Source organism: Aulonocara sp. 'chitande type north' Nkhata Bay, linkage group LG9, assembly GCF_057382095.1.
Source record: "Aulonocara sp. 'chitande type north' Nkhata Bay isolate Kocher_YH1m ecotype deep benthic linkage group LG9, A_spYH_male_GT1.1, whole genome shotgun sequence".
NCBI lineage: Eukaryota > Metazoa > Chordata > Actinopteri > Cichliformes > Cichlidae > Aulonocara > Aulonocara sp. 'chitande type north' Nkhata Bay.
Genome location: NC_141352.1, coordinates 9981335 through 10053423, shown reverse-complemented (window position 1 = coordinate 10053423; position 72089 = coordinate 9981335). Strand labels below are relative to the sequence as shown.

At 41.4% G+C, this 72089-nt stretch overlaps 2 protein-coding genes across 4 annotated transcripts; both read left to right on the top strand.

The window, feature by feature from the left end:
- Positions 1-12602: 12602 nt before the first annotated feature.
- Positions 12603-45806, top strand: LOC147321616 (uncharacterized). 3 transcript variants are annotated; one of them, XM_086305687.1, is made up of 5 exons: positions 12603-12879; positions 22587-22640; positions 25185-25781; positions 43457-44305; positions 44762-45382. In XM_086305687.1, exons 2-5 carry the CDS (start codon positions 22623-22625, stop codon positions 45380-45382), a joined length of 2085 nt encoding a protein of 694 aa, XP_086161813.1. In that variant the 5' UTR covers positions 12603-12879; positions 22587-22622. The 3 variants fall into 3 exon arrangements, with proteins under 3 accessions (XP_086161813.1, XP_086161812.1, XP_086161811.1); XM_086305686.1 differs by lacking the exons at positions 12603-12879; positions 22587-22640; positions 25185-25781 and adding exons at positions 33465-34090; positions 42029-42168 and having other exon boundaries at positions 44762-45806; XM_086305685.1 differs by lacking the exons at positions 12603-12879; positions 22587-22640; positions 25185-25781 and adding exons at positions 33466-34090; positions 42063-42168 and having other exon boundaries at positions 44762-45806.
- Positions 45807-54132: 8326 nt separating this feature from the next.
- Positions 54133-67498, top strand: LOC147321615 (uncharacterized). Its single transcript, XM_086305700.1, has 4 exons — positions 54133-54764; positions 61183-61281; positions 62624-63472; positions 66858-67498. Exons 2-4 carry the CDS (start codon positions 61264-61266, stop codon positions 67350-67352), a joined length of 1362 nt encoding a protein of 453 aa, XP_086161826.1. The 5' UTR covers positions 54133-54764; positions 61183-61263; the 3' UTR covers positions 67353-67498.
- The last annotated feature ends 4591 nt before the right edge of the window (positions 67499-72089 follow it).

Below are 72089 nucleotides of genomic sequence, written 5' to 3'. Positions count from 1 at the left end.
CTTTTTTTTTTTCACTAATACCGACAGTAAATAATACAAATATATAAACAGTTCAAACAATTTCCAGTGACAAGATATGCTGTTAACTTCATATTCATTTTTGCTCCAAATGGCACAGCAGCCTCAGAAAACATTAGAACCATTCATCTTGAACATATGTACATACAAGGCAGCCCAGTTTACCATAAATTGTTTGGGTGTGTGTCTATTTCTGCATATTTAACAAAAATGTGCCATTTCTTCACTCAGTGAGGTGATGGTTACGCTTCAGCAGCAGTTTGCTCTCAAGGTTGTTTTTGTGAAGCTGTGTTACGTTCCCCTGAGGGGTCTAGGCGGGGAGGGGGAAGTAACAAAAAGTGACCGGGTCAGAAAAAGGAGGCAAAAGGGTTAAATTAAAGAGTTTTATTAAAGTTTCAATTTATACTAACTAAAAGAGACAGACAAGCCACTATGACCATTTAAGAAAACAAACAAAACTCAGGCGTTGGTCAATAAAGTAAAACGTAAGCCAAAAAGAAAGAGCAGCTCCTAATTTCTCCTGCATTAAGGAAAATCCCTTCACATGGAACAGAGGAGGCTGGAGTGCAGAGAAACTGGTAGAGATGCAGTTATACAGTCTACCTGGGCCCCACAAACTATCAGCTAAAGAGATTAAATACATTAAATTGCTGCACATTTTGCAGACTAACAGTTTAAGATTATTTAATAAATTAAATATATCTTTCTATAACATTAAATGTAACGAGTCAAATAGAAGTCTTTCTAAAGTTATTTAATTATATTTATATTATGAAAAGCAGATTTGTTGACATCTTAAGTTTTTCCCGTTTTCAGATAAAATAAAAACGCACAAAGCAAATACAAAAACAAGAACACAAAGCTGGAAAACCCACCCGATTGACCAAAATGAACTCAAAATTCTCCCACACAATAGAAACTCCTCTATTCCTCGCTGGCTCCATGTCTCTCAGTAGAAATATCAGTGGTTTGCTATCTGTCACCATCAAAACGCTCCACAAATCCTGTGAAAGATTCACTTCCTTATAAACCATTGAACGAGACACCGAAGCAGTCACGTTCTAAACGAAGCTTCGGACGTCACTGATCACGTGACTCTGGCCAAACGAATCAAGCTTCGACACAGAGCTTCTGAAGCAGTGTGTTGATTTTTTTGACACACGCACCGGAGCGTCAGCTTCAAGCAGACCATCACTATCAGTTTGTTTTACTTTTAAGTGGGTGAGTGATAGTGTTAATAATAATAATAATGGATTGCATTTATATAGTGCTTTTCTAGGCACCCAAAGCACTTTACAATTCCACTATTCATTCACTCTCACATTCACACAATGATGGAGGGAAGCTACAGTTGTAGCCACAGCTGCCCTGGGGCAGACTGACAGAAGCCATATCGTGCAGATAAGATGACATGTTTAAAAATGCCAACTAAGACCATATGAATATTTAGTTGTGTTAGGAGAGCTGGTAATAAAGTACTCAAGTTTGTGCTTTGGCTCAAGCTTATTTTGGAGGGATCAAGGTCCAGAGGGGCTTTTCAAAAAAAATTAGGGGTCCTAGAGGAACCCTTTTGAGGGAGGAGGTGTTACGTCCCTCTGCATCCCCTAATCTCCTCAGTATGTTCAGCTGGTGCTAATTGGCCCCACCTAGGCAGGTGTTGGTAAAAGCATATCTGAGGCAGGCTTTCAGGAAGCCTTACTAGCCATGCCTGGGTGGTAGCAGCCATGTTAGCCAACCTGCTATGCATTTTAGGATTAAAACCTCTTCTCACTAACACTCTGGTATTCATCTCCTTTTTTGTGTTGCGGCTTTTGAGCCAGGTAGTAACAGTGCTTGAAACTCTTTGCGCAAAGACCTGATAGTTTTATTGACAAAAGAAAAAACAACATATAAATGAAAATCAATTTGGATTTTGTAAAAATAGATCAACGGCATTGGCATTATTGACTTTCATTGAAGATATTTAATCTGCAACCCATAATAATAAATAAACAGTTGGGGTATTTGTTGATTTAAACAAAAAAGCTTTTGACACGTTACAACATTATATTTTGATTTCTAAATTGTATAATTATGGTGTGAGAGGAGTGGCATTGAATTGGTTAAGGAGTTATTTAGAAAATGGGCTGCAATATGTACATTGTTTCGAGAACACCTCTGAAAGATTGAAGATTGTATTGGGCGTTCCTCAAGGTAAAAAGGTTAAATTTTATTTTATTTGCAGGTGACACAAATTGCTCAGGAGAGAATTTGAAAGATATGAAATCATGGTTTCTGAGATGTAAATTTTTAAGAAATGGTTTGATGTAAATAAATTATCTTTGAATCTGACAAAAACGAAATTGATGATATTTGACAATTGTGTAAAGGAAGAAGTTATTATGCCCATTAATGGAGAACTGATTGAAAGAGTTTCGCTTTTTGGGTGTAATAGTAGATGAAAATTTGACGTGGAAATCACAAATTGAGTACATTAGAAAGAAAATGGTCAAAAACATTTATATTTTGAGAAATGTAAAAGATTTATTAGACTACAAATCAATGAGCAACGTTTTTCGTTGGTTTTCTCATACTTTAGTTATTGTGTGGAAGTCTGGGGAAATACATTGGTGAATACTAAAAACCCTCTAAAATTAATACAGAAGAAAATGATACGAATGATTCATAACGTTAAATATAGAGAACATCCAAATAAATTATTTATAGAAAAAAACTATTAAAATTAGGATATTTACTGAAACTACAGACAACATTAATTATGTTTAAGGCTAAAAATAATATTTTGCCTTTCAAGTTACAAAGTTTATTTTCAATGTGTTTGGAGGGAGAAGACAGAAGGAAATTTCATTTTAAGCATCAGCTAGCTAGGACTACACAAAGATTAATGAGTCCAACGGTTAGGGGTATATGACTGTGGAACTCTCTTCTTTATAATCTAAAGAATTGTACAAATTTACATTGTTTTAAAAATTGTTAGATGATAATTCAATATGAAGAATATGAATGAAATTGGAGTTAATTGAAGATTGAAATTTGAAAATTGAAGATTTCTTTTTTTCTTTTTTTTTTACATTTTTTGCCTCATTTTATTCTATTCACTTATCTTTTCTCCTTGTTATTATGTGATGTGGTATATTGCTGATTGTAAATTTGTTTTGTCTGCGTTAGGACCTAGAGATATATGTTCGTTTGTTCCTCGGTTTTTGGTGTCCACTTGTAATATAAGTTGGATCACAGACAGGGGGCAGGGTTTAATAAGAATATTTTCTTCTTCTTGCTCCCACTCCACGCATGGTTGCAGTGCTATACCGAAAGAAAGTATGGTTTGTTTGTCTGAAAGAAAACTGTTGAAACTGTTGAACCAAGTGTGAAATAAATAAATGAAATGTGTGTGAATTTTGCTTTCCACTGTTTGTGTGTTTTGTTGTTGTTGGGTAGATAGCTTGTACTGGAAGGACTGTAAGGTGCTAGTTCAGGTTTGCAGCTACCACTCCCCGGAGTGTCGGCCAGAACACTGCTCAAGGCCCGGATGAATGTTCAGAAGGGAGACAATGAAGACACCGAGGATAGTGCAGACTCTTGTATTGACTTCACACAGTTGAAGGTAACAGGGATTGTCAGAGGAGCAGGTATTGCATACAGGTTTAGGTGCGTGGGCATGGGTGTGTGTGTGTGTGGTCTCTGAACGGAACAGAAAGAAAATACTACATTACTAAAGTGTTCACAACAATATCTCCAGAGTACATCAACATAAACACAGGCGGGAAATAAACTAACATCCCCTTTAATACCATAGGCCATATATTACCCACGACTCACACATAGACCCCCTGAGAGAGCTAACCAGGTACACAGCTATACCCAACCACACGGCAGGAAAGTTAGCTTAGCTTAGCTTAGCATCCGCTAACGGCACAGACAGAAACATAGTCATTTCCCCCCTAACCTTGGTTACAGTCCCAAACACATCTTATTATCACATCCTCACACATCACCAACTTACGTTGCTCATTAACGCACACTTCTCACGGAATAACCAATTCTCTGCCGGTAATCTGGAGCAGAAAAGCTCAGGTGCTTTGCCCACGTTTCTCCCTGGACATAGTCTCTCATACAAAGCGGTGGGGTGACCTCTACTGGCCACTCTAAAAACTACAGGTGAACTAACAACTGAACAGAATAAAACCATAACTATGGGGCCTTTTGTACAGCCGCCCCCAAATGTATGAAGTACATTTGCTCACAACAAAAGGCAATTTTACAAACAAAGTCACGGTGATTGTCCTTTGTCTTCGTCCGGGAGGGCAGGCAGCACCACCAGCCTCGCCACAGGTCGGGTGAAGGTCCGGTCCTTCACCTTGATGTCAGCAGACCTGATGTGCCCGTCGGGACTGGGGTGGACTTTGGAGATGCAGCCCACGAGCCAGGAAGCACGAGGCAGCTGAGGATCTACGATCATCACCACTGAACCTTCTGTGACATCTGCGGGGGATGACCGCCATTTCTGCCGAAGCTGCAGGCTTGGAAGGTACAGCCGGATGAATCGAGACCAGAAGTGGTCAGCCAGCACCTGGGAGTGCTTCCACCTCCGGCGACTCAGGAGCTCTTCTCTGGGATAAGCCACTTGAGGAAGTGCTCCGTCAGGCCGCCCCATCAGAAAGCAGTTGGGGGTCACTGGATCAGGATCACTGATGTCAGACGGGACATAACCTAGTGGTTTGGAGTTCAAGATGCCCTCCACCTCCACAAGGACCGTGTGGAGGACCTCTTCTTGAAGGGGTTGGGATCCTACTGTAGTGTAGAGTGCCGTCTTGACAGACCTAATCTCCCGCTCCCACACTCCCCCGAAATGAGGAGCCGCTGGTGGATTGAAGTGGAAGACGATCTTATGGGGAGCCAGGAGCTTCTGCAGGTCAGAGGTCATGGCTGCAAAAGCTGCTTGGAGTTCCCTTTCTCCCCCACGGAAGTTGGTCCCTTGGTCTGAGTACAGCTCAGCTGGAGTTCCTCTCCTGGCAATGAAACGTCGAAGTGCCATTAGGAAGGCATCTGTATCGATGGAGGTTAGGACATCAAGGTGGACCGCTCTGATAGTTAGGCACTTAAAGATGATGCCCCACCTCTTCTCCACACGGCGCCCGATTTTGACCTCAAAGGGTCCAAAACAGTCCACGCCTGTCGAATAAAAGGCAGGTTTGTAAAGGCGGAGGCGCACAACTGGCAGGTCCGCCATCTTGGGAACCGTCGGTCGGGCTCTCCATCTGCGGCACTCAAGACAGGTCCTTTGAAAACGCCTAACTGCTTCCCGGCCTCTCAGGATCCAATGAGTGCGCCGAATCTCCGCGAAGACCCTCTCTGGCCCTGGATGGCGCAGGCGACTGTAGACGTCCTGGATGAACAGGCGGGTGACTGGATGTGTCGGATCCAAAACTAAAGGATGGGAGCTGGTAAAGGCGAGATCTTCGGAGCGGCGAAGACGCCCACCTACACGGATGACCTCATTCTCGTGGTCGAACTCAGGGGATAGTGCAAGGAGACGACTGTTGCGACTGATGGATTTCCCCTGCTTAAGAAGTCGATACTCCTCAGGGAAGCTCTCCTGTTGAGCTTCTCTCAGGACGTTCATCTCTGCTCGAACATAGTCATAAGTCGATGAAGTTCCACCGCCTTTGGCCGCCCCATGCAACTGCGTAATAGCAGCTTCCAGCAGCTGTGTCCAGGTGTCATATTTGCTGAAGTTCGAGGTGGCGGGGTCGAAGGTGGTAGAAAATCCACAAAAGGTCTCTTTACGGAGCTCAGATGGGCCTGGAGGCTCAGCCAGGGTGCCACTTGGCTCTGGAGGCCACTGTTCTGGACCTAGGAGCAGGAAAGGAGGCCCTTGACTCCATCTATTGGGTCTGGTCAGCTCGGGAAGGGACTTCCCACGGGTTATATCATCTGCGGGGTTCTGGGCTGAGTCCACATAGCGCCAGGTGTGCGAGTGAGTTAATTCCTGGATCTCAGCCACGCGGGTGCCGACGAAGACCTTGAAGTGGCATGACTGGGACCTCAACCAGGTGAGTACAGTTGTGAAGTCAGACCACAGCACTATTCTCTTTATGTCCAGAGTGAGCTCATTTCTCAGGAGACGGGAAAGATGAGCTCCGGAGAGGGCACCACACAGCTCAAGTCTAGGCATGGAGAGAATGGGTTTAGGGGCAACACGGGAGCGAGCCATCAGGAAGGCTAGATGTGAGCTGCCATCACCTATCACTGTTCTCATGTAGGCCACTGCGCCATAAGCCTGCTCTGACGCATCACAGAATATGTGAATCTCTCTCTCACTAACTGACTCCGTGATGTGCTTTGGGAGATACGGGCGAGGAAGCAGGACTTGTGCAAGGAACGGCAATTCCTCTTCCCAGGTTTTCCACTGCTGGAGTAGTTCTGGCGGAAGCTGCGGGTCATCCCATCCCCTCTGTTGATCCCAAAGGCGCCTCACCAGCATCTTGGCTCGGGTGGTGTACGGTAGGATAAAGCCCAGTGGGTGGTATTGGCTTGCGAGAACTTTATAAATATTCCGCATGGTGGGGGCGCCATAACTGATTTTGCGGTGTCTGTAACCCAAGGTGTCCGTGGGGAAGTGCCAGCTAAGGCCCAGAGTTGGCTCAGAGGTGTCTGATTTGTCTTGAGTGAGCCAAAGTTCTGCACTTGTGGATCTGAGGTCTTCAGGTAGGTGGCCAATGGTGCTGGGTTCATTACTGGCCCACTGGCAAAGGACAAATCCAGCAGAAGACAGGAGGGCTATTAGCCTGTCCACTAGGTCCCGGGCTTCTTCAGGGGTCGGCACGCTCTGGAGAAGGTTATCAACATAGAAGCACTGTCCCACAGAGTGACGTAGCGGATCATCTCCTTCCGTGTGGTCCCTGGCGTGGCGCTGCAGAGCGAAGGTTGCACAGCATGGGCTGCAGGTTGTACCGAAGGGGAGGACCTGCCATTCATAAACGGCCACCGGTTCCTCGGGGTGCAGATCCCGCCACACAAACCGCAGGAGGGAACGATCTTCGGGAAGAAGGCGAATCTGGTGGAACATACCTTTAATGTCACCACTGATGGCTACGGCATGCTCTCGAAAGCGAAGGAGGACACCAAGGAGCGATGCGCTCAGGGTGGGCCCAGGTAGAAGATGTTCGTTGAGGGCTTGGCCTTGGAACTGGAACGAACAGTTAAACACAAGGCGATCTTTGCCATTGTGGCTAACAAGGTGGTGAGGGATATACCATGACTCATCTGCTTGAGCAACCTCAGAGGGGGACACCTTAACCACCGAACCGGCCTGGACCAACTTCTCTATCTCCGCCCGGTAGATCTTAGCTCGTTCTGGATCTTTCTGGAGCCTTCTCTCCACACTTCTCAAACTGGGAACAACAGCGTTAGGGCTAGCTTTAAGGTGTGGCATGTTCTCGCGGCGAAGGAGGGGGGTGGCATAGCGTTGGATGCCCTCGACATCTACACGAACTGTCTTCTGCTCTAGCAGGCTAACTGCATAGTTATCTTCTCTTGAACGGGTAACCACCTTGCCTTCTGGCACCGGGACAACATCTACCTGCCATAACTTCTCTACATGTTTGAGTAGCTCACTCACCTGGGGAGGAAGGGCAGTCGTGAAGAGGCACTGTTGTGGCAGCGAAGAGGAACCTATAAGGCTGGAGGGACCCTGTAGTGTCCACCCTAACCTGGTGCGCATAGCAGCAGGACCACCCGGTGGACCAAGACGGACAGCTTCAGTTGGAGTGATGAGCTGTGGGTGGTCACTGCCAATAAGAAGGAGAGGTTTGACCCTCTTGAAGGACTGGAGAGGCAGGCCTCGGAGGTGTCTGTACTTCCGCTGCAAGGACTCCACTGGGTAGCTGTGCTCGGCTAGGTCGATACGGGTGGTGGTGAAGGCGTTGCGGACTTTGTACTTCAGCTTAGGTTTGCCACCAGGGGAGATCTCGAATGAGACACATGATCCTTGCAGAGTTTGCACATCTTGCCTGATAGTGCGCAATGGAAGTGTCTCTGGGATGCCTTGAAGGTCAAGCTTCTGGGCAGCGGTGGGTAGCAGCATAGTCCTCTCTGACCCATCATCCAAAACTGCGTGAGTGCTCAAAGTCTTGCCATTATGGTGAAGGATGACTGGGACAACCTTTAACAGGACTTGGCCGCTCTCTGTAGGACGATCGAGGTACAGGACGCCCGTAGGATTCTCACCTTCTCGTGGGGGAGCAGACACTGGGCCATGTGGCTTCAAGGACTTCGAATTCACGTCGTGAAGGACCTGCAGATGACGAACCTGACACAGGGTGCAGGGTTTCTTGAGGGTACACTGTGCTGCCTGATGGGAGCGTGCGCAACGCCAGCACCTCTTGTTAGTCTTTATCCAGTCTGTGAGTTGTTCGCGACTCAGCTTGATGACCTCCTGACACTGACTCAGGTGATGGGCACGGTTATCGCAAAAGGCGCAGTAGGGTTGCTGCCTAGCTTTGTTTGGAGTGGTACCTAGTGACCTGGGTGAGCTCTCTCCACTGTGAAGAACCGCAACAGAGCGTCTGCTTGGTCTGACATCAGGCTTCTCTCTGGTGATCGCTGGAGTGGGCAGGCCGTCATAGTCCTGACACCAGGATTCGTACTTTAACCAGGTAGCTAGGTCGTCCAGGGTGTAAGCCTGACCAGAATGGTTGTACATGCACCGACGGAAATCAGCTCTTTGCTCTGAAGGAAGCTTACTAAGGAGTCGAGCCACATGGGAGCCACACTGGAGTTCGACCTCCCCATCAGGGCCTAAAGTCTTCAGCATGCCCACGAGCGACTGGATGTGGAGAGAGAATCGCGCAAATGCGGCTGCATCCCCTCGGCGGATGTCAGGTGAGTCCATGACAGCAGCAATCCTTCTCAGGTCAAGCTGGTGGGGCTGCCCAAGCCTGTCGTTAAGAGCGTTCATAGTGTCACTGAAGGGCGTGGCAGAATGGAGGTAAGCGTCCGCTATCAACTTTGCTTCCTCCAGGTGTAGGTGATCTAACAAGACTTGGTACCTGAAGAGCTCTGAACTCTCCGGGGGCAATAAGTTCTCTAGCGCCATCTTTAGACGAGCAAATTCCCCAGGATCACGGCGTGAGAGCTTGGGAATGCTTGGACGAGGCCCCCTGTAGGTCAAGAAAGGAGTAGATGAGGACGGGGGTGGAGTTGGCAGTGGTTGCAATGGAGGGGGGTGTGCTCTCGGAGGCGGCGCTGGAGGGTAGGTGATCCTTGGCTGAGGAGAAGTGAACCCTGGCCTAGATTCATGTGGGGGGATGATCTGACTCTCCTGTGCAGCCATAGACTCCCTCTTCAGATCCTGGAGCTCTTTCAGCATCGTATCGATGCGGTCCGCAACTGGACCCTGGCTGGAGACAGACTCCTCCTTGAACACAACAGGAGGAGGTGGTGGAGGCCAGTCCTCTTCCTCTTCAGCAGGGGGTGGCTGGAGATGAACAGCAGGGGCTCTGGGCGGTGGACTGAGCTGCAGACTCTCTGCACGGTCCAGCAACTGCAGCAAACTAGCATGAAGAGCCTGGAAATTAGCCAGCCCGGCTCTCATCTCGTCATGCGACTGCTGGAACAGGAACCTTTCACGCTGTATATCTTCTAACTCTGCTCTCAATGGTGTGACATGGCCGTGTGAGCCGTCATCAGAGGGATCAGACGGAGGATGGTGGGAAGAACGGTTGTCGCCTCCTGTCCCACTTTCCTCCTGGTAACCTGCACCAAGCCCGGGGAAGTCAGTCTCATAAGCTTCATAGCGGAGGGGACGACGTACATTACGCCGTGGGCGCGCACCAAGAGCTGAGAAGTTCTGAATATCATCCATCTTGTTAGGGTAGAAGCAGCTTACATCCGGCTCGAAGGACCATTAATGTTGGGTAGATAGCTTGTACTGGAAGGACTGTAAGGTGCTAGTTCAGGTTTGCAGCTACCACTCCCCGGAGTGTCGGCCAGAACACTGCTCAAGGCCCGGATGAATGTTCAGAAGGGAGACAATGAAGACACCGAGGATAGTGCAGACTTGTATTGACTTCACACAGTTGAAGGTAACAGGGATTGTCAGAGGAGCAGGTATTGCATACAGGTTTAGGTGCGTGGGCATGGGTGTGTGTGTGTGTGTGTGGTCTCTGAACGGAACAGAAAGAAAATACTACATTACTAAAGTGTTCACAACAATATCTCCAGAGTACATCAACATAAACACAGGCGGGAAATAAACTAACATCCCCTTTAATACCATAGGCCATATATTACCCACGACTCACACATAGACCCCCTGAGAGAGCTAACCAGGTACACAGCTATACCCAACCACACGGCAGGAAAGTTATCTTAGCTTAGCTTAGCACCCGCTAGCGGCACAGACAGAAACATAGTCATTTCCCCCCTAACCTTGGTTACAGTCCCAAACACATCTTATTATCACATCCTCACACATCACCAACTTACGTTGCTCATTAACGCACACTTCTCACGGAATAACCAATTCTCTGCCGGTAATCTGGAGTAGAAAAGCTCAGGTGCTTTGCCCACGTTTCTCCCTGGACATAGTCTCTCATACAAAGTGGTGGGGTGACCTCTACTGGCCACTCTAAAAACTACAGGTGAACTAACAACTGAACAGAATAAAACCATAACTATGGGGCCTTTTGTACAGTTGTGTTGATTAAAACAACCAATGCAGCTTTCACAGTTTTTCACATTTTGAAACTGTGATCTTTGGAGATGTGGAATGTAAATGTGTTTGTCTGAAAAACACTTTGGATCAACTTCTGTTGTTTTAAATGTGCTACATCAATAAGAATGATTTTTACAAGAAACACAAAAAGTGTTTACATTATTCGGACATAAAAACAATTAAAGTTTGAATTCCGAAAATTTTTAATTAAATTCCAATACAATAATTATACATTGACACGAAAGCTGACATTACTTTTAATGTTAGCTTTTAGTTTATAGGTAATCTGAACTGAACTGAACTGAACTGAACAGGATGGAGGTGGACCCCTGCCTGGTGGCTTGGATCTCCGACTACCTCACCGACAGACCACAGTACGTCAGGCTGAAGGACATCACGTCTGACACTGTGGTCAGCAGCACAGGAGCACCACAGGGAACTGTGCTGTCCCCTCTTCTCTTCACCCTGTACACCTCTGACTTCTGCTACAACTCTGAATTATGCCATATTCAGAAGTTTGCAGATGACACGGCCATCATGGGGTGTATCTGGGATGATCAGGAAGAGGAGTACAGAAGTCTGGTGAGGAACTTTGTCGCATGGAGTCACACAAACCACCTGCAACTCAACACCTCAAAGACTAAGGAACTGGTTGTGGACTTCGGGAGGTCTAGAGCAGGTCCACTGCCGGTTCAGATAGAGGGGGAGGAGGTGGAGGTGGTCAACAAGTACAAGTACCTCGGGCTGTGGGTGGACAATAAACTGGACTGGTCATGCAACACAGAGCACCTGTATAAAAAAGCCCAAAGCCGACTGTACTTCCTCAGGAGGCTGAGGTCTTTTAACATCTGCAGGAAGCTCCTGAGGATGTTTTACCAGTCGGTGGTTGCTGGAGTACTTTTCTATGCTGTGGTGTGCTGGGGGAGCAGCACAGCAAAGAAGGACTCATCCAGGCTGGAGAAACTGATCAGGAGGGCTAGCTCTGTGGTCGGCATGAAGCTGGACACTCTGGTGACAGTGGCAGAGAAAAGGACATTAAAGAAACTGATGGACATTATGAACAATGCTGGACATCCTCTGCACACGGCCATAAACAATCAGAAGAGTCTGTTCAGTGACAGGTTGCTTCTCCCCAAGACAAGAACTAACAGACTTAAAAACTCCTTTGTCCCACACGCCATCAAACTGTTTAACTCCTCTCTGGAGGGGAGAGGGAGGGGAAACAGGAGGACAAAGGAGGGGGGAACAACTAAGCTGTAGTGCCTCTTCACCTCACTGTACAATACCTTGTGCAATACTTTTTGTAAATAGTCAACAGTGCAATAGACTCAATACTTGAAATGTGCAATTCACTTGTATTTTTATTTTTTATTCCTATTTATTCTATTTATCCCCTTTGTATATTTTATTTATATTTGTCTCTGTATTTATATATGTGTGTGTGTGTGTGTGTGTGTGTGTGTGTGTGTGTGTGTGTGTGTGTGTGTGTGTGTGTGTGTGTGTGTGTGTGTGTATATATATATAACAATTCTGTAACTGTAACTTCGGTCGTTGCTGTGCTTTTTGGAAGTCGAATTTCCCAGAGGAACCCACCCGAGGGATTAATAAAGTTCTATCTTATCTTAATCAGCCCATGAAGGTCCAACATGAGACATAACTGAAACTTTACTTTTAGCACTAAATGAGCGACCTGAATATTCTTTCACTCTCTGAGAGGACTCTGTCAGTGTCAGTGACCTCTGACTGGATTGTCGTTTGCATTTACAGCAGTAAAGTATCTCCACACGATTCTCCTCCATCTCTGTAGCCCGAATGTAGTTTCCAAGTCACGTTACCGCACAGCAACGATTTAAAGCAGAGCAGGAAGAAGGGGGCGGAGCAAAGTAGCAGAGTAGTCGAGCAGAGAGAGCTGCTTTTTCATGAAGCATTGACCTTAGAGGAAAGAAAAAAACTAAAGTATCGATCATAAACCACTACCAACGTCCTGATCGATAACTGCATCGATCTGCCCACCCTTGTCTCCTGGATCGTAGCTGAGATCAGCGTGAACCACGTGGGTCTCTGCTCCCTGATCTGTTTCCTGTGTTTGGAAAGAGTTGCAGCTTCATCGCGGAGTTTCTCTCGGTTTGTGGGCTCATCTAAAGGTAAGCACCGAGCTAACTTTACTGTGAGTTCAGTTCATGTTGAGTTTAGCTCCTGAATGAGGTCTTCTGCTACTCTCCTCGGTGTCTGTGAACACGTTGAGAGTGAGAGAGTGTATTGCAGTGTTTTTTGGTTTTTTTGGATAGCGGCGCGGTGGGTCGCAGGGTCCAAACCATGGTGCTATTTCGTCTTTTTCTATTTAAGTTCTGGTTTAATGTAAAATTGTAAAGTCCGTCGAAACTACAGAAAAACCGTCTATAGCCGACCAAAACGTTTGGATTTAGTAAAACGCCAGCAAGCGCAGCTAGATGGAGACATGCTGCGCTGCTGCGGCATTTTGTGAGCTCCAAATAGACGGGATAGGACGCCGCGTCTCAGCGTCGGCCCGTCGAAAACTGTGTGCGCGAGGTGGATGCGCGACAAGCGAGCCGAGATCGATGTTGGGCTAAAAGCTAACCGTAGCTAACCGGTGTTCCAGATTAACTGGCGTAAGTCGAACAGCTGTATGGTAAACATGCTTTTGAGGAGCCGCTGATGAAAAACCAGCAAAAACACCAAATATTTTATCTGTGACATTTTTGAGGTTCTCTCAAACACAATCCGTTAGTCTACTTGCTGTTGAACCACAAAGTGTTTTAAAATGTCGCGTTTACCTTGTGATATTCTCACGAGGCGATCGCGAAAACGGCAAACAATAAACGTCACCACAATGATGCTCTTCACGGTACACCAACAGTAAACGATATGGAGAATCTTGTCTTCGTTATCGCTACTCTTGTACCATTTATTACTCAGATTTCAGTGTTTTCGCTTCACAACTAAAGCGTGCAGTTTACTATGTGTGCACTCTAGTGATGTGTCGGTCGCGAACGAAACGGCTCTTAGAGTCGGACCTTTAAAGTGAACGATGTGAGCCGACTCCTTATTGGGAGCCGTGTTGTTGTTGATTTTTTCTTCTTTTTTTTCTCTCACCCTCTCTCACACTTTTTTTCCGCTTCACTCTGCACACGAGCCTGTGCTTTGCACTGGGAGGAGGGGGGAGGGCGGTAGTTAGGCAGTAGCACAGGAACAGAGCTGGAGGGAAAGAGAGAAAGAGAGCCAGGGACAACAACGTCACATTAGAAAGGTATAGTAATCATACACAACTATTTTCAGTTGCGGATGATAAAGGATTCAGAAAGTTTATTCATGCAGGTCCATATGACAGAGAATGTGCATCTTCTTTTTGTTTTCATATTTTAAATTGGGTTTAATTAGGGCTGGGTATCATCACTGATTTCTAGATTCGATTCCGATTCACAAGGTCCCGAATCGATTTGATCCACGATTCGATTCTATTTGAATCTGGGAAATTTTGCTTCAGTCAGAAATATTCTAATTCAGATCAGTACATTTACATATTTTTGTATCTATAAAAAGGAAGCTGACACTCGCAAAACTTTATCAAAGGTGTGAGCGTCACAACAGAGGCCTTTATGTCAAAGTAGCTGAAGATAAAACACAGAAAAACATGAAGGTGATTTTCCTGGCCTGGGATTTTATAAAAATATTCTGCAGTACGTCAAAAACAAAAGAAAACCTTTAATCAACACATGAACATTACCTCTGAAGTTACAGCGGTTTTATTAGAGACACCGCTAAGCTCGAAAGTAAGTAAAAGGAAAAAAAAAAACAGCGGCCGACAGCGCTGTAAACAACAGTAGACTTGTGCGTAACAAGCAAGCCAATAATGCAGAAAACAGATTTTTAGAAAGGAATGAAGTACAGAGAGAGAGAGAGAGCTGTGCATGAAGTGTGATTTTTATCATGGTGGAAGCAAAACGGCAAAACTAAGAGGGAATCCATGGCGAAGTTTATGGGAAGCGTAGTTTGGACCTCCTTTGCTGCTGGTTCGGTCAATATTGTTTGGTGAGAGATAAAACCTGCAGCTTTAGAATCAGCACAAAAAGGGCGTAAACACAAAGCGTGGACCCGCCGAAACATTAGAATCAGCGAGCTGTCGGCTTTCAGCCCCGACCGTGTCAGGTGAGAAAGGCGACATCTCACTGATTCTGATCCACCGGTCCGCGCTTTGTGTTTACGTCTTTGTGCAGAATCCGTGTACCTGCTGTCATTTCCTGTTTTAGCTGTTTGGTGGTTGTTGAAATTTTGTGAGGTTTCACCTGAGGGCAAAATAAATTTATATTAAAAAATCGATTCAGGATTTTAATGAATCGATATCACGTTATCCAAGCTAGAATCGATTTTAATCGATTATCAAAACCCACAAATGAACATTTTATTTTTAATTATTTGAATATATGTGAGTGCTTGTGTATAAATACACAAATAATACACATATGCTTTCAATTGTGTAAAGTGATCTAGGTAGCTCTGTTTTGGAAGTTCAGTTAATGCTACAAATGTGTTTTGGAGTTTGTACATGCGTTGTCTCTAGCACACACACACATATATATATATATATATATATATATATATATATATATATATATATATATATATATATATATATATATATATATATATATATATATATCTCAATCAATATATCAGTAGGGCTGCCATGATTAGTCGACTAGTCACGATTACGTCGACTATCAAAATCGTTGACGACTGACTTAATAGTCGACGTGACGTTTGAAACTTTGTAAGAGCCCAAAAGACGCAGGAATAAGTAGTAGGATTTAAGTGTAATAACGGACTGAAACAGAAGATGGCAGCACTGCATGTATAAGGATGCCAGCTGTCGTTAAACCCCGAAGAAGAAGAAGCTGTGTCGCAGAATTCATAGCATGGCCTTGCTCAGTTTCCCACAATAGCGGCAACTACTTAGTTTTAATATTACTCTTATTATACTTTCTGGGTCACAAAATAAACGTTTAACATATTTTCAGGCGAGAATGTAGCTGTGTAAACCTCAAATATCTGCTCAGTTTATCAAGACACCACATATTTTCAAAAGCGTCCCGACGTTTTTGGAGACGTCTGTTACACAACAGGTCAATACCTAGCCCGGGTTCAAGGCTCACTAGAGCCGTGAGAACACCGGACTCCCGGCAAATCGTTTTCAAACCCACCGCCGTCTTTCGTTACTCAGGTTAAGCATGATATATAAGTCACTTAGATAACTTAAACATGTTATTGTTTGGCTTTTTTCAGTATTTTATTTGTTCCTGAGTAAATCGGTTTGGCTGAGATTAAAGTTATAGTTTTTACACAGCTGAATAAACATCAACCAGACAACTCAATATACTCCAGTGTCCTATTATATTTTAGATGGCAAGGACCAGACAGCTGAGTTTATTAAACTCCACTGAAACAATCTGGAAATTTCATTTAAATTCAGTAAACTATCATCTTGTCTTTATTTTTAGTTAGCACAGACCTGAAACACTTAAAGCTGTAAGCTAATGATAGTTATATAAGAGCAGATGCTGCTGGTGCAATAAGCTGTACGTTTTACGTCCAATGGATGATGATCTGATTAGTCGACTAATCGCAAAAATAATCGGTGACTAGTCGACTATCAGAATAATCGTTTGTGGCAGCCCTAATAAACATATATGTAAAACTACTTTTTTTTTTTTTTTTTTTAAATTAGTAATTCATTTTGTGCATTATTTTATATTGTTGTTAATAATAATTTAATTAAAGCAACAAAACAACATGAAGAGCTGGTTGGGAGCCAAAAGAGCTGGATCTTTGTAGTGAGTCGAGCTGAAAGACCCGGTTCTCTAAAAAGAGTCGGAATTCCCATCACTAGTGCACTCAAATGGTGTCGAGTCAACTAGCGCCACCTGTGGCCAAGTGCCATAGTCTACAGCCAGAGTAACCTGTTACACACATCTTCCCCGACGTTTGAATTTGTTTCATACACAATACATTTGTAACTTTCAATTTTTTCTCTTTTTGCGTCTTGCAAATAAACCTTTAAACTGAATGAAATCATTATGTATTTATTTACATCAGTAAGAAATGCCAAATTATATTCACAAAGAGAGTTGGTAGTTATATACAGTTTATATACGTATGGTCAATTTAATAAATATTTGTAAGGAGATGGCATTTACTGTGAATTTACAGTGATTAGTTACACTGTGATTAGTAATAAATAGACCCAGTGTGATTGAGTCGACCCTGTGAGAGTGGGTGGATTTAAGAAAGTGAGTGACACAGGTGTGTCAGTTGGTTTGTCATCTGTTTTTGAGTGTGGAGGAGAGTTAGAAAACTTTCTTTTTAATGCTAAGTTAGGAATATTCATGATTTAATTTGCAAAACTTGCATATGATCTCCAGTTTGTAGCAGATCTACTGACTATCATATAGCAACTGGAGCAGATTCAAATGTTGTTCAGTTCATTACTGCCACCCGGAAACATGTTGAAAGATGCAATGCCAGCGATGTGGAATGTAAAGACCAAAACCAGTCATTGTTAGAATAGAATGGAATAATCCTTTAATTGTCCTACAAGGGGAAATTTGGTTGTAACAGTAGGAAGAAAAACGCATATACAAACAAACAGGACACAGAACAGAAACACACAATTTTTTAACAAATTTACTTCAAGGACAATAGTTACCAAAAACAGAGTACTGTACAGTTACTAAAATTAAATACAGATAAGAGGCAAACCCGGGTTGTAGTTTGAATCGATTGATAAAATAGTGCAGTTACAGCGCTGATGTAAACATCTATGTTTGTTGGGAGCAGTGTTGATTGTACAGTCTGACACTGCAGGGAGGAAGGACCTGCAGAAACGCTCCTTCATGCATCGAGGATGCAGCAGTCTGGCACTGAAGCAGCTCTGCAGCAACATCTACATGCATGGGCTGGGAGACTCTGTCCATCAGAGATGTTATTTTGGCCAGAGTCCTTCTGTCTCCCACCACCTGCACTGGGTCCAGAGTGCATCCCAGAACAGAGCTGGCCTTCCTGATGAGTTTATCCAACCTCTTCCTCTCATCTGTCGATAAACTGCTGCTCCAACATACCTCACTGTAAAAATGACAGATGCCACCACAGAGTCATACAAGGTCTTTAGAAGCGCTCCCTGGACTCCAAATGACCTCAGCCGCAGTGTTGTGGCTCCAGTCCAGTTTATTCAAGTGAACACCCAGGTACCTATACAGGTGAGGGCTCATCACAGTCCTCACCTGTAGGTGGCAGCATGGGGAGTTGATGGAGAGGTCTGCAGCGTAGAGGGTGAAAGGAAGACCAACTTCCTAACTGGCAGACCACAGGCAGTAAGGATGGGCGGACATGTCTCAGCCTCCACCACTCTCAGCACTGGAGCCCCCCAGGGGTGTGTTCTGAGCCCCCTGCTGTACTCTTTGTACACATGACTGTGTGGCCACTACCAGCTCCACCACCATCATCAAGTTTGCTGACGACACCGTCGTGGTGGGCCTGATCTCTGATAACAACGAGACGGCCTACCTGAAGGAGATTAGGAATCTGGAGAACTGGTGCCAGAGGAACAACCTCCTTCTAAACGTCAGTAAGACAAAGGAGCTGATAGTGGACTTCAGCACTAAGCAGGAGAGGAACTACCAGACCCCCGTCATCAACGAGTGCCCAGTGGAGAGAGTGGACAGCTTCAAATACCTCTGAGTTCACATCACGCAGGACCTGTCATGGTCCTGTCACATCAACACCGTGGTGAAAAAGGCCCGACAGCGTCTCTACCACCTCAGACGCTTGAGAGACTTCCAACTGCCCTCCAAGGTGCTCAGGAACTTTTACTCGTGCACCATAGAGAGTAGGGCTGGGCGATATGACCCAAAATTCATATCTCGATATTTTTTAGCTGGATGGCGATATAAGATATATATCTCGATATTTTTTTTAAGCCATAAAGTAAGAACAAAAAGAGTTCTTAGTCAAAGCTGTGTCCCAGATGTCACACAGGCACTTTTATTAACATACAGCACAGATGTACATGAAAAATTACTCAAAATTAAATTATGAGCATTCATTAAATAATAATGCTCCATAAATAAAAGAAAACAAGGTTGTTTTTGTGCTAAACAAAGAGCTCACAATTGTGCAGTCAAAATGTAAACTAAAAGACGCTGAGCGTAATAACAAAGACAGACAGATTTTACAGCTGCTCTGTTCCCAAGTTTTACTGTGTGACTGACAGCCTGGAGTTTGAAATCCGCTTCATAACCACGTCTCTTACAGGTGCCATTTATGGTCCTTATACACACACAATACGGTAATATTACGTTGATGCACAGTACGTATCACTCCGCGAAGCTCCTCGGTAGCCGTAATGCGCCGACAATCTATCAAGCGGTGCAGCTCCGTAGCTTACCAAAGTCGTACTCAAACATTTTTGACAGATTGCTGAACGCCGTGTACCACATAAAATCGGTTCGCGGCCACCAAGCACAACCAGAATTCATACATAAGGCGCGCTATCAACTTTTGAGAGAATGAAAGGATTTTAGGGTTAGCGCGGTTAGCTCGTTAGCATGTTTAGCTCGTTAGCACGTTGACGCCGTCCAGCCCCACGCATGGGGCGATGCGCAGTAACTCGTTAACGGAGATTTGCCGTGTCCGTCTTGTCGCTGCCTGCACGTGAAGCGATGGGGTAGGAGGGGGAGTTGTCTTCAGTGAAGGCGAGGCGGAGTAACGTTGCGTAGAGACAAAAGTGGACGAAAGAGAGGCAAACTTGCGGCTCCACAACTATAATTATAACGTAACATAGACTATATCGATATAAAGGATATTGTCACATCTTATATCTCGTATAAAAATATATCGATATGTTTTAAAAACTCGATATATCGCCCAGCTCTAATAGAGAGCATCCTGGCGGGAAACATCTTAACCTGGTTCGGGAACAGCACCATGCAGGACAGACGAGCTCTACAGAGGGTTGTGCGGTCAGCTGAGCGCACCATCCGCTCCGAGCTCCCTGACCTGCACTCAATCTACAGCAGGCGGTGCTGGACCAAGGCCAGGAAGATGGTGAAGGACCTCAGCCATCCCAACAACAGACTGTTCTCTCTGCTGAGGTCAGGAAAGCGATTCCACTCCCTGAAGACCAACACAGAGAGACTGAGGAGGAGCTTCTTCCCGCAGGCGATACGGTCTCTCAATCACACCACCACACAGTACTGACCCACACATATGGTTCTCACACACACACTGGACTTTCTGGACTTTGTTTTTGCACAACACTGGTCACTATATCCTTCATTTCCAGTTAATACTTGTACAGCTGCTGTTATTGTGTATATATTTATTTATATTTAGATTTCTTCATACATTCTTATATAGTTCTATATTGTGTATTGTGTATTTTGTTGTACAGTTATTTTATTTTCAACTTTAATTTATATATTTTATCTTATTCTTCCCAGTTAAATTTACCCTTCATTCTAATTTGTGTTGTACAGTTATTTCATTTTTAACCTTAATTTATATTTTATTCCTTCCTAGTTAAATTTACCCTTTTTAATTTTTCATATTTATTTCCTATCTTATTCATAGCCTTTTCCTTTTTTGTTCTCTTTAGGTCACGAGCAGTTGTCCAAGCATTTCACTACATATCGTACTGTGTATGACTGTGTACGTGACAAATAAAATTTGAATTTGAATTTGACAACAGGGATCATTTTTTGTCTCTTCATTATACAGTCAGATTAGCTTGTGAGAACCATCTCTATCACCATGTTTGAATTCATAGGGAACTAAACTTTTTTTGTTGTTGTTGCCACTGAGGAGAGTAGTAATTTTTGTTTGATAATCCAATGTGTTACGAACAACAGTTGTCTTTTTCTCAGGGATGTGACTGCTTTCTCTTCTTGTATTATAAGCAGAGATGGGCAGTAACGCGTTACTTGTAACGCGTTACTGTAATCTGATTACTTTTTTCAAGTAACGAGTAAAGTAAGGGATTACTATTGCAAAATCGGTAATTAGATTACCGTTACTTTCCCGTAGGAACCCTGCGTTACTGCGTTACTAAAACCGTGATTTTTTTTGCGAGAATGTGTCATGACAGTGACGTAAGCAAGTGCGACGTTGGTGACAGCAGCTGTGTGCAGATCAACAATGGATAACATATCGAGTGCGGGAGAGAGTATGAGCGTGCAGCGTTTAAAGCGTGGAAGTACTGACCTTACTTTGAGTTTGATTCCATAAAAAGTGACAAAAACATTAGCGTCCGTTGTGCATGGGAAGAAAACTTCTTTTTACAGCGAAAAAAACCCCTAAACTTCCGAGCAAGCACCGAGTAGCTACGACGTAATGGGAAACTCACAGAAACTCGCGGATTCTTCAACTGACCGCAGCACACCTGCACCAGGGTAACCCTCCGCCTACCCTGCTCCTGCTTTACAGGTGAAAATAGAGCAAAAGGACCGCTGAGTCTTTGACTTTATTTATTTTCTGCTGTGTTTTACTTGCATCTGTTTGAAAGAGTGAGTGAAAACACAAAAAATATTTTATTTTATGAGCTGGAATGTGCAGAAAATAGGTTTAAATGTTAAACTAATTTATTCAACTCAGAGAAATTTGCATATAATTAAATGTTTTGCTTGATGCATAAAGTTAAAAGATTAAAACTGATAAAACAAGTTAAAAAAGAGACTTTTCCATTTGATTACATTTTGTATGATGGATTATGTAGAAAAAGTAGAATTGGGCTGAAAGATCTATCACTTTATCACCTCTTCAGGTTGTAAATCGTGTTTTTAAAAAGTAACTAAGTAACTAAGTAACTAAGTAATTAATTACTTTTGAAAATAAGTAATCAGTAAAGTAACGGGATTACTTTTTGGGGGGAGTAATCAGTAATTAGTTACTGATTACTTTTTTCAAGTAACTTGACCAACACTGATTATAAGGTTTGATGTAGGAACTTTTGCACTGCAGTGGCTGAGACTTTGGTCCTGATTTGTTCTAATTTAGGTTGTGGTAATTTATTAATCTTTATGGTGGTTTCCCTGGCTGTAATGAGCTCCACTATGGGCAGCAGTTGTGGAAATGTGGCAAAATCGAGTCTTTTGGCTGGCATAGTGTAAGCTTCTTAAATTACCACAATCTGGATGCCTGAGAACCTTCACAGAGACTGATAGGTTTGTAGCTTGAACCTATTCGCTGGAACGTTGAAGGCAATATAATTACACAGCAAGCAAGTCACAAAGTAGGCAAAGTTCTTCTTGTTACTCATGCATAAGGGAGACCTCATTAACATATGACGTCTACATACAAACAAAGAGGTGTGTGTGTGTGTGTGTGTGTGTGTGTGTGTGTGTGTGTGTCAGGAAGAGGGTAGCCTCCCCCTCACCCTAGATGGTTCACCCTAGATAACACGGTGAGGAAGTCCAGCAGTTCATCTAAACAAAGAGCACTTAGACTAGAACAGACGTAGCTACGTTAATCCTACCATAAGACAAGGTACGACCTCTCTCGTGCTCTCTAATGCACACAAAGTTTGCAGACTATCAAGGATCAAGCCTCTACCAATCTACAACTAATTATAAAACTCTAAGCATATATAAGTAGATGTTTCTAAGCATAAATGACAATCAACAATACAAAACCTAACAGAGACGTTATTTTTAGAATCCAGACAAGGATTTTACAAACTGTATGTGTGCGTGAGAGATGTATAGAAAGAATATACATGTATTTTATCCCTGACAAAAATATATATATAAATAAAAAAATATATACGTCGTTTTGTGTGTTTCAGCCATTTGGACTCAGCTCAGCCACTTCAGAGGAAACAATGACTTCAACTCAAAAGGTGAGGAAAAATATCTCAGTTACACTGTTATTGAAACTGTGTGCACAGCTGGATGTTAACAGCAGCTTTATCTTTTCCATCCTTGTTTGAATTCATAGGGAAGGGATTTGGTGTGTGGTAAACAGGTAAATGAACTTTTTTTTTTATTTTTTTATTATTTGAATATATATGAGCGTTTGTGTATAAATACACACACGATACACATATGCTTTCAATTGTGTAATTTAAGTGATCTAGGTAGCTCTGTTTTGGAAGGTCAGTTAACGCTAGAAATGTGTTGGAGTTTGTATGTGCCTTGTCTCTAGGGGCCACCACATATATAAATAAAACCACTGTAGTAATTCTTTTTTTTTTTTCTTTTTTTGCACAATTTTATATTTTTGTTAATAATAAATTAATTAAACCATCAAACAACCTGAAGAGCAGGTTGGGAGCCGAAAGAGCCGTCTCTTTTTAGTGAGCCGAGCCGGAAATCCCATCACTACTAGCAAACACGCTTTGCTTGTGATTGAAAAAAGGAAAAGCACTCCTTCCCTATTGGTGGGAAAATATACCATTTCAACCAATCAAAAAATTATATGGCAACATGTGGCATCTGGTTGTTTGGGAAGAGGGGGAAGTTTTAGGAATGACCAGTGAATGAGAGAGAGAGTTTTGATACGTGAGAGATTTGTGATGTTTTACCGTATTTGGAGTCTCAAGTTAGTGTGTCATCTTGTGTAGTTAGTGTGTAGTGTAGTCGTTGTTTTCTTTTGTGTGTCAATTATCAGTGTTGGGTGTAATGCGTTACTAAGTAATGCGTTACTGTAATTAAATTACTTTTCCACTGAAAAAGTAGAGTAACTAATTACTGTTAAATGTACTTTCGTTACATTGTAAAATAATTAAACTCGCTGAATATCATTATTTAATTTCAGTAATTTGTTTTCTAAACGTAGAAGTAAACTCAATCGCTGTAGTGCAGCTGCACGTCATTTCGCGCCAGTTTGCTGCACAGTCGTATTCTAAAGCGGAAGATGTCGGACTCGGCTGAAGCGAGTGGCTGTTTTATGAAATGGACATATTCCCGTCTCTTCACTTTTCTGAAACAAGCAGACCAGAACATTACAGTGAAATGTAAGCTATGTCCTGGGGAGAAAAAACTATCGGCTGCTGTTAATAGCACGAGTAATCTACTGAAGCGCCTGACACGAGAGCATAGACGAACACTTCTGGGTGATTCTTGTTCATCATCCATGGATAACACCGCGGCAACTCCTGCTAAGCAGGCAAAACCTGATTTTACTTCAGCAGCACAGAAAGCGTCTGAAGGTGAGCTTAAAAAGATGATTGCAGGCTACATTGTGGAAGAGATGCTACCTCTGCGTACTGTACAGTCTCCGTCTTTAAAAAACTTTATTTATTGTTTAAAGAGTTTAATTTCTATTGTTTGCCCACTCAAGGTTTATAGGGATTTTAAGAAGTATTTAGTTAAATTATTTATTTAGCAATTAAGTTACTTTTCTGACACAGTAATTAGATAAGTATTTTAAATACAATATTGACTAAGTAATTAGTAATTAATGACTTTTTTTAAAGTAACTTGTATATGAATATTTCATACTTTAAGGCTGCCTGTTTATTTGGGGACATGAACAAAATACATTGGACTTGTACATAATAACATCACAGATGATAAATTAAAAAGATTTTAAGTAAATGCTTGTGCATTCTTCAAGTCTTGTTGAATATGTTGAATTGAACTATGTGATCTATTTAACGCCTCTCCCAGTCAGTGCTGTTCTCCATGCCTGTGTGACTGTACATGATGTTATTAGCACAAACGCTTTAAAGGTGATCATTTAGGACTTTAGCAATAATACAGACAGCAATGTAGCTAGCAATAAAACTGTTTTATTGGAAATAAACTTAAAAAAAAAAAACCACATCTCTCCATCCATTCGCTTCCGCTTATACTTTTTCAGGGTCGCGGGGGGCGCTGGAGCCTATCCCAGCTGTCATAGGGCGAGAAACAAACATCTGTCTCCTATTTTTTTTTTTTTTTTTTTTTTTTTTGTCACACAGGAAAGAAGCATCATTATCCACTGATAAGACTTATTTCTTTCTTTTATTTTTTCTGTTTTTTCAACAGAAGAATATCTCTAACAAGTTGGTTTATTCACATTTTCACATCTGTAGTTGTAAGTGAAATGTGCATTTGGAGTTTATACACTATGTATATAAGGCGACCGTTCCTTTTGCAGTATTTTTGTGTGGTGCGTTTTTCTATGTCTTAACAAAGGGGTTACAAAGGTGTTTAAGTTCACCTAGGATGATTTTTTTTTTTTTATATTCCCACATGGTCTTACTGAGGTGATGAGAATTAAAATTTGCATTCTTTTTTTTTTTGGGGGGGGGGTAGGGGGTGCTGGAAAAGCTTGAAAAGGGACCTTGAAAGTGCTTGAATTTGACACTGAAAACGGCATATAAACCCTGAATGGAGTTTCAGTTTGTTCCACGACTGTATTTCACACACTGCCTCTGTTTGTATCTCTGTCACTGCAGGACCAACATGGAGCCAGAAGTCAGCGCTCTCAGGAGGCCGACAAACCTCACAGAAGAAAGAGAGAGAAAAAACACAGCTGTGACTTGTGTGGAAAATCTTTTACCCGGGCTGAACGCCTAAAAACACACCAAGTCATCCACAGTGGAGTTAAACCTTACAGCTGTGAATTGTGTGGAAAGTCTTTTACCCAGGATGGAAGCTTAAAATCACACCAAGTCATCCACAGTGGAGTTAAAGCATACAGCTGTGATCACTGTGGTAAAGCCTTTGCTCACAGTAGGTACTTACGAATTCATCAAGTTGTTCACTCTGGAATCAAGCCATACGGTTGTGACATTTGTGGAAAAACCTTCACCCAGTCAGGGCACCGAAATGTTCACCGGCGCATTCACACCAAAAATGATGTTTACTGCTGTGATCAGTGTGGAAAAGTCTTTGTGAACTCAAAAGATTTAGAGAGCCACATGTTTACCCACACTGAGGAGAGACCTTACAAATGTGACCTGTGTGAGAAGGCTTTTAAAGAGCCACGTTCGCTGAAAAAACACCAAAAAATTCACACCAGAAAGAGACTCTACAAGTGCAGTTACTGTGAGGTATGTATTTATATTTTTACAGTTGCAGTTATTTTGAAGTATTAAATGAATGTAGTTTAATTTTCAAAAGTGAAGTGAAATTTATTTTGGTCAACAACAACACAGGTTATTGTCTTGATGCATTCTCAATCATCCAGGAAGGTAAATCTCCAAAAAGTTGATTCTGTCCATCTGGACGTAGCGTTTTGTGGGACAAACGTTTCGTCACTCTTCCGAGTGACGTCTTCAGTCTCAGCTGACTGCAGGTTTCCCCAATCTTATAAACAGCACATTTGCATAATGACTGAAACCAGCCCACTGAAGGAACAATGGGCTGGGAGGTCAGTTCCTTAATCTTAATTATGCAAATTCTCATCACCATTGATCAACAACCACTGACCAAAACCCGCTGATCAAAGACCACTGATCAATGGCCATGAGTACCATTCACAGAGAGTTGGGGAATGGCTGCAATCACAGCATTGCAAGATGGCGAAAGATGTACCAAAGAATGCATTGAGTAAATGTGTTTATCCCAGCTGGACTTTTGTCAAAGCTGGAAAAGCACCTAAAGAAAGCTCCAGCTGATCCAGGAGAGAAGGACAACCGCTGCCTAAGCGAAAACCTGTAGTGATCCCATATGTGTCAGGAGTATCGGAGCAGTTGAGACACATTTTTTTCTAAACACCGGGTCTCTGTGGCTTTTAAACCCCAAAACACGCTGCACAAAAAATTGGTCCACCCCAAGGATCGGGTCCCCCGACACAAACAGAGTAACATAGTGTACACTGTTAAGTGCCAGGAGGACTGCCAGGATTTATACATCGGCGAAACCAAACAACCTCTGGTCTATTTACACCTACAGGCCAGTGGACACTCTTTCAAGGATGAGGATGTACACATCTTGGACAGGGAGGAACGCTGGTTTGAGGGTGGAGTCAAGGAGGCCATTTACGTGAAAAGGGACAGACCATCTCTGAATCAAAGAGGGGGCCTAAGGGTACATCTGTCACCATCTTACAATGCTGTGATTGCAGCCATTCCCCAACTCTCTGTGAATGGTACTCATGGCCATTGATCAGTGGTCTTTGATCAGTGGTTGTTGATCAATGGTCATGAGACTTTGCATAATTAAGATTAAGGAACTGACCTCCCAGCCCATTTGTTCCTCAGTGGGCTGTTTTCAGTCATTATGCAAATGTATGTTTATAAGATTGGGGAAACCTGCAGTCAGCTGAGACTGAAGAAGTCATTTGGATGAGTGATGAAACGTTTCTTGGGAGAAACATTATGTCCAGATGAAAAGAATCAACTATTGGAGAACACAGATTATCGTTTTACATAAAAGTAGTCAATCATACAGTAACTGAAATGTCCATTCAAGTATTCAGTTTCACTCCCAAAACTGACACACATCTATACGTAACATTGGTTCTCACTTTAGGTATTTCAAACTTATAAGACCCCCTCAAATCATATTTTCCATCTCTTAGTTTAAACATACTTAAAATACAAATTGGAACATTCTTTTTCATCACTAGATACATTATTTCTAAAGTTTTAGAATGTATAATGTCCATGAATTTTAACATAGATGATCCTACAAAAACTGGTTGGTGGACTCCTTAAATCAAACTTTATTTATTATTCCAATAGCTCGTTTTTGCAATTTAAAAAGTGTGTGTGTGTGTGTGTGTGTGTGTGTGTGTGTGTGTGTGTGTGTGTGTGTGTGTGTGTGTGTGTGTGTGTGTGTGTGTGTGTGTGTGTGTGTGTGTGTGTCCAAATTTCTGCACAATAGGTCATATAAGGCAAACAAAGGGAAGTATACAATGGTTCAAAGCTAAATAAGACATGAAAACTTCATGTACAGAATATTCAGTCAAATCTGACACAAATCTATTGAAACTCCTGATGATGGAAAAAGTAACGTTTTAAAAGCTCCTCCCCTTTCTATCTAACATTCACACTCCAATGGATAAATCGGAGAGCAGCTTGGGGTTAGTATCTTGCAGCATCCAGAGTAGAGCATCTAGGTGTTTAACCATTCCCATTAGGTAGATTACTTACAAATGAAGAGTCTATTTTGTCCAGTAAGCTGAGCGTTATAATGTAAACAGTAAAATGTATTGGATGTGGGCAGAGATGCTCTTTATTTCAGGCGATGTGCAGGATAAAAATGTTGAAGGAATTCGCTGACTTACACCGTCTCTGTGTCTTTGTTTAGAAACAGAGCGACACAGATGGATCCAGTTCTCGACCCTGTCATCACTGTGGTGGTGGGAAAAACTTTCACTGTGACCTTTGTGGAAAAATGTTCAGTAATCAATGGAGCCTAACAATACATCAACGTAGACACACTGGAGACAAAATGAACTACTGCAAAGAATGTGGGAGAGGCTTCCCCACACCGAGTCAATTAAAAAACCATGAAGTCATTCACAGTGGGGTCAGAAAGCACGTCTGTGACCAGTGCGGGTCATCCTTCACCACTCCAGGTGACCTTAAAGTGCATAAACGAGTCCACACCGGAGAGAAACCATACAAGTGCAGACACTGTGACAGAAGCTTCTCGCAATCATCTGGTCGTAGCAAACATGAACAAACACACTGGAAGAGAATTTCAGCTGTGACCAGTATGACAAGAGCTTCAGGAATCTCAGTTCAAATTCCAAATACAAACGATCCCACGCTGTAAATAAACTGTTTCACTGTTACCAATGTGCAAAATCATTCACTTCATTATCTGCTCTGTGCAAACATCAGCGTGATCATGCAGGACTGAAATCACTGGATCACAATGAATCTGAAGAGACAGAAAGATCCTCTTCTGGTTTCAGGGTCGGACTTAAAAACCTTGAGGCTCCACAGAGTTCAGGTGGAGTCTCCTGTAAAAAGTGTCAGCTGATGTCACACTTGGATCTGATGCGGTAGCTCTGATTTCTGGGCCTGCAGTGTATATAATCCTGAATGTTTCATCCAGGAAGCTGGAATAGAATAGAATCCCTTTATTGTTGTTATACAGATGTACAATAACATACAGAGCATCTCCTACTCGGTACAAACATGTAAGCAGGGGCTTACAGTTGCTGCAGTACTATATACCCATTGGACAGTGTTTGCAGAAAACCAAATATATTAAAAAATATCCAAATATAGAATTGGTGGTTCAAAAGTTACAATTTGGATTATTGAAAAGTACTTGTTTATAGAGGGAATAATGACCATTTTAAAGATTTTGAAACCTGTCGTTGCCTAGTTTCTCTTTAGTGTCTTTACGCTCTCCTTGAAGTCCACATGTTATTGAATGTATTTTGATTCACATGTTCTGCAGCTGTTTTCTTGTTGATTTGAAGTTTGTGTTATGAAATCCTGATACACTTAGAGTTCATCAAATATAACTAATGCTTTGTCTAGTGTTTTCTTAAACAGTTTGATGTGAAAAATGTGTAGTTTGAGCCATGATTTCAGGTTCAGATCAACTGTTTTCAGTGGCAGAGGTGGAGGTTTATCAGAGGAGACTTGGCTGTTCTCCGATCACACTGAACAGGGTTCCTGCAGCTTATTATAAACTGAAATTCTCTTCAAGGAAAATAAGGTCATAAAATTTTATCTCAAAACCTTGCTGTAGGTATGAAGTTTGCAAAGGGTGTGTTTAAGATGCTAAACGGATGAGTTTTCCTTCCAAACTGCAAACAAGCTGTGCTTTCTAACAACCAAAGTGAGATTAATCAGACTACTTTCATAATCCATAAGGACATTATTATGTACAGAAGGGTAAATTGAGCTTAAGAGTTTTTAGTGTCATGAAAATGACTCTCCTTTTACCTGACTATAATCACTATGGTAAGCAGGGATGCACCAATACTGGTATCTGGTATCGGCCTCAACACCACATTTTCTAAAGTACTCGTTACAAGTCCCCCGATAACGGGGACCGATACACCGGTCTGAGAAATGTCTATGTTTGAGCGGCAGGTAAGGGGTTAATCACAGGTGCCGAGTTCCCACGCACTGGAACAGCACGTATTACATGCTCCAGTCCCTCATTGAGCAAAAGCGAGTGGTGGGCGTGTATGTGTCCGAGCATGAACTCCCTGGCTGTATCCCAATTTAGGGACCATCAGAGACCCTTGTCTAGTAGAGTGCAGTCCTAGGAACAACTAAGATACTACGCAGGACATTCAAGGGGCGAGAGGGAATATTTTAAATATTTGATATGTACCATGTCTGCTTGAGCAGAAGTGTGGTGAATGGTTGCTTGTCAGTGTTGGTTCTCTTTCACTCTAGCTGTGGCTGTCCTCCAGATTTTTGAGCCTCTCTTTGCCTCTGTTTGCACCCACAAACTTCCATTAGTCAACTAAAATGTGCTTCATATTTTGTCTGTCACAAGTTTCTTGCTCTGATATTCAAATCATTGGTAATTGTTAGAAAAACAGTAGCTTGGTGTACATGTACTGAATGTGATTCTAACTGCTTTGGATAACATATAATAATGATGGAAAATAAGCATTTGGTCAATAACAAAAGTTAATCTCAATACTTTGTTATATACACTTTGTTTTCACAAGCCCAACAATAACACTTCTCACTATTGCCAATATTAACAAAACTAAAAAGGGTAAGCCAAGTTATATATATTAAGAAAAAGAAAATAAATAATGATGCTGTAGTGTTCGTTTGACTTTGGGACCTGAAGTGGAGTTTGTACCCGGAAACGGCTAATGACATCAGACTTCTAAGACCAGATTCCAAGTTCACCATCAGGATCGCTCAGCGTCGACATCATGAGAACTAATTATAATGAAGGCCGTTACATTTAGAAACATCATCGTGTCTTAAACATAAAAATATAATGCTACTTTAGCTTGTGTCACATATTCAGTGAAATTAAATAACTTAAGCCATCACGTACAATGGTTTGCAATAACATGTTTATCAAAATGGGTGGTGTATTTGGGATCATTGTCATGCTATAAAACCCAGCCACCTTTTATGATCAATATCCTTGCTGATGGAAGGAGGTTTTTCACTCAAAATCTGACAATAATTAATGAAAATTGTAAATAATTAAACAAATACTTTTGACACATTTAATTATTTATTTCACATTTTAATTAATTATTGAGACATTTCAATACTTATTTAATAGTGTATTTAATTAATTCATTTTGGCACACTTGACTCTTCATGTCTTACCATGAATTTATTTTATCTGTCAACCTCACCCATCAAACCCAGGGGGCGGGGTTAACGCTAATCAAGTCAAAACCATTGCTTTAGCCTGGTGGCCGTTGTTTTTAGAAGGCGTTACTGGATATCAACAACCGGCATGTGGAAACTAAGAGAACTGAACTTTGAAAAACCCAGTTTGTGTGTCACCAAATACCATTGTAATATTTTTTTAGCTGAGAATGTAGCGGTTTAATCTTCATGTGTCTGGTCGGTTTGTCAAGATACAGCCTCTTTGCAAAAGTGCTTTGATGATTTCGGAGATGTCTGCCCAGCCCAGTCTTACGGCAAAGCGTGCGAGAGACCCGCTCGCCTCAAAGCGCAGGCCCCGGTACTCAGCTGCCATAACCCCCGCAGTACACTGACTTCATTTACTGAGGTTATATTTATCGGGTTTTTATTTCATAATGTTCATATGTGTCATAAATGTTTAAGTCGCCAGTTCTGAATCATAACTAACATTAAAAACATGTTTAGGAGGAGAGAGAGCAAAAAAATCAGATTATTTCGGGGCGATCGTGGCTCAAGAGTTGGGAGTTCGCCTTGGCCTTCGCCCGACTCCGACAGTCTCGGTCGTTGTGTCCTTGGGCGAGACACTTCACCTGTTGCCTACTGGTGGTGGTCAGAGGGCCCGGTGGCGCCAGTGTCCGGCAGCCTCGCCTCTGTCAGTGCGCCCCAGGGTGGCTGTGGCTACAATGTAGCTGCCATCACCAGTGTGTGAATGGGTGGATGACTGGACGTGTAAAGCACTTTGGGGTCCTTTGGGACTAGTAAAGCGCTATACATATACAGGCCCTTTAACATCTGATCTTTGGGTTTTTGTTGAATACTCAGCCTGACCTGTGTATAAGATAAGATAAGATAACCTTTATTAGTCCCACACGTGGGAAATTTGTTTTGTCACAGCAGGAAGTGGACAGTGCAAAAGTTATGACGCAAAAATTAGAATACAATAAGAATAAATACAGTACACAGCTGTACAGAATAGAATAAAATAATATACTATATACAGTAGAATAAAATAGAATAAAAATATACAATAAGATAAAAATAGAATACGAATGCTATATACAACTGAGTAAAAATACAACGATGCCAGAAAGGATTATTGCACTTAGTGTTATTGCACATGTGTGGATGTGTGTGTTTGATCAGCTGCAAAAGTCTTTGTTGTGGAGTCTGACAGCAGTGGGGAGGAAAGACCTGCGAAATCTCTCCGTCCCACACCGTGGGTGCCGCAGTCTCCCACTGAAGGAGCTGCTCAGTGCTGTCACAGTCTGCTGCATGGGGTGGGAGACGTTGTCCAACAGGGATGACAGCTTAGCCGCCATTCTCCTGTCACTCACCACCTCCACTGGGTCCAGAGGGCATCCTAGGACAGAGCTGGCCCTTCGGATCACCCTGTTCAGTCTCTTCCTGTCCCCAGCAGAGATGCTGCCGCCCCAGCAGACCACACCATAAAAGATAGCAGAAGCCACCACAGAGTCATAGAAGGTCTTCAGGAGTGGGCCCTCCACCCCAAACGACCTGAGTCTCCGCAGCAGGTACAACCTGCTCTGCCCTTTCCTGTAGAGGGCGTCTGAGTTATGAGTCCAGTCCAGTCTGTTGTTCAGATGAACACCAAGGTACCTGTAGCTGTCCACAGCCTCAATGTCCATACCCTGGATGTTCAGTGGTTGCAGTGGAGAATGCTTGTGCCTGCGGAAGTCTACCACCAGCTCCTTGGTTTTACTGGCGTTGATCTGGAGGTAGTTCAGCTGGCACCAGTCCACAAAGTCTTGAGTCAGTCCTCTGTACTCCTTGTCGTCCCCATCAGTGATGAGGCCGACTATTGCAGAGTCATCAGAGAACTTCTGCAGGAAGCACTGGGTGGAATTGTGGGAGAAGTCTGCAGTGTAGATGGTGAAGAGGAACGGAGCCAGAACCGTTCCCTGTGGGGCCCCCGTACTGCAGACGACCCTGTCCGACACACCGAAACACAAACTGTATTAAAAGAAATAACGTTGGTGTTTCCATCATGTAGTAACTGCTGGCTTTAACTGTACAAAGGTTGTTCGACAGTATGAAACACATACAGACTTCATGATGTTCGGCTAATATTTTTATTGTGAATATTAATCATGAGGGTAAACGGCCCTGTATACCACGGAGCGAGGTCAGCATATCCACGATATCTTCAGCTCTCTGTGTTAACCCATCAAACTAATCTAATGGTCATCTACGAATAATTCACGGGGTCATATCAATATGATTTTAACAAAAATCATCCTTAATACTGCCAACCATTCCAGAGACGTGCACTCAAACTTTACAACCGCATCACTTAACACTGCAGTTTTACATGTGCACTTTTTTTTTTTTGCAGTCCATTCTGAGCTTTGTTGGTCTACGTGCCATCGGGTGAGAAAGCCGACAAAGACAAAGCAAACCCCATGAATTACCAAAGATTCACACCAAACTTATCACAAAGATGACATTCTTGGTTGCTTTAACAAACATTTTATTATGTCATGGTTTCATTCACTCATGATTTGTCGTGAGCACTTCTTTAGTTTGAACCCAGTGACAGTATGAAGTTATTAGATTTGTTTTTATCTCAGTGTTTTCACTTCCAGCCATAAAGTATTTCCACATGGGGCTCCTCTTTTAATTAATTCCAAATTTAATAAATTATTTAATGGTGTATTTAATTAATTCATTATGGCAGTCCTGGCGTTCCATACTCTTTCTCACGCTCTCATCTCAAAAATGTGATTTCTCAGCGTAGCTCCATCATGTGACCGCACAGAAACGAATAACAGCAGAGCAGGAACTAAGGGGGCGGAGTAAAGTGTACCGCAGAGGAGACGAGCAGAAAGAGCTCCTTTTTCATGAAACGGGAGTAAAGTACTGAACTTAGAGGAGAGAAAAAACCGAAGTACCGATCATATACCACTACCAACGTTTGTATCGATATCTACAGCCATCTGCCCACCCTTGTCTCCTGGCTAGTAGCTGAGATCAGCGTGAACCGACGTGGTTCACGCTGATCTGTTTCCTGTGTTTGGAAAGAGTTGCAGCTTCATCGCGGAGTTTCTCTCGGTTTGTGGGCTCATCTAAAGGTAAGCACCGAGCTAACTTTACTGTGAGTTCAGTTCATGTTGAGTTTAGCTCCTGAATGAGGTCTTCTGCTGCTCTCCTCGGTGTCTGTTCACGGTTTAATGTGAACACGTTGAGAGAAGAGAGAGTGTATTGCAGTGTATTTTTGGAATGGCGACGCGATAGCTTACAGCGGCCCACGGCCACACCGAGTCCAAACCATGGTGTGGGGCTGCTCGTTATAACGAAACATATCGGTTGACAATAGGAAAACATCTATCGTTTCATATCACTCTGGGCCTGTCTCAATAGAGATTGACAGACCACGTGACTTTGGCGCATTGCATTGTGGGTGGCAACAAAATCAAAAAACTCCATCAGGCGCTAGCATTTCCAGCACCGGTGATCATTCATTCTGCGGTCCTAATCCCTACTTGCATTTTATTTGCCCCAAAAACATATATGTGAACACGGCAGGTCCGTACAAAGCCAGACTTCACGAAAAGGCAAAAAAAAAAAAAAAAAGAGGAACAAAATCAGAGGAGTGAAAGGGTCAGACCCATACAAGCATACAGAGTGGAGTAAGGACGTTAGCGTGCTGCCCAGCTTTCATCACGCACATATTTATTATTATATGGTCCTAAGTGTGAGTGCATACACTCACAAAATGTTTAGTGACTTCAGATCCCTGCAACAAGCCCAGGTCCAGTTTACTTTGGTGATTTGGACTATTCCATTTCACAGCTGTTGTTACATTTTTGTCCTTTATCTCCTGTACAGGCCAACGCAATCTAATTGTTGTTTCAGGTTGTAGTGTTACACAACATTTTCAGATCTAATAGAAATAAAATGAGTTTCGTAATTCATTCAGTTATTATCTTTGTTTATAACTGGCATTATTGTTTCATTCTATTATAGAATCTTCCAAAAAAGAGGCTAAATTGTATTCCGTCATACTTTATTAGCTGCTTCGGTGAAAAAATAATCAACAATGCAATAAAAAAAACATATCAAAACAACTTACTGGAAAACCGTTATTCATCACTTGATTGCTTCAATACAACACTTGGGCACATATGTGCTTGACTTTTCGTGGCTGTTTTGATATTGCTCTCTTTTTCTTAACTGATCAAATCTTGCTGTGGTAGCAGCTAGGGCTGCCATGATTACGTCGACATTCGTCGACTCTTTGTTGCTTCGGAAACATGGCTTGAACAATTTCTCTTCCACATCGGAATCCAATAAAAAACGTTCTCTTTACCCATCGGCTTCCAGTGGCTGTCATGCAACTGGCCCTTGCCAGTTAATGCAACAATAATGCAACAGCTTCTTGCCATTCTTCATGTTTCTTTTTATCGTTGTGTGACTTTACTTGTGAAAGCCTCTCTGCGCTAGTACCGCTTGCCACTCGCACCTACAATCCTTTGCGGTTTTATCCCGGAAATGACATTTTATGCGTACTTGTGCATACTTCCGTACTCGTGGTACGGCATCAGTCGGAGACCAAGTAGTTTTCCAATCCGGTCTTTAATTTTGACATCATTAGCCGTGCCTGGGCCCAAGCTCCGCTGCAAGTCCCTAGGGCTGTGTTCCAATCCAGCAACCACACTCTTCGTAGTGCGCATTTGGAGACCAGTTACGTCACAGCGACAGCTGTCCCAACTCGAAGTGGTACTCCAAATGCGGTCGACCAATGCGCCAACGATGGCCCCAAATTTGAAGTGTGGTCTGGTGTAGACTTCATGGTCCCATATATCCCACAATTCATAGCGCTGTGGAGGATGTGGATAATTTTGCCACGAAAATACGTGTGACGGCTGAAGTGGGTGGCCGAGGAGTAAACTTTGAAAAGGAAGTACTGAGTATTATGTCACTTATTTACAGTGGGGCAAAAAAGTATTTAGTCAGCCACCGATTGTGCAAGTTCCCCCACCTAAAATGATGACAGAGGTCAGTAATTTGCACCAGAGGTACACTTCAACTGTGAGAGACAGAATGTGAAAAAAAAAAATCCATGAATCCACATGGTAGGATTTGTAAAGAACTTATTCGTAAATTAGGGTGGAAAATAAGTATTTGGTCACCTCAAACAAGGAAAATCTCTGGCTCTCACAGACCTGTAACGTCTTCTGTAAGAAGCTTTTCTGTCCCCCACTCGTTACCTGTATGAATGGCACCTGTTTGAACTCATCTGTATAAAAGACACCTGTCCACAGCCTCAAACAGTCAGACTCCAAACTCCGCCATGGCCAAGACCAAAGAGCTTTCGAAGGACACCAGGAAAAGTATTGTAGACCTGCACCAGACTGGGAAGAGTGAATCTACAATAGGCAAGCAGCTTGGTGTGAAAAAATCAACTGTGGGAGCAATCATCAGAAAATGGAAGACATACAAGACCACTGATAATCTCCCTCGATCTGGGGCTCCACGCAAGATCTCATCCCGTGGGGTCAAAATGATCATGAGAACGGTGAGCAAAGATCCCAGAACCACACGGGGGGACCTGGTGAATGACCTGCAGAGAGCTGGGACCAAAGTAACAAAGGTCACCATCAGTAACACACTACAACGGCAGGGAATCAAATCCCGCAGTGCCAGACGTGTTCCGCTGCTGAAGCCAGTGCATGTCCAGGCCCGTCTGAAGTTTGCCAGAGAGCACATGGATGATACAGCAGAGGATTGGGAGAATGTCATGTGGTCAGATGAAACCAAAGTAGAACTTTTTGGTATAAACTCAACTCGTCGTGTTTGGAGGAAGAAGAATACTGAGTTGCATCCCAAGAACACCATACCTACTGTGAAGCATGGGGGTGGAAACATCATGCTATGGGGCTGTTTTTCTGCCAAGGGGACAGGACGACTGATCCGTGTTAAGGACAGAATGAATGGGGCCATGTATCGTGAGATTTTGAGTCAAAACCTCCTTCCATCAGTGAGAACTTTGAAGATGAAACGAGGCTGGGTCTTCCAACATGACAATGATCCAAAACACACCGCCCGGGCAACAAAGGAGTGGCTCCGTAAGAAGCATTTGAAAGTCCTGGAGTGGCCTAGCCAGTCTCCAGACCTCAACCCCATAGAAAATCTGTGGCGGGAGTTGAAAGTCCGTGTTGCTCGGCGACAGCCCCAAAACATCACTGCTCTCGAGAAGATCTGCATGGAGGAATGGGCCAAAATACCAGCTACTGTGTGTGCAAACCTGGTAAAGACCTATAGTAAACGTTTGACCTCTGTTATTGCCAACAAAGGTTATGTTACAAAGTATTGAGTTGTATTTTTGTTATTGACCAAATACTTATTTTCCACCCTGATTTACGAATAAATTCTTTACAAATCCTACCATGTGGATTCATGGATTTTTTTTTTTCACATTCTGTCTCTCACAGTTGAAGTGTACCTCTGGTGCAAATTACTGACCTCTGTCATCATTTTAGGTGGGGGAACTTGCACAATCGGTGGCTGACTAAATACTTTTTTGCCCCACTGTATGTGCAAATGCTTAATAATGAAGAACATTAAAGTATTGTTGGTGGCCACATGTCGACAAAGTTATGTGACATTAATGATGTTTGTACTAACTCTGTTTTAAAGCCTTTACTTTAAAATGTATGCCGTTCAATGGTTGACCTTAATCTTATGGAGAATGGGATGATTTTATGGAGAATTAAATTCAGTAATATATCCACAAACACAACAAATTGAAAGCCAGTGAATACTGCTCGGTTTGCAATCCTGAATAACACGACACAAGCAGGATTCACTTAAGGCTGGGCGATAAGGTCTAAAATCTATATCACGGTATAATTTGAAGCATGTGCGGTAATGATATATATGACGATATAGTATATTCTTTCTTCTATATAATGTACTTTACACACTTTAAAGTCACACTTAAAATCCTTTAATTTTCTTAAAAATCGACAGTGTGCTTTGTATGAATTATGGTTGTGCTTACTGACCGATTATACATAGCACATGGCGTGCAGAAATCTTTCAAAGAATGTTTTAGTACGACTTTGGTAAGTTATGAAGGCACATTGCTTGATGGAGTCAGGAGCCACGCGAGTTATCTGGGTCCTAAATTCCATCTCTTCAGGTCCCAAAGTCAAACGAACACTGCGGCATACTGAGAGTTAAAAACTGTCTAAATTCTTTCATCTGTAATAAAATGATCAGTGTTGCTGCTCCGCCAGGTGTAACAATTAAGTCTAACATCCAGTGTCGCAAAATCAATCAATCTAGAGCAGTGTCACAAACCACGGAGGCCCCAGGAAAGTGCAATCAAACGATGAGTTTATTAACAGCCCAGAGAAAAGATCAACATATGTCTTCTGACTAAAGCAGTGGGAATGACAGATTAAAATAGGTTCCAGACATTAGTCACAGTTAATGGTGCATCTTGTACATCTTTAATGGCTATAAACAGACATAGAACTTCTCTTTTCTATAACACCTTCCATACAAGGTAATAAGCTTCAAGCCCTCAGGGTCTCTGGGGCTAATTATTGACTCTGCTCATCTGTTGGCAAGTAGAGTAAAATATAGTGAGACACCAAATGAGTTAAGGCCTCAGGCCGGACACATTCCTAGATTATATGTGTTATATGTATTTTAAGCATGCATGCAATCATCCTTCTATGTTCTAGTTTCCCTCAGCATGTATCACCTGGACAGTCACGCCAGTGAAGCTTAAGACCCTTAATGAACCGAACATCAACTCAAAATAAGCACAGATATGCAATGTGTATAAAATACTTCTAACCGCACTTGTAATAAAAGTTAACATAATGGAAGGATCCTCAAATGGACATCTTCAATAAACAACTGTAATGCAATATCAATACTGTGAGAAATATTATTACATGAAATAATGCTGTAAAGAATGTTATTAATGCAGTTATAATGATGCAGATTATATGGCAGCAATAAAAGAATTTCTGTATCTCCACACCAGGCATCATGAAAACCGAATTTATGAAATTCAACAGAGTTAGAAGTTAGCAGGAAGTTAGCTCGCTAGTTTCCACCTAAGCATGATATAGCATGTTCTGACTGAGATATTAGTGAAACAAATTAAAATGTACAGCCATGCTATCACTTTCAACATAAATGAAGACGGAAAACTAAACAGCAGAGATGTTTGCAGGGTTACTGAAGTTGGACTATTTGCTATATATTGTGCTACGCGATCGCTAGCGACACAGGTACGTTAGCATAACATTAGCACAGTGAAGCTGAAGGACGAACACTAACTTTTTTCCACTTGATAAAAGTTAACGTGAGGGATTCTGGTGGTTAGGGACAAAAGCAATCACATAGCAGGATGCTATACACAGGCCAAACTTCAGTCAGGAGAACAACTGAGATAATCCATCCATAATAAGTGGTTCGTTTTTAATGTACTGCTGCACAAGTTAGGCGGTAGTTGCATCATAAGGTTTTAAAAACTGAGCTTTAAAATGATTAGTGGTAATAAAGACCAAGAGAGGCCGACAGTGATCACTGAGTGTTTTTAGGGGCTTTTTGAGATAAAGTAGAACAAGATATAAAGCAATAAACCATGTTAAAAACACAAAAGCCTTATTAAAGGCGAAGTAGTTTGGGCCTGGAATTAGCCATTGAAGACTTGATTTAAAGTACGCATCGAGCTGAGAACGTGAAAAATTCCTAGATGTGTTCTCGTTCCTCCTGTTTTATCAAGCATGCATTGGTGGTGACTTGTGTGTACTTAGTACAGCTAAATATCCTAGAATGCATTTCATCCAAACGCCAAACACGGCAATGGTAGATGAGCGCGGCTAAAACTTAAATATTACTCTATATCTAAAATCACAAAATAAAAGTTATTTTAATGTGAATGTAGCTGTGTAAGCTTCAGATATCTGCTCGATTCAGCAAGATATACATTTCCAAAGTGATCCGACATTTTTGGGGATGTCTTTTACCCACCAGCTCCATAGCTGACCGGGAGATTGAGGATCACTAGAGCCGGTGAGAACAGCGGACTCCCAGCACATCGTTTTCAGCAATATTTTCTCATCGATTTGATGGTCACTGTTAGTGGTGCAACGGGTCAAAAATCTCACGGTTCGGATCGGATCACGGTTTTAAGTCACGAATTGGATCAGCAAAAACAGGAAAAAAATGACAAAAATTCGACTCGCCATTTACTTAAGTATTTTTGCCTCTTAAAAAAACATTCAACTGAAGACTCATTCCACGCACTTGTATAAAAACAAATTAAGGTACAATATAGGGGTGGGCGATATAAACGATATATGATATAAACGATATAAATTTGACCAACGATAGAGATTTTGACTATATCGCTCTATCGAGAGAGCGCATGTTGATGATGTCATCAAGCTGTGCCTGTTTTGGTCGAAAGCATCGCAGCGGCTACAACCATTATCATCTGCAAATTATGGCGACAGTCATAGCAAAGAGATGAAGCACTTTAGAAATATGGGGAAAGCCAAAAACTGCTCTTCCTCTACTTCCGTAACACTGATTCATTAATGTTGAATTCTCTCGCAGCTGCTCTATTCCCATGTTGTTGCAGTATATTAATGACTAACCTCGTATTGTGGATGAATAATCTCAGTTGTTCTCCTGACTGAAGTTTGGCCCGTGTACAGCATCCTGCTATGCGATTGCATTTGTCCCTGACCACCAGAATCCCTCACGTTAACTTTTAATGAGTGGAAAAAAAGTTGGCGTTCAGTCAGTTTGTCTCCACTGTCTGTTGTTATGCACACCATTTTTTCCTCCTCCAAACTCCAAGAGATAAGACCCTCCTTTAATCCATGTGCTAGAGTCTCGCCTGTGTGATCCTCGGGGAAAAAGGCAGTTTGTAAGCACCAACTTTTCATGGTGAAGTCCCTGGTAACATAATGGACTGTCAGGCTCATGTAAGGCTCCATAGTTTGACTCGACCATAAGTCTGTCGTTGCCGCAAAATGTTGTACTGCTTGTAATTCCGTTGAATAAAGAAACAATAATTTTTGCCTTTTTAAAAAAAAATTAAAACCACTTTGTAACTGATGTGATGTTCTATAATGTAGAATCCATGTCATTTATAGTTTACAAATGACAAAATGTTTACACAAAATCATGACAGTTTACATGATATCACCCACTACTAACATTACTTTAATTACTGTATCTTTTGAAAAATTACCGCTATTCAGACAGCACAAGAATATTCAACAGGAGCAAGTTTCATTTTATCTGGTTTTACCACCATACTGTTCACCAAAACGGCAGCAAACCTTCACCATCTTATCCAGAAGGGTCACCTCTTCACCCTGACTGAAAATGTCTGGAGCACACCAACAGATATTTGGAGATGGAAGAGAACTGGATATCAGCTCGTCTCACAGCTGCTATCCAGGCTGGACGCCTTCGTTTGGTAACATCGATACACGAGCTGCCTCATGTTGCTTCCAGGTTGGGAAAGAATGAAAAGATAAACCCTTTTCAAGCTTATTGTCTTGCTGGTCGTGCGATCGAACATTGCAGCCAACCACCCAGCAAATACGAACCATGGCTGTTGTGTGTGCCTTCGCTCCTTTTTCGCTTGCACTTTGCTTTGACCCCAAAAATGGCGCATCAGGCCAAAATCCTTTCCACGCCCACCCCCGTGACATCACGCTCCAAAGCCCTATATAAGTGAAAAGCGAGATTACATCAAAGGGAACTTTAGTTTCATCTGGATCAAGTGTAAGTTTGTTTGAGTGGGACTCCTTCTTTGTGTGTATATATGGAAGTCCATATATACAGGGTGCAGCATCCCCTGGGTAAAGGTGGTGGTATGCAGGGAGCTCAGTGACTTTTTCAAGTTCTTGTTGCAGCTGATGACTTTCTTTTTGTAGTTGCTTCTGGGGTTTCACCTTGAAGCTTCATAGGTATTGTTGTCACTGAGTGTAGTAATGTTTATTTGCTCTGCTTCTTCTTGTCAGGGATAAAATACATATCTATACTTTTGTGTCCCAGCTGAGTAACAGGAGGAGAAGAGTCTAGTGGAGCAGCAGAGGAACAGTTTCAGCCATTTGGACTCAGCTCAGCCACTACAGAGGAAACAATGACTTCAACACAGGAGGTGAGAAAAGTATCTCAGTTACTGTTATTAAAACTGTGCACAGCTGGTTGTTAACAGCAGCTTTATATTTTCCATCCTGGGCTCCTCCACACATGCAGAATGTACTTCATAAACAGAAACCACAGAAGTTACAAGAAAATACGGAGATCATATTTTATCAGCACACAATTTGGGGGGGGGGGAACAATGTGTTAAGGTTCACAATTGAGGAGGGAGAGTACAAACCACTCTTGGTCCAGAGGATCTTGGTCCAACAATGATTTTAATGAACACACGTGTGGGAAGACACTCTGTACGCAGACAGCCAGTAGTCCTCGACTTAATCAAAGCATGAACAGATATTTTATAGCATCAGGGTTTGTTTACTGACGCCCCTTCATGCGTCACCGGTACATTTTATACATAGATCAGATCAACACCAGAATGACTTTTCACCTAGAAAATCATCTTCTATTTTCATGGCTTGGTACTTTCCGTTCTTATCTTAAAATGAATTGTTCCTCTTTCTTGTCGAGACATAACTAATCTCTCCTCTAAATAAGTCTAACTAATATGTGTGTATGTGTTGACCTCACATGCTCTTTGTGTCACCTCTTCACTGTCTGTGTCTCGTCCTCAAATGCTCCTCAAAATAACCTGCACTTAGACTCTGCTTTCGGTTTCAGTTCTGCAAAAGGCACACTCTGCAAACCTGCAACTTCCTGTCAGCCTGCAACTTAGTCTTTCTGAGAGACACACTGTTTAACCCCTGAATGCAATATAAACTCCAGATTATATTCTTAATGCAATGGTACTGATGACAATTATTTAACAATAGCAGTAAAATAATTTCCCTTCTCCACAAATGTCATCAGTTCAACTCAAACTTTTCCAAAGAGGAAATATTTTTTCCCAACAAACAATTTCTTCAATAATGTTTTCTTTCCATTTTCTTTATTATCAGTTTAACTCAGTTTTTTTTTTTTTTTTTTTTTTTTTTTTTTTTTTATGAAGTAAGGCAAATTTATTTGTATAGCACAATTCAACAACAAGGTGATTCAAAGTGCTTTACAGAGACATTAGAAACAAAAACAAATAAAAAGCATGATTTAAACATGTAACAGCTTTTTTCCAGTGATCAATATTTCTTCATTGTAGCACATCATTGCAATGTGATACTATCACCAGAAGGTGGCGGTAAAACAACTACAATGTGTTTGTTGACAACTTTAATTCCACTAATGGAGTTTCAGTTTGTTCCACGACTGCATTTCACTCACTGCCTCTGTTTGTATCTCTGTCACTGCAGGACCAACATGGAGCGAGAAGTCAGCGCTCTCAGGAGGCCGACAAACCTCACAGAAGAAAGGGGGAGAAGAAATACAGCTGTGAGGAGTGTGGGAAGGATTTTATTTGTCCTGCAAACTTAAAAAGACACCAACTCATCCACAGTGGAGTTAAACCGTACTGTTGTGAGTTCTGTGAAAAGCCTTTTACCCAGGCTGCAGACTTAAAATCACATCAACTCATCCACGTTGGAGTTAAAGCGTTCAAATGTGACTTGTGTGAAAAGTCTTTTACCCATCCTGGAAGCCTAAAAAGACATCAACTCATCCACAGTGGAGTTAAAGCATACAGATGTGACTTGTGTGGAAAGTCTTTTACCCACCTTGAAAGCTTAAAAATACACAAAGTCACCCACAGTGGAGTTAAAGCATACAACTGTGACTTGTGTGGAAAGTCTTTTAGCCAGGCTGCAAGCTTAAAAACACACCAACTCATTCACAGTGGAATTAAGGCATTCAGCTGTAAGTTGTGTGGAAAATCATTTACCCAGTCCCAAAACTTAAAAAAACATCAAGTTACCCACTCTGGAATTAAGGCGTACAGCTGTGACATTTGTGGAAAAACTTTCAGCCATGTAGGGTACAGAAATATTCACCTACGGATTCACACGGGCAATGATGTTTACTGCTGTGATCAGTGTGGCAAACTGTTTACAACAGATGCACAGTTACAAAGCCACATGTTTAGCCACACTGAGGAGAGACCTTATAAATGTGACCTGTGTGATAAGGCTTTTAAAGAGCCAAGTTCCCTGAAAAAACACCAACAGATCCACACCAGAAAAAAACTCTACAAGTGCAGTTACTGTGAGGTATGTATTTTTCTTTTTAGACTTGCACTTATTTTGAAGTATTATGTGAATATAGTTTAATTTCAAAGCTAAACGAGACATAAAAACTTAATGTACAGAATATTCAGTCAAACCTCACACAAACCTTCTGAAACTTTCCTGATGTTGGAAAAAAATATGTTTTTAAAGATTCTTCCTTTTCTATCTAACAATCACACTCCAGTGGATACATTGGAGAGCAGCTTTGGGTTACTTTCTTGTGGCATGCAGAGTAGCGCATCCTTAGGTTTAAAAATCAGTCTTTCCATTAAGTAGATTACCTACAAATGATGAGACATTTTCACCCAGTAAGTTGAGTGTTATAATGTAAACAGTAAAAGGTAACCGAATATTGGCAGAGCTGCTCTTTATTTCAGGTGATGTTCAGGATAAAAATGTTGAAGGACTGACTCACACTGTCTTTGTGTCTTTGTTTAGAAGCAGAGCGACACAGATGGATCCACTTCTCAACCCTGTCGTCACTGTGGTGGTGGGAAAGACTTTCGCTGTGACCTTTGTGGAAAAACGTTCAGCCATCATCGAAGTCTAGAACTACATCAACGTAGACACACTGGAGACAAAATGAGCTACTGCAAAGAATGTGGGAGAGGCTTCCCCATACCAAGTATATTAAAAATACATGAACTTATTCACAGTGGGGTTAAAAAGCATGTCTGTGACCAGTGTGGGTCATCCTTCACCACTGCAGGTCACCTTAAAAGTCATAAACAAGTCCACACAGGAGAGAAACCATACAAATGCAGACACTGTGACAGAACCTTCTCGCGTTCAACTAGTCGTAACGATCATGAGAGTACACACATGGAAGAGAACTTCAGCTGTGACCAGTGTGACAAGAGCTTCAAGAATCTCAGTTCATACTCCAAACACAAACGATACCACGCTGCAAATAAACAGTTTCACTGTTACCAATGTGCAAAAACATTCACTTCATTATCTGCTCTGTGCAATCATCAGCGTCATCATGCAGACCTGGAGTCTCTGGATCACAATGAATCTGAAGAGACAGCAAAGTCCTGTTTGGAGGGTCAGACTTAAAAACCTTGATCAGGCTCCACAGAGTTCAGCTGATTTCACACTTGGATCTGATGAGGTAGCTCTTATTTCCGGACCTGCAGTGAGTAATCCTGAATGTTACACTCAGGAAGCTGAAATTATAAATATGTACGTCAAGTTTTTATTTTTCTTTGATTACCTTTGATGCTCTGTTTCAACATGAATGTTTTTTATTTATTAATTCATTTCATAAGTTACCTCAGTTGAATTCCATGTTCATGTTTAATCCTCCTGTTTTGTAATCTGTGCTCTTAAATTGCTTTTCTCCCAAAAGTCCAAATAATTTTACACCAGTTGCTCGTGAAGCTTCTAATATGAACTAAATTGGTCAACAGGCTTTGAAACAACGACTGATGTGACTTGATACCGAAAATAAATTAAAAATAAAAAAAAATTCAAGCTAAATTTGTGTTGGGCTGTACTTTCATGTAAAACCAGTTTGTGCCAGCAGTTGGAGAAATGACTCACTACAACCATTATTCAGTCTTTAATTCTGGCGTCAATAGCCGGGAATGAGTGCGCTAACATACCTGCAGGTTGCTGTTTTAATGAGTGTTTGATGGAAAACGACAAGAGCGGAGTTTGCACTCTCCAGTCACATGATAGGTGAGTACTAGTAAATAATTTTTCAGTACTTGTACGTAGGGCTGCACCATTTTGCATAAAATGAGAGTCACGATTTTTTTTGCTTAGAATTGAGATCACGATTCTCTCTCGATTTTTTTTTTCCAATATAAATATTTATCGCACTTATTAACTGCACATCAACTTCGTAACAGTTGAGACTGAACATAAAAACAATAAATGTCTCACTTGTCTACGCTTACGTACAAAATATTTAATATTTACAATACTTTAACAATAACATTTTGAACAGTATTCTTTGCGTGTGTAAGGTGATGAGAGAGGTAGGTAATAGGTATGTTTCTTAAAATGTAAACCACAAATATTAACAAAATATAACGCTTGACATGACGATATGATAGTTGACCATGGCAGGACCACAACAGAGAACGTAGTCCTTTTTTTATGCAGCCAGCTGCTTAAAGGTGTTTTGCCAAGAACACAAGTCGGTCAACATTTTGAGGCTTCAGTGAGGAACGGAGACACGTTACAATGTCCCCCCTGTGCTGAACACCCTTTCAGAAAGGGAACTTGTGGCAGGAATACAGAGGTATTTTTTTGCCAGTATGGACAGTCTTGGAAATTCTCCCTTGTGTTCCCTCCACCAGACTAAGGGGTCCGCTTCACTATCAATGTTGCTTAAGAGCAAATATGACAGTAGTTCTGAGACGACATCTTGCTCAGGCTGGGATGGTGTCTCATTGCCTTTTGCTGCTTTAAGGAAGCTGCCTAAGGTCTTTCGGCTCTTCTTCATGGGGGCAGCCGGGGATGCAGTTGAGGTGGAACTCAACTAATCTTAACATTCTGTTCCACACCACAGTAATACCTTTAAAATAATAAAGTACAATATAAAAATTTTTCTAAGAATTTAAAATGTGTGAATATCATTATGAGTCTGATGTGATCTGATGTAAACATAATTACCACAACTGAATTTATGCTAGTCATCTCATGTGTCAGTCTGGCTTTTTTTTTTTTTTTTTTGTCCTCATGGATGTAGTCCATCTTGGATCCAGAGATGTGGCAATGTCTAACAGCTCCTGTGTGTTTGGATCACTGTACTTTTCCTGAAGGTACCCCAGGACTTTGGACTTAATTGATCGTGTGAGATCCAAGTCATCTTCCTGCACAGCCACAACTGATGTTTCAAAGAGGTGGAGAACCGGTTTCACTGAGATGTTCACATATTGCTCTCCTGACAGGGCATCAGTGAAGTCTGTCAGTGGGCTGAGTGTTTTGTTGAGTGCCTTGAGAACTTCAACATCCTGCCATGTTGGAACCAGGTGTCTAGTCTACCGATCAGAGGAGAGAACATGTGAAATAGCAGGTAGCTGTTCAAGTACCCTCTGGACCATAGCTTGTCTGGAGCCACATCTTGTTGGACACTCCATTTTAAGCTTGTGCTCTGGTAGCTTAAGCTCATTTTGGGCCTCAGCAAGTTCCCTCTTCCGTCTCCAACTGTAACTGAAGTAGCCCACAATTTTATGTAATATCTATGCACCTAATGCAGACATACCCGCCTTTTTTCATAACCTGTCACAGTATATTTTGGAATTAGAAGGTGCACAAATAGTGGTAGAAGGAGATTTTAATCAAATACTGGATCAAGACCTAGATAGATCACTTCCTAGGAGAGGCACAGAGAGTAAATCTGTAGTTGCCATAAGGCAGATGACCTCAGATTTAGGTCTGAATGATATTTGGCAGACAATGCATCCAGAAGACAGGGAGTATTCCTTTTACTCTCCACCTCATAATGTTTATACTAGAATCGACTACTTTCTTATTTCTGAAGCCTTAGCCAGCAAGCTTTTTGCAGAGACCTACAGCACGATCAATTCTTGGATCTTTCATTGCATTCTCTAACAAGAAAAAATAAAATTTGAATCAGTTCTTGTCATGAACTAATTTATTATTATATTTAAAATCTTACAGTATCATTATCAATATCATTATTGCCTAATTATTATTGTTGTTTAATACATACAGCTGTATTAATATGAACTATTTTTGTAGTATTATTAATGCTGCTATTGTTGTTTATAATATACATCATACTAGCATACAGCTATTGTTTTTTTTGTTTTTGTTTAAAAAAAAAAAAAAAAATTATCAACTTACAAGAGCAGCAAGATGTAGTCTGTGGCCAAAACACTGAAGCTTTGTCCAGTTAAGGGATGCTGCTTTCACAATGTTGGCTCCACTGTCTGTTGTTATGCACACCATTTTTTCCTACTCCAAGAGATAAGGCCCTCCTTTAATCCATGTGCTAGAGTCTCGCCTGTGTGATCCTCGGGGAAAAAGGCAGTTTGTAAGCACCGACTTTTCATGGTGAAGTCCCTGGTAACATAATGGACTGTCAGGCTCATGTAAGGCTCCATAGTTTGACTCGACCATAAGTCTGTCGTTGCCGCAAAATGTTGTACTGCTTGTAATTCCGTTGAATAAAGAAACAATAATTTTTGCCTTTTTAAAAAAAAAAAAAAATTAAAACCACTTTGTAACTGATGTGATGTTCTATAATGTAGAATCCATGTCATTTATAGTTTACAAATGACAAAATGTTTACACAAAATCATGACAGTTTACATGATATCACCCACTACTAACATTACTTTAATTACTGTATCTTTTGAAAAATTACCGCTATTTAGACAGCACAAGAATATTTAACAGGAGCAGGTTTCATTTTTCCCTGGTTTTATTATCACACTGTTCACCAAATGCAGCAAACCTTCACCATCTTATCCAGAAGGGTCACCTCTTCACCCTCACATGGAAGAAGTAATCTGATTGGCATGGTAGTATGTTTGAAGCAGGTCCCTTGTGTAGAGCTGGAACCCAGTCATGATGTGCTTCACCCATTTCATCGGCTGGTTTACTGCAATAATGCCAAATAATTAGCAACTCTATAAATAGAAGGTAGTTCTGCAAAATCACTCAGTAGGATGTTTGTTCTAATTTGCTATGAGCTCAGAGCGCATCGAAAATAAAACTAATAGGCTATAAAGAGTGATATGAACATGTTTAGAACTTACCGGAATGAAAATGTCTGGAGCACCAACAGATATTTGGAGATGGAAGAGAACTGCACGTCAGCTCGTCTCACAGCTGCTATCCAGGCTAGACGCCTTCGTTTGGTAACATCGATACACGAGCTGCCTCATGTTGCTTCCAGGTTGGGAAAGAATGAAAAGATAAACCCTTTTCAAGCTTATTGTCTTGCCGGTCGAGTGATCGAACATTGCAGCCGACCACACAGCAAGAACGAACCATGGCTGTTGTGTGTGCCTTCGCTCCTTTTTTGCTTGCGCTTTGCTTTGACCCCGAAAATGGCGCATCAGGCCAAAATCCTTTCCACGCCCACCCCTGTGACATCACGCTACAAAGCCCTATAGGAGGACGCGCTGTCGTGTCATCCATGTTTTCTACAGTCATTGATCTCTATCCGTTCTTTAAGTCTGACGTCACTAGCCGTGTTTGGGCTCAAACTCCGCTGCAGGTCCCTAACGATCAGTGTGGCATCACGGAGAGTTGAAAAACTGTCTAAATTCTTTCATCTGTAATAAAATGATCAGCGTTCTGCTCTACCAGGTGTAACAATTGAGTTTAACATCCAGTCATCCATGAAAATGGAATTTATGACATTTAACGCAGTTAGAAATTAGCAGGAAGTTAGCTCGCTAGCTTCCATCTAAATATAATATAGCATGTCCTGACTGCGGGATTTTCGAAACAAATTAAGACGTACAGCTCTGCTATCACTTCCAACATAAATGAAGACAGAAAACAAAACAGCAGTGACGTTTGTAGGATTACTGGAGTTTGGCTAGCTGGTATATAATAATGTGCTACGTGACCGCTAGCGACACAGCTATGTTAGCATAATATAAACAAGCTAACTTTTTTCCACTCAATAAAAGTTAACGTGAGGATTCTCGGTGGTCAGGAGGACCAAATGTAATCGCGTGGCAGGATGCTGTAAACGGACCAAACTTCAGCCAGGAGAACAACTGAGATAATTCATTCATAATAAGTGGTTCGTTCTTAATGTACTGCTGCACGAGCTAGGCGGTAGTTGGGTTAGTCATTCATATACTGCTGCATGGGCTGGGCTGTAGTTACATCCTAAGGTTTTAAAAACTGAGCTTAAATAAATGATTAGCAGTAATAAAAGCCGAGGGAGGTCAACAGTGATCACTGACTGTTTTTAGGAGCTTTTTGAGATTAAATAGAAGAAAATACAAAACATTAAACATGTTAACAACACAAAAGCCATATTAAACGCAGACTACTTTAGGCCCGGAAGTAGGATTTGTCACGTCATCACTTAAAGACCGGATTAGGGAAACGAAAGAGCAGGTACTTTGTGTGTGTTCAGCGAAGTTGTGTCACGCCACCGCACTGCAACAAATCACCGCAGAGCAGGAAGAAGGGGGCGGAGTCTTTTTTGATATAGAGAAAGTGTATGATATGATGTGGAGGGAAGGTCTATTAATAAAAATGAGGTAAATGGGTATAAATGGTCGAATGTTCAGATGGATTAAGGATTTTTTGGAAGGCCGACGAATAATAGTGAGGATTGGGAGGAGTTATTCGGAGAGTTTGCCGATAGAAAATGGAACGCCACAAGGAAGCATAGTTAGCCCGTTATTGTTTTCACTGCTGATAAATGATGTGTTTAAGAACATAGAGGGTGGGATGGGGCAATGTGGGCAAGAGGACGAAGGTTAGACTTTTTGGTAAAGAAAGTGCAGGGGGCAATCACAGAAATAGAACAGTGGTCATATAAATGGGGGTTTAAATTCTCAGCTGATAAGACTAAAATAATGGTTTTTACAAGAAAAAGAGTTGGTGTTGACATCAGGGTCAGATTATATTGATAAGAATTAGAAAGGGTAAAACAGTTTAAATTTTGGTGGTTGTGGATTGATGAAAGGGTGATGTGGTAGGACTTGACTTAAGCGGCCAAAGAAGTGCAGGAGGCTGATGCTGTCCAGTGTAGCAAGTGATTTATTCACCATTTTGTGACCCAAATAATATTTACAAAGAAACAAATAAGAAACTCAAATTAACTCAGTTCAAATAAACATAAGTGAACTTAAATCAACGGAAATTAAGGTCAAACTGCACACAGCTACACCGATTGAACCTTTCTCCTCAAACACCTGAGTTCTGCTTAAATAGTCCACTTAACCAAACAATTTCTCCTCTCGACTATTCCATTCAGTAGGTAGGTAAGATGAACATGATTATATTCAAACCTCTACTGCCACTCTTTACTAGCAACATAAACTCTATGGTGTAATCAATACATATTACATCAATAAATGTATTTATCCATAAACCCTCTAAAATCAACTTTATTAAATTATAAGAGTTCTTCCCCTTCTGCACTTGGTCTCTTCCTGTGACCTCAGATGAACCCAGAAGCTATAAAGCAGGAAGTAAAACTACATTTCCTCCTTTTGTTTCTGGAAGACAGGTAGGTAAGGTAGGTTCTAAACAATACAAATTAACAGTTGAAGTAAATAACATGTTAACTTAACAAACTTGTATGAATTGATTTAAACCAAGATGTTATATTATATAATCTGTAAAAGTGCAAAACATAAACAAACCCGGGATATTAGATGTTTGCCTATTGCAGATTACATGCGAAATATGGTTAAATCAAAACAAGAATGTTAACTAAGAATATGGACAAATCGTACTTTCACCCACTTTGTCACAGGTGACATGGACTGTACATATTCAGAAAATAATAGACCAATGCAAGAAAGTAGTGATGGCCAAATGAAGCTTTCTGAAGCTTGTATTGAAAAACGGTTCATTACTCGAAGCTTTTCAACACAGTCCTCTCTGGTGACATCTGGTGGCCAAAAATATGAAGAGCAGCTTGAATCCACAAAATAAAACCAACTGCTTCATTATGATTGCCCACTCACTCTACAGAGTGGAATTCTATCTGATATTGGGCCGCCGTTGTGTTGCTTTGAACGTGTATTTTTTATTTTTTATTTATTTTTTATTTTTTTGGTGGTTAAAAAAAATGGTTTATTTGTTTAATAAATAATTTTGACCAGTAAACTCTCCTTGTTTAAACATGCACCATTGTGTGGTCTTTCTTTGCTTGAGACTTCTTGATGTTGGTAAATACAATAATTGAAAAATACCACGTTACATATGATAATGTACAACACATTATGGAGTATGCTTCTGCTGTGAGGTCCTGCCTCCATGCACTTACGCAATTAACCGCTAGACGGGTATATATATAAATAATATTATATTAGGGAAATTTTCCTATACATGTTTTTGACCTGGGGGTAGAATTGATTGTGAAAGGGAAAATGCTTATGAACTTGCAAACTAAAAGCATGATGCATTTAAGGTAACCCTTTTTCATTTTTATTTAAGAAGAAAATTTGTTCCACTGTGCGATGGCCGAACCTGTTCCTTTTCGTGGAGATAATTTCCCCTGCCTTAAGGAAAATCCCTTCACATGGCCCAGAGGATGCTGGAGCGCAGAGAAACTGGTGGAGATGCAGTTATACAGTCTACCTGGGCCCCACAAACTATCAGCTAAAGAGAATAAATACATTAAATTGCTGCACATTTGGCAGACTAACATTTTCAGATTAATTAAACAATAAAATATATCTTTTACAACATTACATGTAAAGAGTCAAGTGGAAGTTTTTCTACCGAAGCAGTTAGGTTCTAAATGAAGCTTCGGACGTCACTGATCACATGGCTCTGGCCAAACGAAGCAAACTTCGACACAGTGCTTCTGAAGCAGTGTGCTGATTTTTTTGACACACGCACCAGAGCTTCAGCTTCAAGCGGACCATCACTACAAGAAAGTGTTGAATATAATGAGGTGCTTAGTGGGAACTGACTGGGGGGCTGATAGGAAATCTTTAAAAGCTTTATATACTGGGTTGATTAGGTCAGTATTGGATTATGGGTGTGTCGTATATAATTCTGCTGTCAGAACAAGTCTTTGTAAGTTGGATGGTATCCAATATCAAGCGTTAAGACTTTGCTCAGGCGCATTCAAAACAACATCTGCAGCAGCTGTACAGGTAGAAATGGGAGAAATGCCATTACAAATAAGAAGAGAGCAACTGGCATTGAATTACTGGGCAGGTTTACAAGGACGTGGTCAGGATCATCCGACAAAAACAGTTTTCCAACCATGCTGGGAAAAAGAGAAACATGAATAGAAGAGTTTTGGGTGGACAGTGGGACAGAAAGCAGCTGAACTTAATCTGGACAAGATAAACATAAGTCAAACAGCACCGTTGCCTACAATACCACCATGGATGCTCCCTGATGCAGTAGCAGATTTCACATTGTTAAACAAAAAGAACAAGGAGAGGGGGTTTATCTTAAATCTACATACAGCACAGGAATATATTAATCAGTATTAGAGTTATGTCAAAATCTACACAGATGCATCAAAGAATACAGCCAACCAAAGCGGGATAGCCTTTATTGTTCCTGAATTTAATATCAAGGTGGGGAAAAGGATCAGTGACGATTTATCAGTGTACACGGGTGAAATGGTTTCATTATTGTTAGCTGTCCAGTGGGTTGAAGAAACAAAACCACTAAGATCTGTGACATTTTCAGACTCGAGCTCTTCACTGGCCAGTCTGCAAGACTGTCACTCAGACTGCAGACCTGACATTCTGATAGAGATCCAGCAAACATTGTTCAGACTTGTTATGATGGGGCTTATGGTCACATTCTCATGGGTACCAGCGCATCGTGGAGGTAAAGGAAATGAAATGGCAGATAGGACAGCAAAAGTCGCAACAAGGAGACCGATGGTAGATATGGTTATTAGTGTGAGTAGGACGGAGCTCAAGAGTACAGTACGATACAAAATGAAGGAAAGGTGGCAAAAGCAATGGGAGGAAGAGAGGAAAGGGCGATGGTTTTATAAAATCTAAAGGAAAGTGGGGAAAATGAGAAGTACAGGCCGAAACATGATAGAGGATATGATTATATCTCGACTGAGATTCGGACACACTGGTTCAAATAGCACCTTGTTTTTAATAGGTAAACACTGTACAGGGGAGTGACTGCAGTAGGGAACAGGAAACAATAGAACATGTTTCTTGAATTGTCAGAGGTTTGATATTGAAAGGAGACAACTGATCAAAAAGCTGGACGGTATGGAAGTGAAGTTGGACTTGATTGATCTGTTTTGCACGACCTCTTTAAGTGAAAGTTATCAGGCTGTATTTTGGTTTTTAAGGCAGACCCATTTGTTCGAGAGGATTTTATTTTTTATTTTTTTATTTTTTTTGACATTCCGGTCCGCACTCCACACCAGTTGGTGGCGGCAATGCACCCTTTTGCTGTTTGCCAACCGCCAGTAAACCCTATACGGCAGAAGAAGAAGAAGAAGAAGAAGAAGGAAAAAGAAGAAGAAGGGGGCGGAGCACAGTGTGTGTGCAGGAGAGGAGTCGAGCAGAGAGAGCTGCTTTTTCATGAAACGGGAGTAAAGTAGTGAACTTAGAGGAGAGAAAAAAACTAAAGTATCGATCATAAACCACTACCAACGTCCTGATCGATATCTGCATCGATCTGCCCACCCTTGTCTCCTGGATCGTAGCTGAGATCAGCGTGAACCACGTGGGTCTCTGCTCCCTGATCTGTTTCCTGTGTTTGGAAAGAGTTGCAGCTTCATCGCGGAGTTTCTCTCGGTTTGTGGGCTCATCTAAAGGTAAGCACCGAGCCACATCCAGGGTTAAAAAAGCATTATGTACAGTTCAGTGCGGGCATCGCTATTCAACAGTACCTTTCGGTGCACCTCGTAAATTCAGGAAACTGTACACCTAAACTCACAAGGTTGTTTAAATGATCCTGTAGTTTTCTTCTCCTTTACGAGGATGGCCGGAATATTAGGGGCCTGCTGCATATGTATTCCTTACAGTAGTCACAACCATAGCTAATAGTAATAATTTAATAATAGTAATAAGGTATTTTCAGTACTAAGATCAAATTTGGAGCTTATATTTTGGTCGTTTGTTTTTATTATTATTCTTTTAGTTAAAGTAAAGAAACTAAAATGTTAAATTATTCTTAGTGTTTTTATTATTTTATTATCATCATATTACTTGGTTTTATCCCAAAAGCTAATATAACAAATAAAATACTCTCAAAATTACATATTTCATTAGTTTGGGGTTGTTTTTGGGTTGGGCATAGTCTGATGAGAAGGGGAAGGATTTTGGGAGAACTACATGTGTTTTATTGAATCTATAAACAGACACACAGTGCAGTGAGGAATTAAATCCACATTTGGCAGCACTGAAAATTATACAGAGATCTTTGACTTTTGAACTTCTCCCTTAATAGAGATGTTATGTTACCAGATGTTACGCTATGAGTAAAAAAAAAATGCTTGGACACTGCCAGCATAATGGGCAAGTTTTTGATGAGGCTCACGTGCAAACCTAAAGCAGAAGATGAAGATCGCCAAATATGCTTCCAAACCAACATCCTTCTAAGCCAAAGAGTAGAAAATATGATGACGTGTATCTTACCTTTTGCTTCACTTGCACAATTGTGGTGTTGGGTGTAATGCGTTACTATAATTAAATTATTTTTCCACTGAAAAAGTAGAGTAACTAATTACTGTTCATTTTTAGGTATTTTAATTACAGTTACTTACAATGTACTTGTGTTACATTGTAAAATAATTAAACTCGCAGAATATCATTATTTAACTTCAATAATTTATCTTCTAAAGGTAGAAGTAAACTCTGCCGCTTTAACATCGCTGTAGTGTAGCTGCGCGTCATTCCGCGCCAGTTTGCTGCACAGTCGTATTCTAAAGCAGAAGATGTCGGACTCGGCTGAAGCGAGTGGCTGTCTTATGAAATGGACATATTCCCGTCTCTTCACTTTTCTGAAACAAGCAGACCAGAACATTACAGTAATATGTAAGCTATGATCCTTGTTCATCATCCACGGATAACACCGCGGCAACTCCTGCTAAGCAGGCAAAACCTAATTTTACTTCAGCAGCACAGAAAGCGTCTGAAGGTGAGCTTAAAAAATGATTGCAGGCTACATTGTGGAAGAGATGCTACCGCTGCGTACTGTAGAGTCTCCGTCTTTAAAAATTTTTTTTTATTATTTAAAGAGTTTAATTTCTATTGTTTGCCCACTGAAGGTTTACAGGGATTTTAAGAAGTATTTAGTTAAATTACTTATTTAGTAATTAAGTTACTTTTCTGACACAGTAATTAGATAAGTATTTTAAATACAATATTGACTAAGTAATTAGTAATTAATGACTTTTTTAAAGTAGGTTTCAATAATCAATTTTCTGATCGAGGTATTAAATCCTGAATCGATTTTAAATATAAAACGTGTATAACTGAAGACAGTAGTGACATCTTTAACCAGGTCTTCCCATTAACACCTCACCTGTCCAGAGGTTCAGTCAATGAGCTTGTCAAGGTCAAATTTATTGATATGGCACATTTCAAACAGCTGATGCTGCACAAAGTGCTTAACAATATAAAAATGGCATTAAAAAGCAACAATGTAATGCAATAATAACTGTATAAAACAATAATAGGACAGTAAGAGAATTAAAACAATAACTAAAACTAATTCAAATAAGACCAAAATGCTTGGGTCATAGTGTGTTAAAAGCCAGGGCATAGAAATGTGTCTTCAGTAATGATTTAAATTGCTCAAGTGTTTGTGCAGATCTAATATTTAAGGGGAGACTATTTCAAAGTCTGGGACCTGCCACAGAGAAGGATCTATCACCACGAGGTTAGTCCGTGGGATGGACAGCATTAGTTTTGAGCTAGACCTCGTGGTTTTTCCTGGAGCATAGGCAGAGAGGAGCTCAGACAGGTAAGGAGGGGCTCGGGCATTAAGTGACTTAAAAACAAAAGGTAAAAGTTTAAATTTGATCCTGTAGGAGACAGGAAGCCAGTGTAAAGAAGCTAAAACTTGGGTTATATGCGCTCTCCATTTGGTACCAGTTAGGAGTCGAGCAGCTGCATTTTGAACCATCTGAAGACGATGGATGGTGGCCTGATCTAGACCATAATACAATGAATTGCAGTAGTCTAATCTGCCAGTAAGGAAAAGGTGAATAACACGCTCAAAGACGTTAGAATCAGAATCAGAAAGGGTTTTATTGCCAAATGTTGAGCGGGTTTAAAACATTAGGAAATTGCTGCGGTGCTTCAGTGCAAACATACTGTTATAAATACTGTTATAAATTAAGCTTAAATAGACATGAAAATAAAAATAAGAATAAGAATTAAAAGTGCTAAGTAGATAGATATATACATGATATATACATGAGTGCAGGTGGTAATCAGTGCCAAACATAGAATGATGCAGTGAACACAGCGTAGGGTCATGTGTCAGTGGTGGGAACAGTCATATGGTTATTGTTCATGTGTCCGACAGCAGAGGGGAAGAAACTGTTCTTATGGCGAGAGGTTCTGGTGCGAATGGACCGGAGCCTCCTGCCTGAGGGGAGCAGGTCAAACAGACTGTGTCCAGGGTGAGAAGGGTCAGCTGAGATCCGAGCTGCACGCCCCAGTGTCCTGGAGGTGTACAGGTCCTGCAGAGATGGGAGTCTGCAGCCAATCACCTTCTCAGCAGAGCGCACAACACGCTGCAGTCTCTGTTTGTCCCTGATAGTGGCTCCAGCGTACCACACGGTGATGGAGGAGGTGAGGATGGACTCGATGATTGCGGCGTAGAATTGCATCATCGTCCGTGTTGAATTTCTTCAGCTGCCTCAGGAAGTACATCCTCTGCTGGGCTTTCTTAATGACGGAGGTGATGGTGGGCTCCCACTTCAGGTCCTGGGTGATGGTGGTACCCAGGAAGCGGAATGAGTCCACAGAGGTGATGGGGGTGTCAGTCAGGATGATGGGGGGGAGTGGAGCTGTGTGCTTCCTGAAGTCCACAATAATTAGCCGGGAGGTATGGCTTTACCTTGGCTAGCTGTCTTAACTGAAAAAAGCAGGACTGAACTACTGCACTCACCTGCTTATTCAATTTAAAAGAACCATCAAGGTTGACTCCGAGGTTTTTTACATGTGTTTTACAATAGAAGGAAAGGGTGCCCAGAGTGCTGTCGATATGATTAAAGTTGCCAAAAATGACAACCTCAGTTTTATTTTCATTTAGCTTTAAAAGAATTTAATGACAACCACTGTTTGACATCATCAAGGCAGCGTAATAAGAGCTGGGGACGGTCTGATCCTGCTTTTAAAGGTAGATAAATCTGGAAATCATCAGCAAAACAGTGAAATTAAATGCTGTAGCACGAGAAGATGGAGCCCAACAACAACAACAACAACAACAACAAATAGAGTGCGAACAGGGCAGGATCCAAAAGAGAGCCTTGAGGTACACCGTATTTAAGAGGGGCTATTTTGGAGTTGTGGGGGCCTATATTGACATAAAAAAGACCTTTCTGACAAATAGGACCGAAACCACTGTGAGGCAGATCCTTTTAGGCCAGCATGAAATTCTAGCCGTGATAACAGGATGTCGTGGTCAACCGTGTCAAAAGCTGCTGACAAGTCCAACAATAAAAGGGCAGCACTCATTTTCGTGATTTTCCGCGTCATTTTCGCGAAAATGTAGTTTTGTTTTTTTTCATCAGTGTCTTGTAAGCCTATACTGGTGTTTTTAAAAGTTATGTTTGATTTTATGACTTTCTGTGTCGTTTCTGGGATTCTTAAAGTCAAATTGCACCGCTGGAAATCGTTTGTTTTGATGCATATGCTGTTTGTTTTTTTGTTTTTTTTGTTTTTTGCAAATTTGCAGTATAATATTTATTTTTGTTTTTCCTGCAGTATATAAAAATTGGTGTATTTCAAAAATAAAACTATGAAGACACTTAAAATAAATTATCTTTGGTGGGAAACTATTTTGTGCAACTTTTTTGTATTTACAGTTTTGAGGGATAAGCCTCTTAAATTTCTCTAACTAGAAATATATGTTAAAAAAACAAAACGATTTTCAACTTTTTTGTAGTTTATTGCAATTTATGTAATTACTATGCAATTAATGCATATATTCAAATTTGGGCTATAAATGGTAAATGGCCTGCATTTGTATAGCGCTTTACTCAGTCCCTAAGGACCCCAAAGCGCTTCACACTACATTCAGTCATCCACACACTGGTGATGGCAGCTACATTGTAGCCACAGCCACCCTGGGGCGCACTGACAGAGGCGAGGCTGCCGGACACTGGCGCCACCGGGCCCTCTGACCACCACCAGTAGGTAAACATGGGGTTAGAAACTTGCCCAAGGATATTTGGCACGCAGCCAGGAGGCAGCCTGGGATCAAACCACCGACCTTCTGATTAGTGGCTGACCTGCTCTGCCACCTGAGCTACAGCCACCCCGGTTGTATTGTATTGTTGTATTGATGTATAGCAACTTGAAATGCTCCAAAAATGGCACTACAACATGTAAAAATATAATATAAGCTCTGGCGGACTTGGTTCTATGGTAGGTCTTAAAGGGTTAAGGACATTAAAAAGTACCTGATGCCTGTGACTGTTTACTGACACTAAGTTTGAGACAAACCGTGTCTTTGCAGCTTTTACAGCTTCTTGGTAAGCAGAAAAACGAGTCCTTAAAATCTGTAGGGAAACGTGCAATCTGTCCTTTTTCCATCTCCTTTCGGCGCGTCTGTAGTCACGTCTAAGGGAAGCGCGTATGTTTGTTCAACAACGGCTCTGATAAATGCTTAGCGCGCACAGTCCTGAGCGGAGCAATAGAGTCCAAGATATCAGTGCAGGTAGAATGAAGAATGTCCGAAAGGTCCTCAACACCTTTACACCCCTCCGACAGCCAAACCCATCTATTCTCTGATTGGATAGTTAAATTTGTGATTGACATGACATTGGCCAATTAGATGAAAGGAAGAAAAATAGGGTCAAAATTTGTACTTGAAACTTGAGTGCAGAGTTTCACACGTATGCACTTTTTGTTACAGTACAGTATTACAACAGTGTATTTACCTGTTCCGTATTCCATATATGTATTCTGTTATTAGCTAGACAAAGAGAATCAACATATCTCACTGTCATAGACATACCTAGTTTTCTTATCAAGCTTTCTTCAAAACAAATGCTAAAAAGATAAATCCATAAATCCCAAATATTCTGAAAGAATTATGTAATCAGCACCATCTCAATATGTGTGATGAATTTAAGGAAACGCTTTATGGCAGAAAAAGCGACTAAAACAATACATGATGGAGCCGAACAGTAACATTACAGAATGTTGGGGGTGTGCGATCCAAACTAATGTGCTACCCATAGCATGCTGCTAAAGCCGTAAACAAATACTTACAAAAATCTAATGTATTATACTACGCAATGTTGTGCGCTTTCAGTTTCCGACTTTTATAACTAATCTATGAAATATATCGGGTGTGACTGCTTTTACTTTATATTTCTGGCACGATGCTGGCCGGCAAGCAGGACAAACATGATCAGACAGGGAGACGTGGCATGTCGTTCCTGAATACTCCACCATTATGAGAAAACAGTGCGGATCATAGACTTCTGACTGCTAACAACAGGCCAAACCATGGTCTCACACTGCCACCTACTGGTTCAAAAATGAATCATATGCTACAAATATCCCGGACTAGTTACCAGGTCTCCTATTAAAACTAGTTAATTTAGGGCATTTTCAAATGAAAATGTCACTTGCTTAAACATAAACGAATTCACAAAAATGTGATCACACGTTGGTGGGTATCACACAAGGTTCACAAGCAACACCAGTTTGCAAAATACAAGAAACAACCGTCAGGTGCTCAAAATGAACCTTAGACTCAAACATTAGAACCGGCTGTTCCCCACAGTATGCCATGTAATAAATGATGTCTAAAAATATCTAGTTTCATGCATTGGTCAAAACACTCAACTCCATGTACACAATGCTCAGCTGAAAACACTTCACAAAAGTCAAGTTGCCCGACATTTACAGAATTTAAAGAAAATGCACTATTTTGGATATATATTGTTATCAGGATGAGGAATGTCTTATATTGGGATATAAGATTTTGGTCTGCTTCTTTTTGTCAGGGATAAAATACATATCTATACTTTTTTTGTGTCCCAGCTGAGTAACGGGAGGAGAAGAGTCTGGTGGAGCAGCTAATTTCAGCCATTTGGACTCAGCTCAGCCACTACAGAGGAAACGATGACTTTAACACAAAAGGTGAGAAAAATATCTCAGTTACGCTGTTATTGAAACTGTGTGCACAGCTGGTTGTTAACAGCAGCTTTATCTTTTCCATCCTGGGCTCCTCCATAAATAGAGAATCTACGTTCACAAACAAAAACCACAGAAGTTACAAGAAAATACAAAGATCACATTTTATCAGCACACATGCACACTCATGGCAGTCTGTTACACAGGGGGCAGCTCCTGTATCGAATCTTGCTAACTTGAGGTATGTAATCTGTGTAGGACCATGAATTGAAGGAGCCCATGTCTGGCACATATAGGAGTGTACCCTGTAGAGCAGTGATTCCCAAACTTTTTTGCTGGGCCCCCCTTGTTTTACAAGAAAAATGTTCGCGCCCCCCCTTCTCGCGCGTGAACAAACACCCTCCAACCACACACGCCCATATTTTGCTCCATTGTGGTTTGTTTCACACCTCAAACATTTAGTAAACAATTAAGCAAATACAAGTAATCTGCAATAAATTACAGGTAGTAATAAAATAAACTACTAACTCTTTTACGCTGCGTCCGCACCTACACGGGTATTTTGGAAAACGCAGCTGTTTCGTCCACACGTAAACGGCGTTTCGAATCACCAAAAACTGAGTTGTTTTTTTTTTAAACGCATGCTCAGTGAGTTCCTCGGGCAGCAGAAATCCAAGGAAGAGGAGGAACCATAATGGGAGGACAGGCCCCTGCACGGTATGTACCACCAGCAGATAGAGGAAGTGGCTGACATCCAGAAGTCCTACCAGTGGCTGGACAAAGCTGGACTGAAAGACAGCACAGAGGCACTAATCATGGCAGCACAGGAGCATGCTCTATGCTCGATAGAGAATGGGGTCTATTATACCAGGCAAGACCCCAGGTGAAGAGGGTGTAAAGTTGACTCCAGCACTTAACAGCAGGGTGCACGATGCTGGCAGGACAAACATGGAACGCCATAACCAAGTTATTGCTCCAAAAGTTGATTCTGTTCATCTGCACGTAGCGTTTTGTGGGAGAAACGTTTCGTCACTCATCCAAGTGACTTCTTCAGTCTCAGCTGACTGCAGGTTTCCCCAACCTTATAAACAGTAAATTGGCATAATGAATCTTGTAGTATTGTCTTTACCTCATTTATTTTTTTTATTTCCTTAGATTATCTCTCTGTTCAACACTTTCGCTGACACTTGATGTCTTTTAAATGTTCTATACAAAGAAATCTGTCTTGACTTGACTGCAGTGTGTTTAGTGACATCTTTGACTCCACTAATGGAGGAAGTTGGAAGGTTGAGTTTGTTCCACGACTGCATTTCACTCACTGCCTCTGTTTGTATCTCTGTCACTGCAGGACCAACATGGAGCGAGAAGTCAGCGCTCTCAGGAGGCCGACAAACCTCACAGAAGAAAGGAAGAGAAAACATACAGTTGTGATGAGTGTGGGAAGGGGTTTACCCGTCCTAGAGGCCTAAAAACACACCAATCCATCCACAGTGGAGTTAAATCTTACAGCTGTGAGTTGTGTGAAAAATCTTATACCCAGGCTGGACACTTAAAAACACACCAAATCATCCACAGTGGTGTTAAAGCGTACAGCTGTGATGAGTGTGGGAAAGATTTTTCTCGAAAGGATTCACTAAAAACACATCGGCTTAGACACATTGGGGAGAGACCATTCAGCTGTGACTTGTGTGGAAAATCTTTTATCCTTGCTGAGTATTTGACAAAACATCGACGCATCCACACTGGGGAGAGACCATACAACTGTGACTTGTGTGGAAAGACTTTTACCCAGGCTGGAAACCTAAAAAGACACCAGCTAATCCACAGTGGAGTTAAACCGTACACCTGTGATCAGTGTGGTAAAGATTTTCCTTACAGTAGCTATTTACGGCTTCATCAAGTTACCCACTCTGGAATTAAGGCGTACGGTTGTGGAATTTGTGGAAGACACTTCAGCGGCAAACAGAGCCGAAATAAACACCTACGCATTCACACCAAAAATGACGTGTGCTACTGTGATCAGTGTGGCAAACTGTTTATGACATACAACAGCTTAAAACAACACATGTTTACACACGCTGAGGAGAAACTTTATAAATGTGACCTGTGTGATAAGGCTTTTAAATCTCCACGATCCCTCAGAGTCCACCAACAGCTCCACACCAGAAAGAAACTCTACAAGTGCAGTTACTGTGAGGTATGTATTTATATTTTTATTTTACCCTGGACTGTTTGGATTTATCACACTTGAATTTCAGTTCAGAGGTTTGCTTCCATGATCCTTACAAAAACACTGAATAACTAATTCTCTGTAGACACAGTATCCACTTTGTACCATATACAGGCCCATGTTACATTTGCCATTTCTGCTGGAATTTGGCAAGTGTCAGTAAAGAACATAAGTCATCTATCTAAAAACAATGATCACTGTTACTTTGTATCCATAATCGGATTTAGAGTTGCAATTCATTTGAAGCATTTTTTGAACTAATTTTAATATCAATGCAATCAGATAGCAGGATGCTATACACGGGCCAAACTTCAGTCAGGAGAACAACTGAGATCATTCATCCACAATACGAGGTTAGTCATTAATATACTGCAACAACATGGGAACAGAGCAGCTGCGAGAGAATTCAACATTAATGAATCAATGTTACGGAAGTGGAGGAAGCGCAGATGAAATAATGATAAATTGCAGATGATGATGGTTGTAGCCGCTGCGATGCTTTCGACCAAAACAGGCGCAGCTTGGTGACATCATCAACATGCACTATCGCGATAGAGCGATATAGTCAAAATCTCTATCGTTGGCAAAATTTATATAATTTCTATCGTATATGAGGCATGTTGTAAAAAGCTCTTTGAGTGCTGAGGTAGAGTAGAGCCATTGCGGGTGGGTATAAATTAAAAAAAAAGGCACTGCTAGCATAGTAGAGAACAGAAGCATCACCAAATATGTTTTCAAACCAATCTCTTTCAAGCCAAAGAGTAGAAATTTGATGAAGCCTATCTTACCTTTGTCTTCACCTTTACAATGGTGGATAATGAGGACAGTTTAAAGCCAAACAAGCTAAATGCCACTTGGAGACAAAACATCCACAGCACAAAGACAAGTCAGTTTACTTTTTTTAAACAAAAATTTGTGAATAGTTGTCCTTAGCAGTGTCTTTTTAATAAAGCTGCATCCGTGCCAGCAAATGCTTACCTCTGCTCTTATAAAGTTGCCTACCAAGTGGCACAGTGTAAAAAAGCCACACGCAATTGCGGAGGAATTAATAGCATCAGCATATTTATGATATGGGGGCAGGGAAAGCTCAGTAGGTAGAGCCTAGAGCTGGGCGATATGAGATTTTTTTCATATCACAATATGTTTTTTTCATTTCAGGCGATCACGATATCTATCACGATATAAGCCAAATAACTATATTTGTAAGATTTAAATGTGCCGTTGCTCACAAGTAAAATGTGAAATAATCAGCAGCTTGGTCAAAGGAGCTTGCAAAGAAAAGCGTCTGGACTTCTTTAAAGAAGTCCAGACGCTTTTCTTTGCAAGCTCCTTTGACTACGATGACCTGGATGACTGAGAACCTTCACAGACATAATCAGCAGCTTGTTTTGATTTAAATATTTATTTCCCATAATAAGTTCAACAGGGTAGATGTACTTAAGGAACATGAGACTTTTTCAGATAAATAAAGGCAAATATTGCAAACTACACAAAAGGCAGCCGCTAAAGCGTTTAAGTTTCAAAATAGAACAAACGAAACAGACTAAATTGTCAATTCCACTTAGAAACAAAATATTAATTCTAAAAATAAATCTTAGTTTGTTTTACAGAAGAACAGACAAAACTGACTAACTTTTGTCAATATCAAATAAACTGAGAACTAAAAGGAAATTCTCAATCTCTCCTTGTTGTATAGCTGAGCTTTTCAAACAGTTGTAACAGTTACTTTAGTCTGACAAAAGCCGAATGACGAATCAGCGCTTCCAGTCAGACTGAGCTGCACCGCTTTATTGTATTTCCAGACTTGCTGTCGGCACAATTTACAGTGCACGCTACTCTGTTTTTGTCAGACTTGAAATAGCCGAAATACCTTCACACTATGGAGCTTCTATGGCTCTTCCGTTCGACAATCTCTCCGGCATTGGAACCATCATCTGTTTTCTCTTCGGTAACCTTCGGTCACGCTCGGTTGATTTTTCCAGTCGGCACACTCATTTCCTCCATTACCCGGGCGGCACGGCGGCTGGCTGCTTCCCAAACAAATACACGTGTGTGGCTTGGCACTTGTGCTGTACGTAATAAGTCACGTGATGTGACGCTGCAGCTGTGATTGGTTCGGCTCTGCACTACTTAATTTGGATTGGCTGTTCTTTTTTTTATTTTTTATTTTTATTTATTTATTTATTTATTTATTTTATTGTTAAGAGGACAAGAGAGATGAGGTCTATCGCAATAGTTTAATTTTTCTATCGAGAAAAAGTTATTTCGCAATACATATCGTTATCGTTCTGTCGCCCAGCTCTAGTAGAACCCCATGATCAGAAGGTCCGACATTCAAATCCCCTGAACAGCTACCCTGAGGTACCCCTGAGCAAGATACCGTCCCTACACACTGCTCCCTGGTGCACCTCCTTAGTGGCTGCCCACGGCTTCACTGAGTGAATGGGTCAAATGCAGAGAGAGTAATTTCCCCACAGGGATCAATAAAGTACACATTTATTATTATTATTATTATTATTATTATTATTATATGTCAGAGGACATAGTGGAACAGCCTAATGATAAGGTGCATGATAAACACTTTTCTCTGCAGATGGATGAAGCCACTGACAGTAACAGAGACTGCTTACTGATAATGTATGTCAGAGCGTCTATTCTTTTAAAAGATTTAATTTGCTTCAGCAGTTGAAATTAAAAGTTACAGTGCTGAACATTGATGTGAAATCAGCGGTCTGTTTTCTCACAAAGGATGCCCTTAGAGGAGGGCCGCGCAGTTTTATGCTAAAAGAAAAATGTATTGTTATGACTATTTTCTTCTGGCTTCTCCTGGCTGGTTCTCCTCTTGCACCTCATTCATGTTTGACCTCGTCTTGTATCATCCCTCTTCCTGGAATAAGATGGAGAACGAAAAGTCACCTCCCCAACCTATCTTTGCTGCATTTAAAATTATCTAGCAATTTTCAGCATACCGTTTCTACTTATTATCTAAGCTCAGGACATGTTCGGTCTCCCTTGGTCAAGCAAAAGTATCTCCCTAACTTTAACCAGTGTGATGTGTAAGCATGTTTGCAGAACCCTCCGCAACTCAGCATGTCAGTCGCAATAATTCATAGTGCTGAATGAAGGTTTTGACCATCACTACATGGAGTGCCAACTCTTTAATGAGCACATAGCAATGTGTACATAAAAAACAGCATTGTTTAATCATTTTATTTCTAACTTCGCCCAGTAAGCTGAGTATTATAATGTAAACAGTAAAATGTAATTAGGCTGCTCTTTATTTCAGGCGACGTTCAGAATAAAAATGTTGGAAGGATTCCCTGACTTACACTGTGTTTGTGTCTTTGTTTAGAAGCAGAGCGACACAGATGGATCCAGTTCTCAACCCTGTGAGCACTGTGGTGGTGGGAAAGAGTTTCTTTGTGACCTTTGTGGAAGAACTTTCAGTAATCGTGGGAGCCTAAGAAAACATCAAATTAGACACACTGGAGGCAAAATGAACTACTGCAACGAATGTGGGAGAGGCTTCACTACTGCAGGTGACCTAAACCTGCATAAACGAGTCCACACAAGAGAGAAACCATACAAGTGCAGACACTGTGACAAAAGCTTCTCACAATCAGCTCATTGTAAAACACATGAACGTACACACGTTAAAGGGAACTTCAGCTGTGACCAGTGTGACAAGACCTTCAGAAATCTCAGTTCATACACCAGACACAAACGATCCCACGCTGCAAATAAACTGTTTCACTGTTACCAATGTGCAAAAACATTCACTTCATTATCTGCTCTGTGCAAACATCAGCGTGGTCATGAAATTATTCCCATCGCTGGATCACAATGAATCTGCAGAGACAGAAAGATCCTCTTCTGGTTTCAGGGTCAGACTTAAACACCTTGAGATCAGGCTCCACAGAGTTCAGCTGGAGTCTCCTGTAAAGAGTGCAGCTGATGTCACACTTGGATCTGATGAGGTAGCTCTGATTTCTGGACCTGCAGTAAACACACTGAATGTTAAATTTAGGTAGTATGTAGTGCTTTTTATCCCTGTCACATTTTAATCTTTGTTCCCTTAGTACACAGTAGTGTGTAGTAGTTGTACTTTTTATTGTATTATAAAAGTTATAGGAATGTGTTTTTTACCAAACTGATATTGCATGAAAACTGCAGATGTGGATAATAATAACTTCATAAAGCATTTTCAAACAAAATACCAAGCAGCAATTTTACATACAGTGGTCATTTATCGCAGGAGTTATGTTCTAAAAATAACCCACGATAGGTGAAATCCGCAAAGTATCCAACTTTATTTTTTACAATTATTATAGATTATAGATGTTTTAAGACTGTAAAACACCCCACTACACACTTCATACATTTTTGTCAGACAGACATGGACAATTTTCACACTTCTCTTGTGAAAGTTCAAACCTTCGTAGAAAAAGACGTCCAGTATTATAGAATGAAACCACAGGCACTCACAGATGCCTTTGATGGTGCAAAACATTTCGTCAACATTGTGTTTTTTGGGAAGAAAACTGTCACGAGGCGGGATGGACTCATGCGCAGACAAGGGAAGCTAAATGCAGTTCCTTTTATTAACACACAACACCAGGTGCAACTATATATAGGTGAGAGAGGGGGGGGGGATCCAGAGGGGCACAGGGGACGTCCAGAAATAGGGGCTCTTTACACATGAGGAAATCGTCACACAGTTCCAAAACACAACACACCAGCAACTCCACTCGCCCAGGGTTTTAAGGGAAAGAGAATCCTGCGCACAGGAACAAGCGGTTAATCCAGAAAGATAAAACGAAGAGACAACTTGAAACTAGGGTACGGAAGCTTACAACCGAGGTTACTCAATAGTCCAACCATGAGATGTTTCCAGCCACTGCCTTAAGTAGTGGACGCTGGTGAAGTGATGAGCCACAGGTGCGAAGGGCAGGATCGGAAGCCTGCAATGAGCTCCGCCCAGGCGACACATGGTGAGCGTGAGGGAGAACCAGAAACATATGTAGCCAACCTGGGTCCGCCAGGCAGACATGGGGACCATGACAAAAACTTACAAACAGACAGTACAGCATCTCACAGTCGCACTACTAGCGATCGAAGATTTATGTAAATTTGACAGGAGACACGGCAGACCACTGTGACTCAAGGTCTGATTATTTAAGACCTTGAGTCACAGTGGTCTACAATCAGTACCCAGAACATAATCCGCTGTTAAAAAAAATTAAATAAATAAAAAAACGTGCAAATTTGCACACAAAAAAATCAGACCAGGAAAAGTGAACCATGTTATAGCGCCAGGCAACTGTATATACATGTGTATATATTTTTTTCATTATAACTTTCTTGCTTTTTTCCAAATCTAACTTCTTTCTATGTATTTGTATGTACAGTGGAACCACAACTTACGAAATTAATTTGTTCCCAAGGGTCTTTTGTAAGTCGAAAATTTTCGTAAGTCGAAGCACCCATTGTGCATTTTGAGTGAGGCGATGCTGAACGATAGGCTATAGGCTAATTGCTAACTAGAACAACAATACGTCGTTCAAGTGGAACAGTGAAGCGCAAGTACGGAACCCAAGGGGTTGTCACATGATTCGGAAGGCATTGTGGGCATTGTAGGCTCAGCCAATCAGAGCCAGTGGATTTCGTTACCCGGGCATTTTGCCGTAACACGGGCAGAAATATTGTCGTTCAGTGCCTTCATAACTTGAATTTTTCGTTAAACGGGTTATTCGTGAGTCGGGGTTCCACTGTATTTATTTTATCTGTTACCTCAGTAAAATTTTAATTGTTTTTCTATTTAATCTTCTTATGCTGTGGTAATCTGTGCTCTTAAAAGTGTTTCTTCCCAAACTCCAAATAATGTCACATGAGTTGCTCTTAAAGCTTCCAGTATGAACTAAATCTGTCAACTGGTTTGTACCAGAAGATACAGCAGTGAGTCAGTGTAACCTTTAGTTTATTTACTGTATCTTTGACGTCCACATGTTGTTTGTTATTGGATGCATTTTGATCCATGTTCTGCAGCTGTTTTCTTGTTGATTTTAAGTTTGTATTGTCAAATCCTCATTCTGTTAAACCATTAGTTATATTTGATGAACTCTCTGTAAAGTTTGTTTTATAAAACACTTTGGTGTGAAAAATAAAGAGATGGTCTCACAACAAGTAGTTTGAGATTTGAGTTAAGATTCAGATTGATTGTTTGAAGGTTAGGGTTAGGAAAGTATGAGTAAAGATCATGTTTCTTTTAGCATTGTTAATGGCCAAAAATGTTATTCTAGTTAGAGTCCATGAACACTAAACTGTTTCAGACCAGTTGACGTTCAATTCAATTTTATTTTTATAGCACCAAATCACAACAAGAGTCGCCTCAAGGCGCTTTATATTTTATGGTAGGCCCTACAATAATACATCCAGAGAAAAAACCCAACAATCATATGACCCCCTATGAGCAAGCACTTTGGCGACAGTGGGAAGGAAAAACTCCCTTTTAACAGGAAGAAACCTCTGGCAGAACCAGGCTCAGGGAGGGGCGGGGCCATCTGCTGTGATTGGTTGGGTTGAGAGAAGGAAGACAGGACATAGACATGCTGTGGAAGACAGACAGAGGTTAATAACAGATATGATTCAATACAGAGAGGTCTATTAATACATAGTGAGTGAGAAAGGTGACTGAAAAGGAAAAACTCAATGCATCACGGGAATCCCCCGGCAGCCTACGTCTATTGCACCATAACTAAGGGAGGATTCGGGGTTACCTGATCGAGCCCTAACTATATGCTTTAGCAAAAAGGAAAGTTTGAAGCCTTATCTTAAAATCCAAGCGGGAAGCTGGTTCCAGAGAAGAGGGGCCTGAAAACTGAAAGCTCTCCCCCCCCCTTCTACTTTTAAATACTCTAGGAACAACAAGTAAGCCTGCAGTGCGAGAGCAATTATATAGGGTGATATGGTACTACGAGGTCATTAAGATAAGATGGGGCCTGATTATTTAAGACCTTGTATTTGAGAAACAGGATTTCGATGTTCAATTCTGGATTTAACAGGAAGCCAATGAAGGGAAGCCAAAACAGGAGAAATCTGCTCTCTCTTTCTAGTCCCTGTCAGGACTCTTGCTGCAGCATTTTGGATTAGCTGAAGGCTTTTCATGGAGTTTTTAGGACTTCCTGATAATAATGAATTACAGTCGTCCAGCCTGGAAGTAATAAATGCATGAACTAGTTTTTCAGCATCACTCTGAGGCAGGATGTGTATATATAGCTTTTGAGCTCGAGACATACCAAGGGCTCAGAGAAGAGCTCGAGAAGATGTGGAGGGTGAAGGTAACGGTGGTCCCCGTGGTAATCGGAGCACTAGGTGCGGTGACTCCCAAGCTAAGCGAGTGGCTCCAGCAGATCCCGGGAATAACATCGGAGATCTCTGTCCAGAAAAGCGCAGTCCTGGGAACAGCTAAGATACTGCGCAGGACCCTCAAGCTCCCAGGCCTCTGGTAGAGGACCCGAGCTTGAAGGATTGACCGCCCACAGGGGCAAGCAGGGAATTTTTATATATATATATATATATATATATATATATATATATGCCACTGAAAACGTTACATCCAGATGAACAGACTCAACCTTTTGGGATGTATGGAACATTGTATTTGTTTTAATTACATTATTATTTGGTGCACGTGTTTTTTGCTGCCATGATGCCTGGTCTCTATTGGAAACGACATTTTTAATAAATCTCATTCCCATTCATTTTATAATAAAAGAATTAATAAAAAGTTATCCTGTGGAAAAATGGTAAATGGACTGGTTCTTATGTTGTGCTTTTCTACTCTTCTGAGCACTCAACGCACTTTATACAACTTGTACATTCACCCATTCACACCAGCACATTTCTTTCCTAGGTGCTTTCTAACTGACATTCACACACATTCATACTCCGATGGATGCATTGGAGAGCAATTTGGGGTTAGTATCTTGCCCAAGAATATTTGGCATGCAGACTAGGGGAAGCCAGGAATTGAACCACCAACCTTCTGATCAGTAGCTGACCTGCTCTACTACCTGAGCTACAGCCAACCAAAGAGGGGAATTTTTGATTCCTGTGCGCATTACCTCCTGGTACCCTGCTTCCTAGCAATGTATTCCCCCTTAGACTTACCTAAAGAAGCGCTTACACCTGAGTTGATTTGTTGTTGTTGTCTTCAAACATTCTTTATTTTCAGACCACTGCACATTGTTCATTTAACCTTCTGAACTATTCCATTTGAGTCCTCCAAGTGACTGTTTTGCTAGTTTAAGTCTTCTTCCTGTTTCCACTACTTAGTCAAAACCAGCAATAACAACCTGTATAACACGTAACACTGTGGCTTAGCTGGTCAAAGTTACCTGCCTTATAAACAAAAATCTCAGTAGTGCCTATAACCTACATCCATACATGCTCTTTCTCCTTAGAGAATGTTGACTGTAGGGCAAAACGGTGTCTAACCCTGCTGCTTGATGAACACCTTCCTAAATCAGTGAGCCAATGAATAAAAGCCATTTTAGGAGAAATATACTATGTGAAATTTTGTGTA

Excerpts from the sequence above, each read along its gene's own strand:
- LOC147321616 (XM_086305687.1), top strand. Across the intron at positions 25,782-43,456 it reads ACAAGTGCAGTTACTGTGAG|GACCAACATGGAGCGAGAAG; the intron begins GTATGTATTTAT and ends CTGTCACTGCAG. Across the intron at positions 44,306-44,761 it reads ACAAGTGCAGTTACTGTGAG|AAGCAGAGCGACACAGATGG; the intron begins GTATGTATTTTT and ends GTCTTTGTTTAG.
- LOC147321615 (XM_086305700.1), top strand. Across the intron at positions 63,473-66,857 it reads ACAAGTGCAGTTACTGTGAG|AAGCAGAGCGACACAGATGG; the intron begins GTATGTATTTAT and ends GTCTTTGTTTAG.